Here is a 60,948-nt window from a genome sequence, read left to right on the forward strand (position 1 = left end):
TATGTTTACAAAATGAATAATGCGTATACTTCATACACTTTTACACTTTTTTTTTTGCTCGTTGAACAGGAAATGGTGTTGCCCACCATTCTTTTCTATTGATAAATTGAATTTTTCCCTGGTTTACAGATTATTCCTATATGCTTTCGGGATAATTTTATTAGCCATTGTCCTTCACCAATCTGTTTCATGTTCTTATTCTTTGAAGCCTAATATTTCCTTGAATCCGCTGCATAAACGTACTTCAAGCATATCTTTTTAGAGCGAAATAAAACATCCCCATTTGGATTGCGAACGTTTCGTGAGTTCGTTTGATCCTTCGCCACCGCCGGCAAAAGGACCCCGTTAGGTACCCAAATGGTTTTGCGATTTTCAGGGACACATGTGCATCTCCGCCCCCGGGTACCCATCTGGCAACGTATCGGCAGGATCCTCACCGACTGGGTGGCTTGGAAGGGATAACATGCACACACAACCGAACACTCAAGGGACACGGCGGGGTCGGGTTGCCCAAATGAGCTGCAATAAAATTTAATTGAAAAACAATGGAGACCCCAGGCTCCGGTAGGGATGCGCCCGGGTGGAAACAATGCACAGCGAAGATTGTCGCACTAAAATAACAAATGGCCCACAAAACTGAGAGCCGAACTGCACCAAAAAGGGACCGGTGTGTATCCGTTTTGCGAGATCAAAGCCAACAGCCCATACAGTGATCATACGTCGGAGGGACAAAAGGGTGGGCTGGATTCACGCCGGTCTACCCGTACAAGGACCCAGCGCGAACGAGCAGAATGCCTGCCATCGTACCCGTAGATATCCCCTTTTTCACCTTTTTTTTGGTTATTTGTTGCTCCTTCGAACCAAACCGTCGCTAGGACGCCAACGTTGACTACCCCACTGTGAATGTTCTACCCGTCGTGCGGGAGAATCTTTGGCAGAAATGAAACGAAAAACCCCTCACGTGACAAAAGGATAACGATTGTGCCTCCGCGTGGCACCGACGAACCGGTGGGCTCCCTTTTTTCTTGCCCTAACCGCCCATGGGACGGGTGTGACAATCGGCCTCCGTCGACACTATTTGCAAACTTAGGTAATACTATTTGTTTTTCTTGCTAATTGCGGTGCTCGGGACGCGTTGTGATCGCGTCCTTTTGTTCGCTTTCAGGCGGTGGGCGTTTGCGATGCGAATTTGCCGCCTGTCTGAAGGGTCACTTTGGACCGTTCCGGAGGTAGCTGTTGAAGCGAAAAACCGGTGGAAATGAGCCAGTTTTCATCGCGCCCCGCGGGGGTTGCTTGTACAATGCGCGATCCTTTTTAACTCGTGTGCTTGATTTCTGGTGCACGATCACACAGATTCCTCGTGGAATGGAATGGGTTTGATGTTTGTTTTATTTTTCACTCTCAATGCACACACACACACGCAGTGGTGGGTTTGGGTGACCTTTCACGCACCCCCTGCTATGGAGCGTAAATTATCGAGCATAAGCACACAAGCACGCACAAAGGCAAATGTGCTCAACGCGAGCAAAAGCGTTCCACGCCAGCCAACATACACCTTGGAAGGCAAAAAGGGCATCAAACAGATGCGTACTGCTGAGACGTTGAGACGCCCTAGGCTCGAAGGTTCCATACAGGGCACTCGGTACATATTTACGCCTTGGGGTCTGTTTGGTTTGGAGCCATTTTTCCAGGGGGTTTTCATGTGCTCGCGTCCCAAGCGTTGTTCTAATCATCTCGGTTACGTCGGCGGGCAGACTTTGTTCGAAACCGCCTGCTGAGATCGATTACCGAAGAGCTTTAGCTCGCTCGCGGTACACGTGGATCCCGGGTGTAGTTGCTTAACGACGCAGTAGGCGAATTTGTACTTTTGCTCGACTCAAAACACCACCTCCGTGGGCTCAACAGGCGCTATCCGCATCTTCATGCGGTATTTTTGCTCTCCCCCACTCTTATGGGGGATGATTTTTTTCCTTCTGCTGGCAATATTTGCGGTGCCTCTTTTCGGCACCAGTTCTTTTTCCCTGCCTCGCTCTGTGCATGCATGTGTTTTCTTCAGCCTCATCAGGCGCGGACGTGTAGACCGACGCATCGCGGTATCTGAAAATTCGTTGCTAAGCAAACACCAGGGTTGTGCCCTGGAGCGAGCGCAAGGGAAAACAAACGCTAACCACACAAGCAATTAACCTGTGTTTGCACGCATTAGGTCAGGGTGATAAGACTATAAATTTAGATTCTGCGTCTCTCTCGCCGTTCTCTCGACACTTCGTTTGCGTTGGCAGCACACGGGCTGGGTGCTGGGCTGCGTCAACTTGTTCAGGGAAACCGAGCCGCGGGCTCGAAGATGCAAACCTACTGACGAGCAAGATGCTGGTGAACCAGCGAAACATGGGGAAAATCACATATGCAACGATCTAAGAGCGATCGCGTCATGGGGTTGCTTAAAAATATGACTATATATGGACTCGAAACGATTCGCTATTTCTTTGGCGATTGATGAGCTCAGCAAGGATAGTGAACTTTTTCGAAAAGAATGAATATGGATGGATCTGAAGCGTAGTTTTCCTACAGTACTTAGAAATGAGCATATCAAACAAAATGATTCCCATAAATAAGGAACTGAAACTGATTCTCAAAGTACACCGGAGAGCTAATAAACATATCAGCAAAAAAGTAAGCAATTCTACCTTGAGCGACTTTCTAAATACGGCCTGGGCGTCCCTTAATAAATAATAATAACTTAAGCGACTAACAACAATTTTAATTTGTAAAAGTTTTTGTTTTATTTATCAAAGACGACAAATCAAACTAACAAAAACTTCAGCTGATCATAGTTGTATTCTGATATTGATCCATCAGTAGCGTAAGCCACAATTTAGTGCCGCATCATCTAAATTGTTATTGTTATTTATTTAAGGGCGGCCTGATCGTATTTAGATTTGTATTATTATTTGTGAGCTAAAAGGCATTTCCTCCCAACAGCCGCTGAGAACCTTATCCCGGGCTAACTCAGTGAACACTTCATCTTAATATACACGAAAGAAAAAACATATCACGTGTCAATCGAAAATTGAGTTCAATCAAGCAATTGTAATCATTTTGATGTATACACAGTTTATTAAATAACAATGTAATTTACAGCATTAAACATTCAGCAATAAAGCTAAATCTATATCGAAAAAAAGGAATGACAGGATGAAGGCAGTTTCTCTTAAAGGATGGCTCACTATTCACAAAGGATAAAATAATGAGGAACAGTTTTTTAACTAATTCTGACAAAACTCAACTCAGTGAACTCGCAGCCATTGGGCGCGTCGCTATGCCAACCAAAGCAAAGCCTACTTGCTTACGCGCTCGGAAAATGCTTTTTCACCGTTTTTCCAACGGTCACAGCCACAAACGGCCCCCAGCTGCCCATTACGCTGGAAAGGCTGTGCCATTACGTCGCCTCAACCAAGGCTCCTGGACCGCAAACCCACGGTCCAGTGAAAGGCACTACCCACCCTCACCTTTCGGAACCCCCTCCCCCCATCACTTTTCCACCCACCCACCTTTCGAGGTGAACCGCGCGCACAAAACGAACAAAAGCCCACACCACACCGGTGTGGAGTACGGTGGGGAAAGCGCCACGGTAACACCTTGCGTGATTGCTCGTGTGCAAAAGCATTTCCGACCGATGGTGAAGCCCGCCACGCATAGGCTGGCCGCCATCGCCGCCAGGGCGACAATAAAATGTAAATGGCTCAACCAAGCCGCCGGAATCCTTCACCAGCCGGCAGCTACACAAACGCAACCACCGTGGCCGTCCAAGCACACCGGGTCCAATAATGGCAGCTGAAAAGGCTCGGTCCAGCTGGCTTTTCCTCCCTCCATTTTCGATCCGCACGGTCCAGTCGGCAGTTTCGGTGGAAACTCTCGAGGCCGCGAGGCCTCGTGGCACGCAAACGGTGAAAACGTCCACCCTGGGCCGGAGTGGAATGGAAGCGTCGTGGAAGCGATTTTTCCCTGAGCTCCCTGCTTCTTCCTCACGCTCGACTCTGCCCGACCTTCTGCCGAGTGAGGGTTGGCTTTTTTTTGGGACCACGGCCGACCCGATCATAACTCATCCGCGGCTTCGTTCGCCACTTTATTGCACCTTTTCGACCCGTCCATCGTGGCTCCATATAAATTATGAGCGTAATTTTTATTTTCTGAAAATTTTAATTTAATTAACTTAATTAGCGCGGTGTGGCCAGTGATCGTATTTCTTTTCCACCGGTCTCAGTCGTGGGGTCATGGGGGGGACGGCGAGTTGTGCGCGGGAAAAGTGATTCCGCGGGTCGAATTCGAGGACCATTCCACGGAGGTGTAGGTGTTGGGGCCAGTTATCGGCAACACCGGAACCGGACCCGTAATCCGGAAGCGTCCACAAGCGTCCAGTTCACGGTTCGCTTGCCAATGATCGGACGGGCATGATCGCAAAATGGCGAACGTTTTCGCGCCCTTTCGTGTCCTGTTGCCGTCGCGTAAGGGTGGGAGCAACAACAGATAAAAAAATTGAAAAGAAAAATCGACTTCATAAAACCTTTACCGGACCTGAAATATGGCCCCCACAGCCGAACCGTTCCTTTGCAGGAGTGCCCATTTGGACGCGCTTTTCTTTCGCCTAAACGCCATTTGCGCTGGCCAGCCTCGGTTCGGGATAATGGTGATCGTAAATACTCGCTCTAACTGGCACACTACGCGGTCAAGACTGGCGTTCCCAAATGGGGCCATGATTTGTGACGTCCAGCCAGGGAACACGCTCTCGCTGACCGGGTGCGTTACGGGTTTGCGTGGAAAAGCGGCCTCGCCCATTGAGACACAGGGCACGTTTTCCACCAGTGAAAGCCCTTTCCCTGGGAGCTGCCTTCACCGAGGCAATGGTGGAATACGGCTTATGGCGTGAATTATGACGAGGCCGCGTGTCCTTTGGCCGGTGTGGCGTTAAACATATCAACAAAATCACATTTCGTGATCACAGACCCGGCACAAGCTCGATGGGAATAATTCACGATCGTCACACCCTCATCAAGCGAAGAAAATGACAACGATCATCGGTGGCTGGGTTGAAAGGAAAAAAAAGGACAATTGTTACGGTGTGTTTGCAACCAAACCGAAGCCCTGCTCAGCCGTTAAATTGTTGTGAATGATTTCCAGCTTTCTTTATTGATATTATTTTACACACGTCGGGATTTTTATGACTCGCTTTCCCACCCTGCCCGAACGGTAAGGCTCTAGAAAGGAAACATTTCAATAAGCAAAGGGAAGCTGGAGAAATTGCCTGTACTTAGGGAACAAAGCGCAAGCAAAATGGGACTTCTTTAAGGGTTCATTTCGGTTGTTGTTTTAAAACGCATCATGGACGGTTCGATCGCTGCTGGTTTGGTTTTACGTTAAATGGCCCACAATAAAGTGGTATTGTGCTGATTTGTGACACAGCTCGTTTTCCGTTTTGACCGATGCTGTGCTACTGCAATGGAAATTGTAGGAAAATTAGGCACGGTAATAAAGCGAGTGCATTTTCCCGATCGTACAGGTACCGTGAGAAGATGATGGGTGCTATACCCAACGAGCTATCCGTAAATATTTGTCCTTTTTATTTGTGACGACAGCAGTTATAGCTGGCTTTTGTTTTGCTTTGTTGTTGGTTGTACAGGATATTACACAAAATTAAGTTTTCCACCGTATAATTCTTACACGGAGATGAAGCTAAGTGATTTAAAATTAGACATTAGGCAAATAGCTATTAGGTTTTGAAAATAGTGTGAATATCATTGTGTAAATTCTCAATATTGTGTTGATTAATTTAACTTGAGATTTACTCGTCATTTAATTATTGCAGCTCTTCCAATTAGTATTTCAGTAATATTTCACATGTCTGAAAAAAAACGAAAGGAATGCGGTACCATGCTTGAGAATATTTAAATGCTTGCAGTCACATATCAACGTTACGGTGTCCATTTCATAGATTCCAGTGTTCAAGAGGTGTTTGGTACTATTTTCCTAACAAGCACACATTTAGGAAGAAACAACTTCTCCCGTTTCTAGAATTAAACCTGTATATTTGTACAAAACATTCTCACAGACTCGTCATGTAAATACGGGTCTCAAGCGATGCCCATTGATTGATGTGCACGAAAAAAAAAGCTCGTAGTAAATAAATGATTATAAATCTCGCCATTCGAGCAATACTTCAAAATGTCAATACGAACCCATTCGGGGGCTAGCCAAAGCTAATAAAAATATAGTTCAAGAGGTGCACAGCGGAGTGAGAGTAAAAAAGATGCTTCCATTCGAGGCAACATTTTGTAAACACGCTGTATCCAGCGTCGGGAATACACTATTCGGTTATCGAAATAAAAAAAAACAGACACCCATAAGGCACCCGGGATTTCGTTCTCCAGGCCGGTGCACATAACCATATTTAATGTTTTATGATCAACCAATAACTCCGGTCCGTTGTTTCGTCGGACGGCCCTAGGAGCTCGTTTTCCTCGCTCGAGCTTTATGACGTAATAAACCGTCGTGCTAAAACAAAGCATCATTTGATGAGGTAGCCCACTTGCCTGGGTTCACGAAACAAATACACAAAATTTCGAACGTCTGCGACTGCCGCCACCCAAAAGGAAGCCTTGGCTATGCAAACGCAACGGAAAACGATCGCATTTTCCATCCATGCTGCCTCGTGAAAACCGCCAGAACTCGCGCCCATCGATGGGTTGCTATGAATGGGAAAGTTTTTCAATTACCATATTGCAACTGGGGTCTGTGGCCGAAGGCATTTGGTGGGTGTACTTTTACTCGATCCAACCACCGGGTGGATTGCAGGGTGAGAAAACTGCAACGTCCATCAAACACGCGCTCGTGAAAAAGAAAGCGAATCAAACTGCAGAAAGCTGCCCTGGGAGCTCGTTGTGGGGGCGTGAGCTTGTTTTTATTTTCCGCTTTAGTGAAAGGCTCTTTACATTGGAGCCTCGCCTACTTGAGTTTGAGGCGTGCGTGGAAAAATCCACCCAGCTAAACCCTTGCAATTGCCTCACATCGCAGCAGGCGCCTCGCTCGAAACGCTCTCATGATGGCGGCTTTCGAGTGGCTTCTCTCGACGAAGGTCCAACTCATCGAGCCCCATTGAGAGGGGTGTCCATGATTGAGGGACGGCCCGACAGCACGATCCGTGGGAGTGTGGTCCCCGGCGATGGAGAGGGGCACAAAAATGGCCGACCTGAGGACGTTTATGGCCCTTGCAATTGATTACATGTGCGCCGCATCAAGGCGGCGGCAAGTTAAAGACGATTACCAGCGCCCAGCGCGTGAGTGCTTTTCGCGTGCGTTTTCGCTTCCCTCTGGCCACGTTTTCCTGGGGTTTAAATTGCGATATCTCTGACGGGTGTCCCCCCTTAGTGACTGGAGCGTTTGGCGGCCAACGTTGTTGGCCCACCCGCTGGTGGGACCATTAATCGCGACTGGAACTGGAAAACGGCTGTGAATTTATTCTCCCCTAATTGGACAGCCAGCAGCCTGAAATGGAATCGGAGCAATTGTGGTGGTTGGGAGTTGTTCACCAATTTGGGGTGAAGTTTCCGGCAAAGAAATGGCCAGCAATTGTAGGCCTAAAAAGGGATGAAGCTGGTATTACTTCAAAACCAATTAAACAGCTAACTGCCATATCCAGTTTGGCAGTCCGTCTCTGAGGTCGCGAAACGTTGGTTTATGCCAACGCTTGTAGCGGTCATGTGGGGACATTTGTGATTATTGAAAGTTGGAGAAATCTCCTACTTATTATGTACTCATGACATATTATTCCACCGTAGTTTGTGCGATAAAACCGATGAAATATTTAATAATATGCGATACAAATTATTGTTTGCATTGCACCTGCAAAATTGGATTAAAATTGAGAATTTCAACAGTACTTTTTAGGAAGAATGCATTTTTATGAAGAAGAATACATTTTTAGGGAAGAAAAGAGGTAGACAAAAATGCTACATTTGAATATAAAGAAGCTCAAAAACACCACCGAACATTGATCTTGCTGATGGTAACTTATCTTGTTGAATTCAATTCTCTTCCACCTATTGTAATATTCAAGCTTCCAAATCACACAAGCCACAAAGACACAGTAAATATCATTTCAAAGATAGATGAAAAACCTAAATTTCCATTCCGATTCGCTTGTAGGGAGACGAAACAGTTATCCGAACTGTTAATTTGCCAGCTGAAAAGGGTAGCTTTCACAGGTTGATTGGTTTCCGAATCCATTAAGCAAACAGTCGTCGAGGCTCCTTTCCAGTTGGGTAAAGCGGAAAATAGGAAAAAAACGCGTGTGCTGATGTGTCAACAAAAAAGTGCTATATTCTGGGTCCGTTCCCACTCCGTGCTTAGGTCAGCAAACAATCAATCAATACGTGTTGGAGCGCGCTCGGAACCGATGATTGATTTTATAGCACCGTGGAGTAAACCTCCGTCGGTACCGAAGCCTTCTCTCCTTAAGCCTTAAGCGGTCCGGTTCGGTGGGTCCGCGGTACGCAAAATATGAAGAAAAAATAACACGACCCCCAAGCGGTTCGCTGGAATTGGTCGGCGAAAACAAACAAACACGCTCGTGGCGGCATTTCGCGGCACCGTAAAGGACATCGGAAACCGCGGTGCGTCCAGCGCGGACACGTCCAGGGCCACGTCAGTGCAATGGCTGAAAAATGCCCTTTCAAGTGTACCGAAGCCTGGGGTCCGAACCAATCGAAAAACCCGGCGCGAAGGTCACGAAACCGGGCGCAAAAAGTGCAGAAGCTCGCCGTTAGTGAGCTGTCAAATTTAGGCCCACTCTAGTAGGCCATGGCGAGAGAGTATGGCGTCGGTAAGGAGCAACACACACGGGTAGAAGAAGTTGCAAAGAAAAAAAAAGGTCACACAGATGAATACATTTTCCGAAATGGTTTTCATTTTGTTTTCCTTCCCGTTTTATGGGCCCGGGCGGCTCACTCTGTTCTGTGTTATTCTTTTTTTCCTCTTCTTCTTTGTTTCAACTGCTTCACCTCCATTTGGACCATTTAGAGCTAGCTGATGCGCACGTTTTTTCCCCCGGCGAGTGCAAGAAGCCTTTCGCTGCACATTTCGACACGACCGGGAACTGGCGCGCGATTGACCGCTTTGGCTCGATCACGGCCGGTCACGGGTAGCCGGGTTTGGCCGTAAACAGAGGGCGGCTGGCTGACCGGGCCCGGTGGAATTGCCCCCGCCATAAAAGTGGACTTTTAGTGTCCTTTTTTTCGGCTTTCTAAAAATTTGTTTTTAAATTCGGCAGCCTATTTTTTTCCTGTTCGGTTCTTTCGTGCGAGGATTGTTTCTACTAGGAACAAAAAAGGCGAAACTTTTAGCTTGAAACTGCCGCCAGCTGGTCCCGGAGGTTCGCTGGAGGTTGATTTAAATGCATTTTTTTTGCGCCGCTCGAAATAAAAGATCCTGAAATTTATCATTTCGGCGATATAAGGAGAAACTATATAAGACTATATATATAAGGATATATAAGGAGAAACTTATCGTTTTTCAAACGCAAAGCAACCGATTTTGTTGGTTCAAATGGCGTTTTACTAAAGAGTGAACTTAATGGAGTCTGATGACCAATAGCGTAATGTTTTAATTGTGCTTTATAGCCATTATCTCTTTAATTTACCAATAAACTTAATGAGTTGGTAATATTTTATGTAACATGTGTTGAACATGACTAAATATTATTCTTCCTACACGGAGAGTCATACACATTTAGTCTAATCTATATGAGCTGCGCTGAAGATAATTCTCATAACCATAAAGCTAAAATTCCTCGAAAACCCCGTACCATAAAACATCCTTTTTTCCTTAGTTTGCAGCAAAAAACAGTTGCAGTAGTACCCTTTTTTTCGCTTCCCTGCATTTATGATGAAAAAAACTATTCCTGGAAGGTTACAGCCTCGCCGGTTTTGCAGTTTTGTCTTTTCCTCCTCCAATCATTCAGTTTTCATTCATTTCCGTCAATCTTTCCCCTGCCAGCCTGTTTTTTTTAATGAGCAACTCAAAAGCCAGGCAAAATAACCACCCATCAATAACGTAACTCCTTCTCAAAACAAGGTGCATGAGGTCGTCTTCACCCTCTTTCCAGCAGCGAAAAATACCCGCGGCACTGATCTGCCTGTTCCGCTGAAAGTGAAACCGAATACACGAGAGTATAAAAAAATAATCATATAACAATTAGTTCCTAAGCTTTCGGTGTGAGTATTACCACTTTTACTCCCCTAGTTTATCCACCCCCTGGCAGCCGCAGTACACCGAAGCGCAGGTTGGTGGGTGCCTCTAAATGGCCCACCAATATTCATCCACAACCAGCATGCATATTATAAACAATCCGATCGCCTCGTCTCACCAACCGCGATCCTACCCTATCAAACCGATGGATGGGTGCTATGGGGGTGCTATTTTCTCTTTCGATGTGTTATTTAGTGCCAAGCGCCAGCAAACGGCAGCGCAAGGATGCCGTTTAGTGAATTTATGCCCGGTTTATAATTTTAGTTTTGTTGCTCCACAATGGCACACTTGCGCCCGGGGGGGATTTTTGTGGAAGGGGATCTGTTTTTAAAACCCTTGCCTCACTCTCACGTGTCCCCTCTCGCTAGCTTGCCGTTTTTTTTACTATTTATACGCCCTAACACCCTTTTTTTCTCTCGCACACGAGAGTCCATAAATGCTGGCGTAAATTGAGCTACTACACTCCATTCGAATGGCTTCCGGAGAACGAATCTATTGCACGATGGAAAACCCGCCACATGGGGATGTGACGTGTGGAGGCGCATCCCTCTTGTGGGCAGATCCCTCCCCCATCCCCCTCCCAACACCCTGGGTGCCGGATTTCCACAAGACGAGAACAATCCGCGGTGAAGCGTTAAGCGCCACCGGCGGTTGACAAATGTAATGTGATGCTGTAAATTGGCGCTCTAAGCACTGAGCACGGATTGGAGCCCGTTTTCGGTGATGGATGTGGCTTGGCGGGAAAGAATGTTCATAAAAACTGGGGGGAAAGAGAGCTCCCGGGGACGGAATCGGCCCGGTCAATTGGCCAATAGCAGGTGTGATTGATTCTTTTATGAGTATGATACAGTCATATAATCATTTGTGTAGTACCATCAGGGTGGAACGACGGGCATTTAAAACACCACCAGGTCGGTGGTGCAGCGGAAGAGAATGCGGCTGTAGCTCCATTTGAGCTGGAATATGGCGTGATGCTGGAGACGTTCGGGAAATAATTAGAATGTTGTATGTCGGTTTCATAGCGCACAATCGTTCGATTTAGATTGAGCCTAATTGAGTGAAGAGATCCACCCTGTTTGATCCAAGTCGGCGTAGTTCGTTACCGTGGAAACACTCTTTCAGGATAATGCATTTATTCCAGCATTGTTGGATGTTATAATCGAACGTAGCCAATTTCATTGGAGTATTTTGATTGCTTAAGCTCTCATCTACGGTCATCATCAACAGTCAATCTGTTTTTTAAATTTTCATTGCATATGAGTAGATAATTTTCATAAATTTTCATCGCATACGAGTAGAATTTGAATACAATTATTTTTAAAGAAATTTATTCATGGCCGCACTAAATTTAAAGAAAATCCTGCTATAAAATGCAAAAATGTAGAAGCTGAAACTATTATTACATAGAGGGTTTTATGACTTTATCATATGCATATCCCATTTAGAATATCCGTTTAGAACATCAACTAGCGATCCTCCCTCAAAAGAACGCCATCTTAGCAGAATTCGGTCCCACTCGAAAACACTCTTTAGAAAACATGCAAAGCAACTTACCCTCCCAGATCTCCCAGATCACAAACCAATGGGGCCGCCTAATTCCAAATCCCTCTCGTCCTTCCCTATCGCATCCCGTTTCGATCTCCCGCCAAAAGCGGCCTGCGAGCGAACGACGATCCGAAAACGGGAATCGAGCTAATTAAGAAACGATCCGATCGCACATTCAGAAATCCGCACTCTAGCGAACGGAACCATGCCTGGCGTTGGGTTTGGCGTCGTGGCCTTTTGGGTCAACCCTCGGTCCAGCGATTGAACTGAAGTGACGCGGTTCCGAAGCGCCGGAATTGAACCCACAGCGGGACACCCGGGATTGGCGGACCGGATCTCCAGCCACACCGAGCAAATGAAGACATTAAAAAAGGGAGAAAAAGCGTCTCGCGTGTTTCGTATTTTTTTTGTTGCTTGTTTCTGGTCGTCCCTCCTCCGATGCTGGCTTATTTTTTCCTTTTACTTCACTCCATTTTCGGTCGCTTCCATTCCCATGCCTTGCTAAAGGTGGCTGGTGCGAGCTGAAAACGTCCGTTTTATGGCACATACACACACGCCCGGTTCACTTTTCATGTTGCCATCCACCACGGGTGAAGAATGCGAAGGCAGAAGAAAAACGAACCGGTCCTGTCCGCGCTTTCTGACCATCGCTCGTTTCATTAATTTCTGATCAGCAACCGAGATCGGGATGCGGCCCATTGATCCTTAAATTGGTCGAAACGAAACTGACCGAAAACATGCGCCCTGTCGATCGCTACCGGGGGCTGGCGGATGGTGGAGTGGGTGGTTTGGGGGGGTGGGTTGGAAAGACGATCTGAAGGAATAAAACGTTCCGTAATTTACAACTTCTTCACGTCACGATCCCGATTCTCGGAACGCCACGAACCGTCCGGAGACGATGGAGCTGATCTTCACCTGCCACATCCACCTAGAGGTGTTTTTTTATTAGCAACTCTTGCCCGCTTGTGTCGATTAAACGTCGGGCGACATAATGCCCACGAGCGTTTGATGGTTTCGTGGTGGAATTATTCAAATTTTCTGTTGGTATATATTATATTTTAATGGTTTTTTTGTGACTTATAACACAGCTCAGAAGGGGACGAAAGCGCAAGAGAACCTCTTACAAAAAGAACCATGGATGGATGTCCGGGAAAATGCCACGAACTCCCTTGGCGTCTTCGGTAAAATTAGAGAGTTAGAGAAGCACCCTGGGGTTGGGGATGAAAATAAAACAAAAAAAACCACACACACATGTACATATGCCCCGGAATTTATGATACACGTTCCGTCTCGATACACGTGAAACGGTGCGCGCCGATAATTGAGCCTGCTGTAGCAAAACACGCCTGGACGGAAGCTGGTGTTTCAGACCGAGAATCGGCTTTTCCCAAGAACGGTCCGTCCAGCTCCGGTGTTCTGAGCCACGGGCCCGAGTCCGAGTCCGTGGATCCGATCCACCGGTCCAATTAACGAGAGATTTCCTGCCCGCGAACACTGGAACTCGTTTCGCTCCGATGTCGGGTATCTTTAAACAGTTTATGGCCAATCGGGTTTGCCTGCCGGGACGGCAGGGAATCTCTGGGAAGATGCCATGGCCGATTAAAAACACCTTTCGAACACTGTCCCTTTGCCGAAGGAAAGGACAGAGGCAAGTGCTCGGGTCATGGGAAGGATCCCACTGAAGATCGCCAACAACCTGCCGCTTATTCGTCGCCCGGTGTCTCGCTTTCTGCTTATCACCGTCTCTTTCCATGATCGTGCTGACCGCCATCTTTGATCCCGTGCACTCGAGCGAACGTGCGGCGCAAAATGGCGTACAGGATTCGAATTCCGTCGCAGAAACGCAGCTCAGCTCCAGGTTGATGTCTTTATTTGTTTTAGCTTCGCAATTTTGCTCGGCTGGACAAACAAATACACACACGTCTGGGGTTTGAAGCAGAAAACCATCGGAATGGAAAATCCCAGTCGCCATTGGCGCGATTGGCTTGCGTTTGATTAGCTATCTCATGAGTTAGTTTTGTCTTAGCTGAAGTGGAATCTTAATGAATCGAAGCGTATATTGCATCTAAAAAACGGGCTCCATTCAAGTAGTTTCGAGATTATGGCTCATTCAATCATTATGACTCGGATTAAAAAAGTAACAAATTCAGATAACTAGACTTGAATTCCTAAAAGCCTAGTTAAGTGATTGGAAATAAGCAAAGAGAGCGAAGGTGTTTATTCTCTTTGAATGATCAGGAAAAGATTTAGGCTAAACATAAGTATGAGAAAAACAATATAATAAATATTAACATAGCCTACAGTCGTAAAGAATATAATTGAATTAGAATAAGAAGATAAGTGGTCGATTTTGGGCTATAGATCCATTTGCCATGGATGCTATCTAGTAACCTGTGCTTCTAGAAACCCAATTACGAATGCATTTCCAGCGGCCGTTCAGCGGTTCTGATAAGACAATTTATCGCCTTAGAACCTCCTCGCGCTGCTGCCAGCTAGCCTAGGTCAATGTGCCAAGGATTGAACACCGCCGCCATCGGTATCCATGCGGCCATATTTTTCGTTATCGTTTCGCGTATTAGCTTTAAATCATGCAGCTTGATATATGCCGCCCTCTTGCAAGTGATAGCTGCTAGACACCTAGTTCGCCTTCGGTGCGGCAACGGCGGTTCTATTTGCACCCCGTTTTGTGTGCCAAGGGCCCTAGGGGTTTTCTGTTTGCGTAGAATGCAATAAGAAGAAGAAAAAGAAGCCCACAGGGAAAAGAACACCCCGCGGAACCAAGCGCATTTGAGACATCGACAGCGAGCTGATACTCCGGTTGGGACGGTTGACAAACATGTTCCAAGCTCGATTGGGTCAGCTCGTGCAAGCGTGACGGATCCACCACCACCGACGGGCGCCCGCACCAGGGGAAAGGATCATAAATTTTTCCGACCCAGCTTAAACTGACAATCTCCGCGTGCGCGCTAGGCTTAAAACCCTAAAGGGGACGCGCTGGAGCCGTGCAACAGTTTGCGCTGCAATTGACGATGGTGTTTTGATTTTGATCGTTTTACGGTCACCTGTCGCGACGACGCGCTTTGCACCCTTTTTTTCTGCACACCCTCTTAGCGCCCTTAACAAACACACACACACGCACTTGGGGGCGCACGCGCTTTAAATGTACGATCGATAATCGTAGTTTCGAGCGGAGGTAGTTTCGAGTGTCCATCGTAAGCATCCCACTGTACAATGTATGGAGTGGGTGTCGAGTTTTCCACCCAGGGAAAGGATCTCAACGTCATTCGGCTACGGATTCGCCGTCATGCTCGTTTCGAGATCGATGGAAAGCGAAAACGGGTCCTCGCACCCCCACACTTCTCCGAACGGTGGAGTGTAAAAATCAAATTAATCAACAAATACGCGCAATAACCATCGGCCATTATTCTAATGATTATTGTTTTGATGAGCCCGGCAAATGGCCGAAAACCGGTGCTAATAGCGCGATAATATCGAATTGTGTGGGGTGTGTGTGTGTGTGTATGAGAGAGCATTTCTTCCTCGCACCCTGACCGCCACGTGCACTCGAGTGGGACGTGTGGGCGCGGCGATCCCGTAGTGACCGTTTTCCCGTGTGCCCGCTCGATGGACAGTAAATTAATATAGGAATAAAAATAAAGGCATAAAATTTTCGTCCACTTTTTATGGGCAAGCAGGAAGGAGCAGCTAGCACTAGAGTGCCACTAGAGTGTGGTTGGTGTGCCGCACTAAGATGGGAAAAGCACTAAGCAGTACCGCGCACGGTACTGCAAACAGTGGAAGAAAAACTACTGGTCTCAGTCCGGGAAATGAGAGATGAGAAAGAAAGAAAGCAGCCAGTGGGGAGAGTTTAATGTTGCGCTTTTTTTTTTGTTCGCCCCACTCCAGGATCCAGAGGTTCGAAATGAAAGCTTCGATAAGAAAGCCATCGACGGTTTGATAAGGTAAATCCGTATTTAAATGAAAACGGGAAAGGAAAGTTGCGACTCTTAATCGTTTCACACATTTCACTAGCGCATGGAGTTATTTTGTTTATGTAATATACGTGGGCAATAAGGTACAGTTAATTAACATTCAGCCACTTCATCAAATGCTGATTTGGTATTCTAACAACATTCACCGATAAAAGCGTGTTCCTTACAGAAAATCCATGTATCCTCATTCAGTTAAAACTATTCTCTTGATACTCGCTCAAATGCTATTTTATAAAGGAAAATCCATGAATATCATATTGCGACAAATTTAAGAATTCCCCTTGGGGAAATGTATCTTGAGTGTTTCATTATTCTTTAAAAAATTTCAACTGAAAAGTTTAATATTTGCTTCAACGTATTTTCATAAAATCTTTCGATTGCTATACACAATGTAAAATTCCTGTAAAAAAAATATCAGGAGTTAAAAAATATACTATTTCTTTAATTAATACTGATATGGCTATATTTTCATATACTTTTCAGAATTAAAAAATCTTTAGAAAGTTAAGCTAAATAGCTTTTGAATTCGGTAATAGTTTGGGACTGGATAATATGACCCAAATGGACAGCACAGGCTGTCTAAATGCATCTTTATTGACAGTAAAGAACGGGTAGCTGTCAAGTTGGTTAGGCAGTGTTTACACAAACTGATATCGTGCGAGATCTATCTCGCTAAAAGTGCTAAAATCTGGTTTCTGATCTTATATGTAAGGAATTTAACAAATCGACCAATTCTTCATTTAATTGGATGATTTATTTTTTTTTTTCAGTGCTGGTAAAGCACATAACAAATTCTGATCTGCAAATACGCTACAAGCCAGAAGAGGGGTCTCGCCATTCGGCGTCTCGGCATCCGTCATCTCGCTCCATGTATCACTGAATGTAGAAGTAACTTCAAAAGCAAAAAGTTGGTGTCTCACAATTGTCTGCGCGTTTTACTGAGTTTTTTCAGTACAACATACAAATTATAAAAGCCGCACAAACTAGGTTGAAGTAATCCGCTTCCTGGCTAAACGAAGAGATGGCCAACACGGGTGATCGAATAGAAAAACTGTATAAAAACTACGAAATCCTTAGCGACGCTAAGGAGAAAATCGGCGAGGTACGTGCTTAGGCGGCACGAAAACGTTTCCGACAATGTTGTTTACGTTAGTGAGGTTTTTTTTCTGTTCAATTGTATCTCCAGCATGAAGCGGAATATAAGGAAATTCTGGATGCCGTCAAGGGCTCGGCCAAGGAAAAGCGTCTCGCGTCCCAGTTCATAGGAAAGTTCTTCAAGCATTTCCCCGGCTTGGCGGAGGTCGCCATCGAAAGTCAGCTGGACTTGTGTGAGGATGAAGACACTCAGGTAAGCAACGTCGGTGAACGCTCGCGTCTCGTGGAACGTTGTTTTATCAATAAACCGTATCACGTCACAGATACGGCGACAAGCCATCAAGGACTTGCCACAGCTGTGCCGAGATTCGACCGAACACACGCCAAGAATAGGAGACATTTTGGCCCAGATCCTGATAACCGAGGATGCGGCGGAATTGCTGCAAGTGCATCAATCCTTGCTCACATTGGCAAAGGTACGTGTCCTAAAAAGCAAACGGCATGTTCTAGAAAGTAACATATATTTTATCTACCTACCCACAGTACGATGCGGTTGGGACGCTGACTGGAATTTTCAGCCAGATAGTTGGCGGTGACGAGACTACCCGGTTCCGATGCTTCCAGTTCATTAATAACAAAATCATGAAGTTAGAACCGGAGATCCTGACGAAAGTGCTGGAAGACTTCATCATAGCTGAAGTGAAGAAAATAACACTGGTAAGAGGCCACGATAACGTGAAGTGGTTAGACCAATCTTGTTTACTCCTTCCGTTAATGATATGTTTTTGTTCCGTAGGACGTAAGCTCGGAAGAATTCCATTTGTGCATGTCGATTCTAAACCAGACGAAACTGAGCAAAACTCTACCCGGTCACGTGGAGTTGGTAACGCTCGCTGCTGAGCAGGCCGATTTGGAAAGCGATCCCGGAGCACTCGCATCCGACGACGAAACCGTTGAGCGATTCATACAATGCTCCACCGAGGCTATGCCCTATTTCTCGGTAAATGCGATAGTCCCCAAGAAAAAGCATAGGCTAGCAAAGCTAACAACCATTTCGTACAATCCTATCCCTAGTCTCAGGTAGAATCGACGCTGTTCGTAAAGTTTATGTGCGAAAAGTTCCTTCGCTCGAACGTATGGAGTTTGATTGGAGTCGCCGATGAACAGCACCAAACCCAGCTGCGCCTGCTGAAAGTGTTTGCGGAGATGTCTTCGTACTGTGGGGCACTCGAAAAGGCCGCCGAAAAGGTGGAAGCAATCTACGAGGTTTTACTGGTACGGAACCCCCCCCCCCCCCCCTGAATACTCGCAAAAGGGCGTTGTGAATTAACGTTAATCTCCCTCTTGCAGGAGTACATGCCATTACCACCGTTGGATGCGGACCTGAACGAAACGCCCTCGTTCCAGTTTTCGCACGCCGAATGTTTGCTATACTCGCTGCACACACTTGGCAAGCAGGCCGCCGATGTTCTCACATTCCCGAACGATCCCGCCAAGCTGAAGGACTTCCGCTCCCGACTGCAGTATCTGGCTAGAGGCACACAGGGGTAAGTGATGATGGCTAGCCACCACGCAACGGGTTTGCATTAAAATGACATCCTTCCTCTCTTTAGATACATCAAGAAACTGCAGGAAGCCGTCAAGGGTAAAACCACTGAGGAGATGAAGTCGGAGGAAAATCAAATTAAAGTTACGGCACTAAAGACCACCTCCAACATCAGCACGTTGATACGTGATCTGTTCCATTCGCCGCCAAGCTTCAAATCGGTTGTACAGCTGTCCTGGGTTGTACCGAAGGGCAAGAAAGCGGTAAGCTTAAGCAACTTCTCCCTTGACAAGCGACAATTGAACTAAACGTTTTGTTTTTCGTTGCAATTTGCAATTCAGCAGCACCAACAGAAACAGGATGACGCCAAGACCGGCAACAAGCGTCACGCAACGATCACGTACGATGGCAATGGCAAAGCGGCAGGAGACACAAAAGGTCCCAAGCAAGGAAAGCCTAGCCCGACTTCACAGAAGATGTACACCCCACCGTCCGGCAAGTACTCCGGCAAGCTGCAACACAGCTACCAATCGAAAAATGGTAATGCCCGTCGAGTACCCGGCGGTGGTGGAGGAGGCGGTGGTGGCGGTAACTACCGTCGCGGCAGCTTCAGCGGTAATGGAGGCGGCGGTAGTGGTGGCCGCAATAATGGAGGAAAAAGGAAGTATTAAATTGTGGTTCCGGACATGGTTTACGAAAGGATGCGAAAACGTGCAGCACGTCCCCATTTCCCATCTTCTCGGTCACTTTCTTGCCCTTTTCTTTCTCGTTTGATTGGTCCCATTCCCTATTTCAGCTTCCCTGTTATCACATCAGAAGCATCACTCGGTACTAACGTAAAAAGTATCATGTCTCAAATCTATCCGTAATTCCGGATAAGAATGCATGAATTTTGAATAAGCTCTCAATTTAGGTCTTTAGAAAATTTGCTTGGTTACACTTTTGGAATTGGCGTGGCGACATTTGGTCTGCAAAATCTGCAAGGCAATACATGTACCTAGTCGGAATATTATTTTTAGGAATGCAATACATATACTTAGTCGTATATGTTGCGAATTCGCTAACATAATTTGTAACGAACCCAAGATGTGACCGTATCATTGTTACCATTTTAAATTTATCACTTTTCATTCTCTTACTTAACAACATTTTTCACTTTTTGGTCAATACTCGATACTGTACATAATACAAGACTCGACGTTTCATTACAAAAAATCGGCGGACGACATCACTGCATACGAAACGAAGATAAGGTTGGATCGGCTCTAACAGCGTTCTGTTCATCAACCTACTGTCTGACATAGAATCTGATTCTCTTCTAGTGTTTTTAATCTGCACTTATCCATTCTTTTCTATGTATCGCTTTCCTACCACCTCCCAACGATCTTGGAATGCTTCGATTCTATCATTCTTTCCTAAAATTCTGACGTGCTCACGTTTTCGCTTCCTTTACCACCAAAACCAGTCAAAAGTCATGCCTGTGCACAATTTCAACGCGCCTACCGGATCTGCTCGCCATCGAACTTCCCATTCTCTTCCAGCCTGTAAGTTTATCCGATCGCAGTGGAGATGATCGTATTGTGGGAGATGACCGGAAAGATCCTATATTTTTTTGGGGTTTCGTTCGCGTTCTCTTCCTGATTCCTTTTCCTATTATAATTTTATGAATTTCTCTGTCATGTGGTACGGAATTTTGAAGCGACATAAGCCATACTAAATGGCTAATAATAATAGTAATGTTCAACTACAGTGGTATTTATCATCTATGCAAAACCCAGTGGATGATCTTTTTCACTATTAGCTGGTTGTTTTGCTGTGAATACGGTTTTTTTTTCTTTCAACTGTTCTTTGATAACATTCAATCAAACAAAACGTTTAGTGCGGCAAAGATTGGCCTTTGATTCACACAAGAATGATTGGTTTTTGTTGCACTAATCTTTGAAAATGAATTTAATTTTTACTTTTAAAGTAAACTCGTTGAGATGTGTTTCCATGATTTTTGGATAATCCTTCCAATGATCTTTTTGGGATTTATCCTTACAATACAGAGAAGCGTGAAATTACAGTCATCAAACTGTTCTTTGCGTTAAATTTGTCGTTGTCGAAGCTACGAAATTTCAACAGTTATATTTCGAAACAACATTTCAAGTAAATGCATCGCCCTTACACTTAACTACAAACGATCTTCTCAGCAGTTGGTTCAATTTTTCATAAATAAATACTTCATGGTATAGTACCCTCTTGAGTGATTGATTCAGTCCGAAACTTATGTATCTTGGGGTCATATTTATCAACCGATATATTTCCTGTAACATAATCATATAATACGGACACATGGCTTAATATTTACAGCTTTTTCTTCATTTTTTGTGGATAGCTACTTGGACAAATATCTATTTACGCTGCATCCTGATGCAATGCCACCGCAGCCTCAAAGGTTTCTATCGTATGGTCGCACACGCGTTCCAGATCTTCCAGCCCCCGGCGCAGGACATCGATTGCGCGCACGTTCCTGGCAGCCTGTATGCGGAAGTGCATTTTATTTTCTGCCGGATGCGGCACAGTGTAACCGCAAAAGTTAACCTCAGGGCTGGAAAAAAACGAAGAATATAATGGCTGATAACCACATCTTATTTCGGGAGATCTGGCAAGCGCATACTATTTGCAGATGATGCTTTTAAGGGCATTTCCAAGCGTGTGTCCTTCGTCTTCGAAAACGAATGTGCGTGAGCTCTCACTGGAATTTTCATCGCCCGATAGCTGCGCGAAAGAAAATACGTTAATGAAGGATAGAGAAGACCTATTTAGTTTTGAAAAAATGCAATACTTCTGCTAATTTTGGCATGCTGTGCGTAAAATATCAACACACGGTTAAAATAAATACGCCGGTGTTCGGTAGCACGTTGGTTTGTTGTTTGTTATGATAATGTGACCCAAACAACTGTCGATGACAGCCGTACCAGGCAGGGCTGCCAGGATGTACATCGTTGTCATTTTCAAATAACCGCTATTGTTTGCCTAACTGTTCTCAGTAAGTATATCTAAATCAAACCGAAACAAAAATGGAATCTTTGCGGAAAATCGTCGTAAACAAATACTTAACAAGCTTTGAGAACGTAAAGAAAGCTGATCTTCTCACTGAGAAGGAGTACAATACTGTCCAGTACGTCTTAAACAAGAGTACCCTCTCTACGGCGGCCCATTGATTGTTACCGAGTTTTTCCATCTACAACAATATTCTTTACAGCGAATGCGGCTTAAATGAATTGCTTAAGGTCGAAAATAATCCGCAAGTGTTGGAGCAAATTTGCGAAGGAGAAAAACTGCAAACGGCTGAGTTTTACGATAGGCAAGAAAGTAAACGCTACCGTTGCCATTCCTACCTTTACATAAACCATGTAACGGTCTTTTGTATTGTTCGTTCGCAGAAAAGTACCATCAGAATGTGGCGAAGGTTTACCGCAAAGATAGGTTGATTCCTCCGAGACCTCGCGTGGCCGTGGTGCCTCCTGAAGCCGTTTCTGAACAGGAACTGCCCATACCGGCCAACAACGTGCCAGCTGGGGAAAGTGACTTGATAAGAAATGTACCGGAAACAACAGGATCCGGTGGAGAAAATCAACCACAAGCCGATCCGTACCAGCTTTGCGAGGAAGAAGCCCCTATCATGCCACGCTTGATGCCGCTTGCCTTACCAGTTGAGGATGAAAACTTTGGCAGTAATGAAGCAGATGGAGCCCGTGACTTTCTGGAACTATGTACCGGACTTCAGCTGCCAGCAATGTCGATGAGACAAACAATGACTCGGGACATGTTGGTTGCGCAATTTCCTACGATCCCGTCGAGAGAACCGATTGTAGATAATTTTCAGGATATCGATTTGCCGACAATAGACACTCCGTTATTCATGAGACCGCCGGGCACCACCAGCACACCCGCTGTTTTACCGAGTTCCCAACTTGCTCCCGTACCGTTACCCCATCTTACAATGCCACCGATAGGGGACCATGCGGTTCATGATCCTCCGGTTGTAGCCGAACCTATCGTGACAGAAGAAAGACAGCTTCGATCCAGAATTATTCAATTGCAACAACAGCAGCACCCACAGAATGGGCCCGTGGATCAACCCGTTATCGCTCAGGATGTTCAGGCGGTTCAAGCAGAGAGCAGCACTTCAGCGGAAACACCGGAGGAGATTCCACGACCCAGGCAACGCTCTCGTAGGATGGTGCGCTTTACCGAGTGTCTGGAACCGCTCGATAGCACTATTCATTCGCCCCGGCCTCGAAGAGCGTTCGATATTTTTAGCTTCCCGTATCACACATGCTGGAATCAAATGATACAGGATGTGCAGAATCAGTTCCAACTGGAGCTCCAAATAGCGCAATTACACGAGGTTCCTGTTATGCGAGGAGAGCCATCGGTTCGCCAGGAACTACCACAATTGCAGAGTACGGACGGAACTTTAAAAAATCCGATGGCGAATGTGGAATTCGAGACTCCAAATCTGACAAGAGACAACCCCCAACTTCCCGTTGAGCATCCGACGGCCCTTAACATTGTCAGTGGGCTTGATAGCGGACCGGTACCGCAGGAACTTACCTTGAGCCTGCCGATGGGCCCACCAATTAGCATGGATCCGTTGCCATCGTTGGACGGACAACTGTCCGAGGTCTGTTGGCGCTTTTCTAACGTCATTTAGGTTCGGTGAAATATTGCATTTGTTGAATGTGTTTTATTTCTCGTAGGTTACTGGTACTACACTTCCAGGGCGTCCCGTAGCTTCAACGGGAACGACGCAAGAAATTGGTGTCCTTCAACCGCTGAGGGAAATCGATAATATTGTTCAAATAAATCCGCCAACCCAGCCTGAAAGCCGTGAAAAACGTCCTCGATTGAAGGCGCAAGAGAAAACCACGTTATTAGTTGAGTCAAACGCGGCCTACCTAACAGCTTACTAGATACTAAATCTCTATTTGTACTTTTTTTTGTTTGCTACACATTCAGGTTCATAAAACCAACAGACCAATTGCAGACATGAGTTCGGTGTTGTACAACCAAGCAAAAGATCTCGAAACCATTTACGAAGAGGGACCCGCTGAAGAAGAGGTCGTTGCAATAGATACAATGGTGAGTTTGCATCGTACGTGCAAACAAGCAGGTCAAGTATTTTGGCTCCCATCCACTAATTAATTGTTCTTTTTGCAGCTCATTGACATAATAATCGTGGTGCAAAGCGAAATGGCCACCCAGAGGCAAAAAGATGAGTTCATTTCGATAAATCGCGTGCAGGAGCAGCTTCGCATAACCAGTCCAATGGCACTATCTAAGATGATAAAAAACATAATCCTTTTAAAGCAAGCCGGACTGCTCATCACTAAGTGCTCCGAGGATCGCCAAGTGCAGGGTGTTGTTTTGAAGCTTCCTCCTGCTGATATCCTAGCACTTGCATAACCTTTTGCTTCGAGTTTGGCTTTCGACTCTATAGGTCTGTTCATATTTATTACCCACTATATCCACATTACAGTTAATGTTGAAATAAACTTCATTTTTTCGTACACATACAGCACAAACTTGTTCCAATTCATTCAACCTCCTTCGTACGCCGTCAAACCAAGAAGCATGTCGATGTTTTGTAAAACAACTTGAAAGAAACGAAAACTCGAAAAAAAATTGCACCTATTCACATGTTTTTTTTTCTAAAGAAAGGTGGTTTTATTTTTTCTTAACAAAATTACATCTGTACACTTACGCTACCGGCTAAAAAAGAGCAAAAAATATAATTGTATAGCAACATAACTACGGAGTCACCTAAAAAGAAAAACGTCGTAAAAATTTGTCACTTCATCATCCGTTTTGCGTGCGTGGTGTATGCGTATCCATAACATGTATGCGTTTTTATAACAATTGTATAGCAAAAATATAATTTTGCCTTATCTTAATGTCATTCGTTCCATCAGTTAGGGGAGTTTTCCGGTGCATGGGGTGCATCGGATGCCTCGATTTTCACTCCGCACACACGCACATGCATTTACAGGGGTTTGATTTTATAAATCTCCACCATGTTTTTGCTGGCCTGCTTTGTGTCGTTTAGCAAACAGTTCCTGCCCTAGGGTCGCGACGCCCAACTACTATCAAAAGGTTATTACAACTTATTACAATCCATTTGCTTCACTTGTGGGTGGCATTTCACCGCTCTACTTGCGCCTATGGCGAGAGGAGAGGCCAGGTAGGACGAGCGCGAGCATTTCGCGGCACAATCAAACGTCCTACGCTAGCCCTAGAGTCCTTAAGCTAATTGCTGGCAACTGGTGCGTGATCGCGATCGTGCAGTATTGTGCGTCGGTGTATTCATTATCACGTTCCTTTGAATTGTTGTTCATTAAGGCGCTTAGTGGTAGTAGTCTTTCATGATCGTAATGTTCCGTTTGGCATGTTGCACTCTAAAAACCATTTACTCAACTATTGAATCATTCGCCCTTTCCGTGGCACTACGCTTCAGAATCTCACGAGCGATTGGTTTGCTGCCTAAACGCGCTTTACTGACTGATATGTCGTATCTGTGGTTTGGGTCATTTCCGTTTTCTGATACCGATAGTAGAAGCTGTGATTTATCACCCATTGTATATATATATTGCCGCTTAGCTCAACAGACAAAACATAAAGCTTCCAGAAGCCGCATACAGCTTCATATTGTAATAAGTGAGGTCCAAAAATTCGTCCTCAACGCATGATCGCGCCTCATATCGACCGGTGAAACAAAAAGAAATACTGATTTTCCATCGATTGCGACCTCGATCCAATGTGATCCTGGCTCTCCTAGGCATGATGGGCGCCTGCCTGCCTGCCTGTGACTTAGTCTTAATCGAGCGACACTAAAAGTGATAAGTCCCCATCACAGATGTGAGGTACAAAACGACACTACGCCGGTCCGAGCAGTTCCGACAGCATTTCCCGGCTGGAGAACGCATTGGCCGTGATGCCCGTTCGCGATCGGCTCCGGTTGAGCTGTGCGCGCCGTTCAGCACCGGCCGGTCGAGGTCCTCGACGTCTACGCTGTTCACGGTTACCAAACGCCGAGCCTGTCTGCAGCGCCTCGAGCAGACTGTCCATCACACCTTCCTGCGTTTGCACGGCATCAATGTTGACCAGCTCCACCTTGCGCTGCTGCCGCTCGTGCAGTTCACGCTGGGCGCGCTCCTTCGCCTCCTGTGCGCGGAGTTTCTTTTCCTCTTCCTCGCGCAACCGCACGTTGTCGGCGTGCGCCTGCACAAACGCATCCTTAAACGTCTTGATGTCGGTGAAGAACTCCTCCATCGTGTACTTGGCCGGATCAAAGCAATAGTACTCGGACAGGCTGGTGAACAGGGACTCCATCTGCGTCAGCATCCGTCCCAGCAGTTCCACCTGCGCTCGGCACTCGACCGCGAACTGGCCCATCACCTCAAGGAAGCGATCGTCCTCGCTCTGGGGCACCTTGTTGTTGTTCAGGTCCGACTCGAGGTTCTTCAGTGAGTTGGTCATCTGGCGCATTGTCTTCTGGATGGTGTCGAGACTGACCCGAGACGCTTTGTCCACTTGCGACAGGTCCTCGTAGAAGTTAAGCACCTCCGGGAACTTCGTCTCGATCACCTCTGCAAGGTAGTGCAACAACGTTTGCTTGTTCTCGTAGTCCTTCGTGTTGGACAGTTTGGGCAGGAAGCTCATCTCGAATCCAAATGCGGGGTCCTTCTTCGAGCCCGAGTTCATGTAGTTCCCGAGCAGCAGTATCAGCTCGAGCACCTTGGCGAACTTCTTGCTCGTCTTCACCTCCTCGCAGGCCGCCGTACCGGCTACGATATCCGGCTTGCAGTCTTGCATCATATCGGGTAGATCGATCTTGAAGCTGAGGCTCTGCAACCGCGCTCCTAGCCGCTTTATGTCACCGATCGTGGCCGCAAACCGTTCCGCTCCTGCTAGGTCCTCACCGCGCGCACGAATCTCTTGCAGCCGTTTCAACTGGTCGGGAGGTGGTAGATACTGGATGAGCTGATGCAGCACGCTCGGACTCAACACGGACGTGTCACATCGCAACAGGCAGGTGCGGATCTGTTCATGAGACAAGTGCTTCAGCGAACCGCCCAACAGGATGGACAGGTTCTGCGCAGCCTTCGCATCCAGCACACGCAGGTCGTAGTTCTTCTTGGACGATTGTGGCCGATCTTGTGCGTCCTTGTCGATGGGTTTAACGGGCCGGGAGGAGAATTTAAGCGCAAGCCGCGCAAACATATCGTTATCCGCAAGCTTCTCCTCTTGCACTTGCACCCAGAACGAGTTCTCCGAAAGGTTTTTCGCGTCCAACGCGTTCCAGTTAGCGCGCTTCATCGGACCATCCGTGTCCCACTTCTTCTTCGGTTTCAAACCATATGGCAGAGGTTTTGCGACAGCGTTCGGGAACGGTGGTGGCATTCCGGGTGGCCGAGGAATGCCTCCCATCATCATCATCGGCGGTGGAGGCGGAGGTCCCATTCCAGGCATCGGAGGTGGTGGTGGCGCTCCACCCGGGAAGGGTGGTGGAGGTGGCGGTGGTGGACCTCCGGTCACCATGACCGGAATGGCACCCGGGCAGGGCGGTGGAGGTGGGATACCACCTCCGGACATAAGTCCAGGTGGTGGCGGTGGAATGTTAATTTGAGGTAGTTTACTTTTGCCCTTTGGCGACACGACACCGGACGCTTCGATCTCCTTCAGACGGTCCTCGAGGGCGGCCGCCCGAGCTTCCGCTTCCTGCCGAGCAGTCTGCAGCTCGGTCATCCGCTTCTCAAAGTCCTCCGACTTCTTGCTCTCCATCTGCTTCGTCTTCTCCGCCATATCGTCCAGCAGCGTGCTGGTGTCGATGTGAAAATCGCGACTCTCAAAATTCGGATCGTACCCGCTCTTGTGCAGCACAATCTGCGAAACGCACTCCTCGATCAGCTTAAAGTACGCCGGCCGATGCAGGTGATCATCCCGGATGAACAGCAGGTGCTGCAGGATCGACAGGAAGTACGGTTCACAGCTCGTGTCCGCAACCAGATTCTTCAGCAAATCAAAGCAATCGTTCATGTCGTCGAGCTCGAGCCGCACGTTGTCGAACCGGTTGCTGAACTCCTCGAAGTCATCTTCCCGGTAGCAGTTGAAGATTTTAAAGTGATTCGCCAGATGCTCGTACCCGCTCTTCTCCGACATCTCCGACAGCTGGTCGAGCTTGTCGTACAACCCGGCGCGCATCATCTCACTTCGCAGGTGCAACCGGAAGTTGAGTTCCTGCGGCGTGTTGATCACGCAGTTGATGAAGATCAACGTGCCGCACGTCAACTCGAGGTTGCGGTCCTTCTCCGCGAACAACCCGTCCACAATCGGCCGGAATCGCTCCGTACCGGGTCGCATCATTGAGGTTACATTTGTGATCGCTCGCAGAACCTTCTCGTAGCCATTGCGTTCCTTGATCAAACACAACACCGACAGTTGTTTAAGTGCTTCACACATCACCTGCGGATTGCTGGCGTCTATGCATTGCGCCAACAGCAGGACAGCCGCATGTTGATCCGGTGACAGGATCACATTCAATCCCCAGGAGTTGTTCATGATCGCTTTCAGGCACCTCAGGCACTCGTACTCGATCTTCGGAAGACGCCGAGGCACGGATTTGCAGTACCGCAGCAATGTGACGATTTCGTTGACACCATCCTCACCGAAGTCCTTGATCCAGCTGATGGGATTACTGGTCAGTGCCACCCGGAGACTTTCCAGACAAGCTAGCATCTTGGACGATCGGTTCAAATAGTCACCCTCGTGCAGGTACTGCACATAATCGGAGGGTTTTTCAAACCGTGAGTTGGCCCGTTCCGAAGAGGATTTACCTGTACGGCGAGAGAAAGAAAAAGGGAAATGTAACGTTAGAACAGATGGGAGTGATTTTTCGAAAAATAAAACAACACAAAGTATTCATTATCTGCTTGTTGCATGAAACGAAAATCCCTCCAAAATCAATAGCAAAAGATGTGCACGGAATTCGGCAATCCATCTGCATATGGAAAATAAAATATGAAGTAAATTTTGGAAGCTCTATTTTCGTATGCACGATAAAGCAAAAATTTACTATCGCACTGATTTAAGAACCAAATAACAGCATGAACACACCGCACAAATGTTTACGCAAACCAGCACGGAGGCCGTGTTTGTATCACGACACTGTGAAAAAAAAGAACTTCACGGACGGTTCTTTCACCGCAAAAAAAGCGATTACATTTCATTTCCGCACTACATTAATCTTTGACCCACATACGTTGGGGTGGAGATCGGTTTGTTTGTTGAAAACCCCCCCAAGCAGTCGATCAAGAACGGCGATCTCGCGAAGAAGCTCCTATTTTTGGGCAGCTCTGGTTCAAGCATAATTTTCCCTTGACTTCCGAACCAAGATCAATTGCAAGAACCGTGTACCAGAGACCGAAAGGGAGGTTGTTTCTCCTAGTTCATATTTGGGAAGCATGAAAACCCCCAGAGCGATCGTACGGTACCCGGTTCCGAAAGCAAGAAAACCGATGATCTTACGCTTCCGCTCAATGGCAATTGAATAAACAGACGGATATTTTGAGAAACCATTAGTGGAGCGTTAATTATAGCACGATGGTGTCATCGTCATGGGGTAAAAGATGCATTTCAACAACATCACCGAGGTTGTAAGACGCCATCGAACACTTCTACCCCCGATGAAGGAGAATCGCTCAAAAACACAGACACTCGCATGCAAACGACGACGTCAGCACATTGGACAAAGCACACGTGAAGGATCATAAGGCGGGAAAACGTCAGTGAAAACAGGATTATAGGGACGAGCTCGCGCTACGGCTTGTTCATGATGATGTAATGCAAACCGAGAGAAAAATGATAATGACGGTGAGAGCATTCCAGAAGTGGGTCCTCTTTCGTTCGACTTTGACAGGCGGAAGACGAACTCGACCTTGAACTTGTAGCTCGAGCGAAACGGCGGCACTCCTGAGCTGGAATGATGGAAAGTATCCCTAACACGAAGCCATAGTTTTCCAGCTGGAACGACTAGACGCTGGCGCTGACGGGGTTTTGATTAAACCGTGCAGAAGCCCCACAGGCCGCGAAGTAGAGTGGTAGGTATCGCAACAATGAACAGCTGATGCTGGGGATTGCCAGGGTTTCCATAAACGATGATAATAATGAAAGAAACGAAGCGAACCCTTCGATACAGACGAGTGCTGGCGCGGGACGTGCAGAAATAGTAATAGATAGGACGGCGGCAGGCATGCAGGCAGTGTTGGGGGTGGCATCGAAGGTACGAAGGTTGCGAGCACGTCGAGGAGATGGTGAGGAGCCAGGAACATCGAAGGCAAGACGTTTGTTTGCGATGCGAGCTGCCGTGGATGTCGTTCCGTTGGTACGAAAGGGCTTGACGTAATGTGAGGCATGTGGCGGGCTGCGAGAATGATGCGATGGAGAGCACGTGGCACACTTAGATAAACGCGACCACGGCACGCATCGGAGAGGAAGGGGGGAGGGGGAAGAGAGAGGGGAAGAAGGGATGCAGGCACGGCCAGAACCACACGGTTGGCGATCATCTTTCGTGTCTTTGGAGCACGTTATACAGGCGGAGTTCGTACAGGAGCGCGCGCGATGTTTATTTATTAGCTTTACAACTAATTAACCTTGAACGCGAAACGAAACGCCTAATTCGCAATCAATTTAAAGTCGAATCGTTTTTAGTAGTATCATGGGGTTTAAATTGGTTCTTTGGCAAGGGAGAAAAATGCACCTCGCTTTTAAGTTGAAAGAAGATCATCTAAGTGCTGGATGATAAGTCTTCCTAGTTTCGATTACCTCATATGTAGAAAATGATTTGTCCTCAGACAAACTGCAGGTTGTAATGTGTGTGTGTGTGTTAGAGAGTTAGAATATATCCAACGCGTCATCGCCCTAAAAGCGGACTTGACGGCTTCAGAAATGAAGACAGGTTTCTCATTGACTCAACGATCAACAAAAGCAGAATGTTAAGAGTCACATTTCTTCCCCGTAACAACTCTAACAGGTTTCTTAGAGGCCTTATCCGGCAGGTTTTGTAAACCCCGCACGTTAGGATCTTATCTCAACGTTCGTTCTCGCAAAAACGATTGTGCGTTCGTTTTGCAAAACAGTTCAACCGACGAGGGGAAAATTCGCCCCAAGAATTCACCATTTAACCACGCATATATCGTTTCTTAAGCTTCCTTTCTGGCTTTGTTTCTCATCCACTAACAAGCCCAGATTGCCTGCTTGTCGGAGCGTTCATTTATCACATTAAGCGGTTACCGTAAATTCTTCAATAAAATTGCTGATCACTTTGCAAACTAGCCAACCTTCCGGTGCTCGTCTCGATGCGCCAAAGGAGAAATCTCCCGCCCTGTGCCGACCAATGCCGGTTGTCATTTCCCATTAAATTATGGCCCACCCTCTCTGGTCAAACAAAGATGACATCCAACCCCCCCACTAATATACCTTGGAGGGATCGGAATACGCACAAGATTCGATCATCCTGACCCGTGTGCCGAGGCCAAAGAGGTGCGCAAGCGGAACAGTGATGACGAGGCTTTAGCAAGGCAGTTTCTTTCTGTTTTTTTTTTAGCCAGTTTCGCAAAGCAAAAAAGAAAGGCAAGAATACGCCAGGTCCGAAAAGGCGCGACGCGATGTGTGCGCTTATAAGGAACGTGGCCATGAGTCAGCCCGATACCGTAGCAAACCGTGTGTGAGTGTGTGGTTTGGACTGGTGTCTCATCTTCTCACCCCTGTTCGGTCACCCTGTTCGAACCTTATCGAACCGGGGACACCCTGTGTGTTTTGTGACCGCGAGTGACAGGAAACTCAGCGGTAATTATCGATTGGTGCCTTTCTCGACGACGTAGCGGACACTCAGGAACTAATTTCAAGCCGCTTGAGCTCGAAGTCGTCTGTAAAATGCGCGGTGGCCTACTATCTCTGCGGGCATGGTCTGCGGGACACTCTGGTGGAGCCGGGAAACGGTTCAGAGACACCGGAGGGCCTATTATGGAGATGGAACGTTGTGGCATGGCTCTAGAATCGGACCCACGGAACTCCCGTAAAGATACGGGAGTTTTAATGCCATGAGAGCGTTCGCTTTTTATGCCGTCACGGATCATCATGGTCTGAACGGGTTGAGCCACAATAGCAAGGTCGACCAAATGGCCAAGCGAGAGAAAGAGAAAGAGCGAACGATAAAAAGGGGTGCGGACTTCCCTAAATCTGTTGGATAGGATTTAACGCATTTACCCCCTTGATAAGACGAAGATAATTTACCACGCATTCTGGAAAGAGTGTCCGTTTTTTGATTCCTTCACCAGCTAGTGCATTCTGGTCGGGTTTTTCGCCACAGCCGGCGTTACCTCATAAGCATTGATTGTGCTCCTTTTTTTTGTTTGCTGCCACTCTTCTGGGGCAATAAATCAACAAGAAGGTGCATTCGTTTTTTTACGAACTCCACCAACCTGCGCGGATCGCGTTTGAAACAACCACGTGGAGCAGACGAGCATTCGAGCGCAACAGCTCATGGCGGTTTTTGTTTCAAAACGCACTCAAAAAAAAAAAACGCGCGTTAAACGCGATCTAAAAGTAAACACTTATTGTTGTGTTCCCCCCTGCCTAGACTTCGTCTCTTCTCCTTCTCCTCCTTCTCCCACGCTACGACGATCGCTCTCGCGCTGCGTGGCGTATGACACCTGTTGCGTTCACCGAAAATCGATCGTTCGTAACTATGGCAACGGTTCTGCGGCGTGCGGTTCTTGTTGATGTTTTTGCGATTAATTGAACTCCTTCGCGTTGTTTTTTTTCGCGGTACCGTTTGCACGCGATGCTAGCGTAGACAATGCAAACTAGTATCAACACTGATGGGCGATGGCATTCGGGGTGGAATACAGTGCGATAACAAGCGTTCAGATAAGACAATTTTAATTGTGAGCTCATACGGGTGCCCACAGAGCTGGAAGCATTCTATGTTGGTGTTTGCTTGTGTTGCCGGCTTATCACCCGCGCACGGGATTGGCGATTTGAGTTAGCGCTTTGTATACGGTTGTAAAATGAAATGTTTTCGCGTCTAATTGCCCTGTTTGCATCTGCTGGATCTCGTTAGATTGGCCCCACCAGAAAAAAGGCTAAGCACAACATTTGAACGCAACGGCTTGGAATACCACGAAGATGACGTGGGCAAAAGTGTGTGCATGATTCTGCTGACGTTGCACACTTCTGATAAGCACGATTCGTGTACAAGCGACGGAAAGCAGGACACTGTGACACGGATAAGTACGTACTGGTATCGGACTTTTTTGTGTCGTCGCAGACATCAGAATAACGAGGATGTTACCGTTGCAGATGCCAACAAAACTGTCGTTCGTAGCGTGTTGCAGAAATGATATTTTTGGAATATTCCAAGAGCGCACCAAGTATCTCTGTCGGTTTGCACGATGGAGACAATTTCAAATGATAAATTAAGTCGCTCTAAAAATACATCTTCGGTGTCTTCGCGAAGGAAAAGACACATCCTTGGCACTGCATCTCGTACACGTTTATCCATTCCGATCGGACACAACAACGAAGGCCGGAAGAGCGAGACAGCTGGGCTTCAATCCCAACCAAAACCAACACCCCCAACCAGACTCCACCGAAACGATGCATTTTGGCGAGGTTTTTCGTGCTGATTTCTTCGCGTCGTTTTGTTTTCTTTCACAATCGAGAGTTGTGGGGTGGAATTGTAAGGTCACCTACGACACTGCGCTTACTATCGGGTACGGCTTAAACCAGCGCTTGTTGTACCACCGCGGTTGATTTCACGCTTCACCTCACACCCTCGCGCCACCAACGGACACACATTGAGGATGTGTTTTTGTGGGTCACGACGATTGCGAGCGCGCGTAATGCACTTCAAGGCCCTTTGGCCATTTTGTTCACTGAATATTGGTACGAATCTCACGGAGTCAAGGAGGCGATGTTGGTTTTTTTGAAATTTTCGAGGCTACCGAAGCCCGACCGGGCGATAGTAGGCTCTGACGTATCCTTTCCATTAGCCAAAGATGGTAAACAAACACCCAACTCTGCCATGGAATGTACGCGGTTCTGACGTGTTGTCTCGCTCTCACGACCGAAGGTTGACCCGCGACAACGGTGCACGTCTTTGTTGACTTGTCCAAGGCGCTTGGAGTCGGCTGTGGCTGGGTTTGTGTTGGTATGCGCTCCTGTCCCACCATTGCGTGCCTCTCTCCTTGTGGACTCTTTCGACAAGGTGCGCGACATTTAACGTACCTTTCATGTGCATGTCGATCATCTTGCGTTTCTCCTCGAGCGGTTTGCTTAACAGCGGATCGCGCTTCTCCTTGGGAATGTTCATGTCCTCGAGGATTTCGAGGAACAGCTTGTTGACTTCGGGCTCGCTGAGACGGTGCGTGTCGCTTTGCTCGATCATCGACACCAGATCGGCCTCGGGTCCGGAAAGCGGACGGCCACCGTTGAAGCTGCCGTAACCGCTCCCGTGCCCACCAACGCCTCCGCTGCTGGAACCACTCGTGCCATTCCCGTACACGCTGCCACTCCCTCCGTGCCGACCGACCTTCTTGTGTGGTCGGCCGAGCAACGTATCCAAAAAGCCACCCGATTTCACTCGGTCGTGTTTCGACATTTTTCACGCACTCGCGATCCGCGGCACGGACGGCAAACACCACCAACGGTTACAATTTGATTTTATGTAGCGATTCTAGCCTACACTAAACACAAACAACAACGCGTTACAAATGAGAGGGTATAAATTAGGTCTCGAACGAAAGAGTTGCGACGCTCTTCGTCTGACATCATTTCAATTTTCGGTTTGACATTCCAGCAACATGCCTCGCCAGTTGCGACCGTTGATATTTCGCTGTCCCGCTGAGCCTCGTGCAAGGTGCAGCCAGTGACGATTGCTTGACGTTTGTCGGAGGGTTTATGCCAAAGTGAATGTAAATTAAGTAAAACATGCATATAACGTATTTTGCAGAGAGTAAGTGCAAATGATATCCTACTTATTTTTAGCATTAATGTGCATTGTAAAAAAGCTAATTTTTGCGAAACATTTTCAATATTCTAGGATGTCCTGATGATCTTCACCTTGGATATAGCTACCTCGTTCAGTTAAGCTGTCAAACTGACAAATTTGTTTTAGGGAAATCTTCAGCCGAAAGGTATGTATTTTCCTAGTGATAAAAATTGATCGGGATAATTCGGTCCGTTTTCCCGTGTTTTTACAGTTTTAATAACGCGTTCTAAAATAGCTCTTCTACCACAACAGTTTCTACGAAGTTTAGTTTCCTAAAATACGGCATTTTGCTCAGTTATTCTTTTGTAGATAAAATATCAATACACGATGGCGCAGAGTAAGCTGAATGATTTGGCCGGAAAATTCGGCAAAGGAGGTCCTCCTGGACTAACGACGGGTCTAAAGGTGCTCGCTGCCGTCGGGGCCGTGGCCTATGGCGTTAAAAACTCAATGTACACGGGTAAGTAGCAGGAGAATATTGTGAAATATTCTAGCAACACAGCATGTGTACAAAAGTGATGCAACCTAACCTCTATTTGTGAACACGGTGCACCGGTTCGCTGTGCAAAGTAAAATTTTGTGGATTTTTTTCCTATTTTTTGACCGATTTTTTACTCAATGCATGATGAATAGTCAATTGAAAGGCTGGAAATGGTAAACATAATTTAACTCCTCAAAGAACCTTCAAAAATCCTGTTGTCACGTAGCGTTGGTGGCATTACATAACATTCGATGCTCAGCTATTGCGGCATCATGTGTAAGGTGGCGTGTATGTTTATGATGATTGTATTCATGTTGTATGTTTTTCTTTCCTTTCGAACCCACAGTTGAGGGTGGTCACCGTGCAATCATATTCAACCGTATCGGTGGAGTCGGAGACGATGTATTCGCAGAAGGATTGCACTTCCGTATGCCCTGGTTCCAGTATCCAATCATCTACGATATTCGCTCTCGACCACGTAAAATTTCATCACCTACCGGCTCGAAAGATCTGCAAATGGTTAACATTTCGCTGCGGGTACTGTCCCGTCCTGATGCTCGTAAGCTTCCCGTCATGTACCGTCAGCTAGGTCAGGATTACGACGAAAAGGTTCTTCCCTCGATTTGTAACGAAGTGCTGAAAAGCGTGGTGGCAAAATTCAACGCCTCACAGCTTATTACCCAGCGACAGCAGGTGTCACTGCTCATTCGCCGGGAGCTCGTTGAACGGGCGGCCGATTTCAACATCATTCTTGACGATGTGTCGCTAACAGAACTGAGCTTCGGGCGGGAGTACACGGCGGCAGTCGAAAGCAAACAGGTGGCGCAGCAGGAAGCTCAACAGGCCGCTTTCCTGGTGGAACGTGCGAAACAGGAACGACAGCAGAAGATCGTTCAGGCTGAGGGTGAAGCGGAAGCTGCAAAAATGTTGGGTCTCGCTGTGGCCGAAAATCCCGGTTACCTGAAGCTACGAAAGATTCGTGCTGCACAAAACATCGCCAGGACGGTATGTAGATGGAGATGTAGTTTTCAGCCTTTCTAGCGATTCATTTTATAATGCTGGGGTTTTTTTTCACAGATCGCTAACTCCCAGAACCGAGTCTACCTCTCCGCCAACAGTCTGATGCTGAACATCCAGGACGATACCTTCGACGATATGTCGAAGAAAGTTTCAAGTAAGAAATGAGAATTACTAAACCCTCCGGTTACGGAGGCTGATCAACCGAGCGCTACTAACACCATCGCTAACGAAAGTTTAACGTTTGGCGTAGAATTTCATGCCCCACCATCTGGATTAGGTTTTCCATACGCACAGGAAGGTCCTTTTTAATGCAAGTAACAAAAAAACTTAAAATACGAATGTAAAATGTGCTTATCCTTGTGAAGCACTTATTTGCTTTGAGCTATATTGAGCTTGTGATACGAAGATTTAGTCGATATTAGGTTGTTTTCTTCAGTTGGTTACACAGCATAAAGAAAACAGTAAAATACTCTAGCTAATGCGCCCAAGTATGGGATTTCGTCTACGGTAGCTTGAATCTAGGCATTCCATATGTAAGCCCCGATGTAGGAATAGAGTCGTAATAAAATATGCATGAATTAATGGATTTTACTCATACTAAACCGCCTGGGTGTGGTCTCCTGGGCAGAGTGTGGCATGGAACAGCAATACATTCGCGATTTTGTGTTGCACAGATTTGAAATTGAAGTGTCGCCAATGGAAAGGTAAACTATATCAACTAATCGTTTGCTTTTTATCTGTTTCGTTTCTTCAGGAAAATAAGCACGTTCGCCAAGTGCATTAAGAACCTTTTGCCTAAAACTGTTAAGAACATATACCCCCCCAGACAGAACAATAGTAGTAAATCATTAAGAACGTTAATGCCATTGCTAAAGTGAAACAAACAAAACATTGCAAAGTGGCGAATCGAATCAGGAAAATATGCGAGTCGGCTCTTCCTCCTCCTCCAGCGACGTTCGGTGATCGGGCCCCGGCCGGTTAAACAAATCGCTAGATGGATTATGTGCGGCGATTTCGTTGGGATCTTGATTGCAACACGGCGGCGAGTACTGGCGACGAGTTTGAGTTTCCGGCGAGTTTCTTTCTCACTGCCACTGTGTCACTGTCGTTTTGTTCTCGGTTTCCATCCCTCTGGTGCGATATTGCGTCAAACGCTGGTCGATACTATTCCAAAGTGAAATCGCGTCATGGAATTGTGGGAGGAAACTCGTAATGTGGCCAGTTCGATTCGGGATTCGTCGGTACACAATGGTAAACCGAACCGAGTGAATGAAGAAAATCAACTTTACACGGGGGTCTTCGAAATGGTTTACGATCAAAAGTAGCGTTTCGCACGCAGTTTGCATTTTTGTTTAGCTTAGTCATTAAGATGCATTTTGTGAGCCAATAAAGTAGCGAGGATCGCGCATAGGGAGATCCATTCGCCCTCACGGTGGTAGTGTATAGGAATCGGTGCGTTCGTTGTGTGCATTTCTGAAAGAATTCCATCGGCTTGCTTAGCGAACGAACCGGCTGGATCGATCATGGAATGCCTCGCTGGATTGGAGGAAATGGCCTTTTGATTGAAAATCGTTTGCTTCATTTTTACACTTTTATTTTGCTTTATTTTTGTTTTCTTTCATTACGTTCCCGCGCGGTCTCCTGTGAAAACGATCCTGCAGATATACAACAGGGTAGTGGATGGTTTTCCCCATCAACACCGACACCGATTGGAGCAGCGCAAGTGAAACCCAAACCTGCCCTTTCCAAACGAGCTGAGGAAGCGCAGCACGACGAGAGCTTGATAAAAATCATTGCCGAAGAAACGGTCGAACGGTTGAAAGGCAATCAACTGTAACAGGATACCCAGAGCACAAGGATTTCTTTCACAATCGAACATGCATTTGTACGAGCGTTAGTTGTTTCGTTGTACGGCTCATAATTTGTATGATTTGTTTTGTTTTTAATGATGTTATGTTTGTATTTTTGATCATAGCTATTCTTCCTTAGCACACTCTAATTGTGACGATTGTGAATTCAAATATGAAGAACAAGAAGCAATATGGTCAGTAACCGGAAAGACCCCTAACCCGGGATACTGCTTGTAATAAAGGATGGTAAAAACACTGGAAGTGTCGTTATTTTCTTCAATTCGGGTGCGATTTATGTCCCTGATGTGGTCTTCCACCGAACAACAGCTGATACGATTAGTCCAGTTCACGCTTTGAGAGTGTTGAATGCGGCACCAGGCGCACGCTTCACGTTCTATAACTACTTCTTCTGAGAGGGTTTGAAAATGGCAGTGTTCTATCCTGAGCACATCTTGCACGGCTCGTTTCCTGAAGGTTTTCCTTGTATAGTCATGTAGTTAGTTCTGTATGAAAGTCGCTACTGTTGTAAGCTATCGGAATTACGTTCACATTAGACTACTTGTATGCAGTTGCAGGCAGAAGCTTTCTAGGTTTACAATGACACGTGGGATTATTTCTTTTTCCAAATATTTGTTCGAGCGTTGAATAATTGGACCTCATTGTCGTTTTGGGTTGTATTAACTAGCTGTATCACTATACGGCAATCTATCGCAAAAAAAAACTACACCGAATATATTTTACGAAAAACAAAAAAATAACAATAAAAAACTGGAAATCTCAAAAAGTGCGTACTGGTTGGAATATAAATGTCTAACGGATTTGTTTCGTGATCGGTTAAGGACAAAGAGAGCGCAGAGACACTTGAAAGATAGCCAGAAAGGTACAAACAACGTAGATATACGTCGTTTCGATAGCCCGCACCATGCGCATTACTGATCCTTCGGCATGGTGCGGACCACCCCGGAGGGATGCAGCTGATTGCATTCTTAATCGTAGGGTTTATCACAGTGTTTTTTTCAGTTGAAGAAAGCAGCCAGTTGGTAGCAAGGACCGCATATGGCGAAAGAAAAAAAAAGATAAAGGGTTTGTAGAAATAGGACGTGAATATAGCTTGAGTTTGAAAAGGATGTAAAAAATGGGCGTCATAATTGCGAGGATAACGGAAATAGGGCTCATCTGAGGCACACATCGACATGGAAACCATTCTAAACAACATTCATACATGGACATCCTTAAAAATACATAACAAAGAAAGGTACAGACTGTGGAGACCGAAATCAATGGCTGTGGGCCAGAAAAAAAAATGAATATACATCCTTCCTAAACGGTAACTCCAGCCAGCGAGATTACGTACAAATGGTAAACTAAGTGGAACGAATATCGAATAAGGATAACAGGTCCAATACTGCACCGTAAGAACTCAAAACGTTACACCAAGTTACGCTTGCACACGTTACACACGCTAATTCAATCCGCGTTTTTCATTAAACTCTACTTAAACTCCTGTTCGGAGACCGATTTGATAACGGAGACGGGCGAAACCGATTCTAGTCTGCCAATGTGGATAAGCTAATCTAACCGGCATCTATATATATATAGCTAAATGCGCATCTTACAAGTAAGCGATCGGTTCCTCCATCGAGTTCAACATAACCCACAGAACCACAACGGGACAGGACGACGACGGTGTCGAATCGATCCCCCTAAACATGGCTCGTGGTGGGCAGAACACGCACCAAGACCCGGAAGTCACCGACGTTCAATCTGTCATCTTCTTTTTTGGCTAGCTAGCTGTTTAAATTTGTTATCTAGATAATGACTGGCTCTTTTTTTGTGTTTTTTGCATGTTGCAGGATATTTTTGCTACTGTCCGTGATGTTGCTGCTGCTGCTGCTGCTAAACGATGGGAACGATGGGTAATGTACGCCGTAGTGGCCAAAAACTGTTGATAACGAGATACGGTGGATGCTGCCGATGGTGATCCGCTTTATGGGACTTCCGATCGCTTCGCTTATTGAGCCGGCGGTGTACCACCGCTCGAGGTGTCCGCTGTACCGTTGACTGTAACCGAGGTGGTCATCGCGATGGAAGCGGCTGAGGTGACAGTATGTGGTCAAATGCTGGTTTGCAGGAGGCCACGCTCGAGATTGAAGCACTCCAGCACTGAGGCACCGATCGAGCTGCGTCGTGTCAACATTGACGTGACGATGGTCCATTTGTTCACCTTCGGTTCGTACCGCTCGACGGAATTCAGTGAAGACGAGCCATCGTTACCGCCAAGAGCGTACAGGAATCCATTCGCTTCCACGACTTCGTGGGTTGACCTGAAATATGAAGTGATGGAGGCGCATGGTCAGTTTCAGAGAGCAAGGATATACGGAGAAAAAAAATCAAAAATGCCTTATTTTTACCTTCTCGAATGCATCGCACTGATCGCTTCCCAGGCGTTTGTCCGTAGGTTAAATCGTTCACCGGTTTGCATGCACATTGTGCCATCGCTACCACCGATGCAGTAGAGATACCCATCGAGAGCGGCCACACCACAACTGCTCCTCCTGGAGGTCATGCTCGGTACGGAGGACCAACTGCCGACCCGTGGATCAAACCGCTCAACCGACGATTGATAGTTGCTCGAATCGAAACCTCCCAGCGAGTAGATGCAGTTGTCCAGTACGGCCACTCGGCAGTACCGGCGTCGAGTGCTCATCGCCGGGCAGGATGTCCACACTCCGGTCAACGGATCATACCGCTCGACACTGCTCAAACACGACGCTCCGTCATATCCTCCGCACACGTACAATAACCCATCGAAGGCGCACGTGCCAAGACAGGAGCGTTTCGTGCCCATCGGGGTAATGTTGGTCCACTCGTTCGTCAACGGGTTGTAACATTCGGCCGTGGCCAGATCGTTCTCCCCGTCATATCCACCGACGACGTACAGCAGTTTCCGGAGAGAGGTGACACCGGCACGTGATCGACGCGATATCATCGGCGAGATCGTCATCCACGCGTTCGTCTTCGGGTTGTAGCACTCGCACTCGTTGTGGATCGCAAAAAGGCTACCTCCACCGACGGCGAAGATGTACGATCGCATGCCTTCAGGACGACGTTCGAGTGTCCGTTGGCTTACCAGTGAGCTGCGTTGTTCTGGCAGCAGGTGATACTTCATCGCTTCGAGCAGCAGCTCCTTGCAGTGGGATTCCTCACGGACGAGCGCTTCCGTTTCGACGCAGTTCATCAGGAACTCGCGGCTAACCAGCGGCAACCGGACGTGCGACATCAACTCCGATATGTGCTTCTTGCGTTCGCTCAGATCGTGCTTGATCCAGTTCAGCACGGCCACAAACACCTTCTCTTCGGAGCAGATATTCAGCTGGCTGTTGGAAATCAAATCCTGCACCTAAAGGAAATCAACGGATGATGGACAGTAAGTGTGTTAAAGTTTGCAACTCTCGTATAATTCATACGAAGTAAGGGCGGGGAAAATGTGAACGATCGTTCGTTCCTGTGAGGGTACATTTTCACGCATTAATCACTTGCACGTCTAATGTTCCACTACATATTTTAAGCTTATTAGCCTCTCCAAAGCCCCTCAAGGATCGGCGTTTTTCTTCATCGTTAAGCGGATTACACTTCCATTTCATTCCATATGGTTAATGACCAAAAGTAATCACTAGTTTCATTGTACTCAGTCCAAAGTAGCAGTTTTTCCGTATATTTTCTCGAAATTGCCATACAACTGTTCTAAGAAGATGCGTCAAAAACCATATACAGGAGAGAATGATTTCATGAAATTCTTATTTATTATATGCATGATTCCATTTCTTCTCGCCATCAAATTTTATCGTGTTCTCCCAGTCCTCTTACTTTACGGCACGATTTAATTCAAATTTTGGCGTTGTTGAGAAAGACGATCAGCTTATTTATGGGTCTTATGGGAAAGATAACTTTCGCAGGCGCTGACAGCTGTGAAATCCAATTCCAACGATTAATGCTTCATTCAGGATTCAAATGCAATAACCATGGTGAATTCCTCTGGGCCAGCACATCGAGCAGAGACGTTTATGCAACATCCTTTTTGTATTGCTCCGTCAATCCTCAACCTATCGGCTGGCCATCGGCAATCGCGGCGGAGATTAATTCATTTCCATCCCCCCTTATACGAAAACCCAATCGTCCTGCCGGTTGATGGGTTTGTTGGTATTCGCACTTCGACCACTTCATGGAAGGATGCCAACGATTGGTGAAAATACCTGCCGGCCAGGTGCTGCTGGAGGCCGGCATTTCCGGCGAACCGGTGTGCCTCGATTCGTGGAACGAACGTGCAAAGTTGTTTCTGTTTTGCTGGCACGTTTGAACCATGCCGTGGCCCCGCACGCATTCGTTAGCAGGTTAGTTTATGTGCGGCCTCTATGCGGCGGTTGTTGTTGAAGCGCTCGAACGCGACGCTGACATAATTGCCCCCGAGTACGCTCACGCGACAGTTTTCCGGGAAGTTTTCCCTCACCATCGTCACCGCCGGGTGGAAGCCAACGACACAGGGCTCATAAAACTCGTAAACCTATTTTCCTGATCGGTTCCTACGCATCAAACACGCCTCCCGTTTGGCTCACGGATGGACTCATGGAAAGGACCTCGACAGCGTTATGGCACGGGACGAAAAGGACCACCATCGTCCCCCAAACACACGCTCACTTCAAGATGACCCGCTTTTCCCTCGGGTCGGGTTGCTTTTTCCAGGTTTAAGGGCATTATTTAATGCTCAGCGATTCGCATCGACGACGGCGACAACCGTAATCGTTTCGGGATGACTTGTTTCGTTCCCCCCAAAAAGCTGCGTGTTATGTAATACATGTATACGTTTGCCCCGCACACACACACACAAACACCGAAGGGGACGGGTTTTCACCCGGGATAAGTGAATGTTTATTTACCTCATTAAATCCTAGCAATAAAAACTCCTCGGTGCCGACGACTTGCTGGAAGTTCTGCAGGGCGTAGCGGTGGGATCGGGAGTGCAGCTCCTTGCACGAGTGGGCATCTGTAGGTGGGAGTGGGTGGAAAAACCGGAAAGAGTCCAATGAAAATGAGCAAAATACACGCGCCGGTGTGTGTGTTTGTGTGTTTGTGTAAAAGGATTCACGCATGGTGGATCCGCCGAATGGGGTTCGCGTCCGCGTGTCCGTCGATTATGGAAATGAAATTGTGCTTTCATTCAATTGACCACTTTGTCGGTGGTGGCATGTGTGGAAGGAATTTCAATTGCATTGACCGAGTGTCCGACGGAAGTGGTCGAAAAGGGATACGTTTCGTTCGTTCCCTATTTTTGCTATGTTTCTGCAAAAATGTCACGTTCACGTGGGGCTGCACTTAAATACTCTCGCTGATCTATTTTTAAGCGATCGTTTGCGTTTTAACGAACGTTGTGAGTCACGAATTTAAACACAAGTTAATGATGATTGCCTAACTGCTTGAGTGTGAAGGGGTTTAAGAAGGGTTTACGATGAAAGTAGTTTTAGAAACAGTTTTTACACGGAATTGAAATACTATGAATAAAACATAAAACAACAAAATCAAACCTATGGCTTATGAAAAAAATGTCAAAACATCATACACTCGTTAGTAATACCCGATGGTACTTCAAACGGAATCGATGAGGTGGAAAACCTCCACATTTAGCCACCGGCTACTGGCGCCCGATTATTGCGCCAATGTGCAGATGCAATCAACGCGAATTGCAATTGCAACCGGCCGGTCCCAGGTCGCTGCAACCGCTGCCATGCCATGAACTCCAATTATGATGCATAACAAATGCCCGGAAGCCACAAATGCCGATCGATTGCATCGATACGGAGGGAAAAAAACGCCACAGCCACAGTGACGTGGTTTCAGGGGATGGTTGAACTGCCGCCAACTGGTTACAGCATGGTGCATCGCCCCCGGGAACACGTGTTACGGGAGTAGTAATGCCGTCGTCCAAATGTCTGCCCCGAGACAGCCAATTACCGGGGAGAGCGGACAAGCCGGATGCCAGCGGAGGGACAGAGGTGTAACGTCGCGGCAATTAGGCGCCATCACACGGTCAACGGCTCTGGGCTGTAGGCGAATGGATCAGCGATGAACCTCGCGGCCACAACCAATCGGACACTCGTTCACACGGAACCGTCTGAGCGGTTGTCCGGTTCCAGGACTTTGCAGACGTCCGGTTTCGGCGATCCAACGTGGGATTGCGACGTCACCGTGAGTGGTACTAACCTGCGAAGCTTCTAATTCCCAGACAGTTCGAGGGATGCAGCTGGCGGAGCAAAAACTTGCAGCACGCTTCACGTACCGATTGGATCTGCAACAGGCTCGACGCGGGTAGAAGCACCTGCGAAGAAAGAAGGAAAGTGTAATGACCGAAATGCGACAGAATATCCTTTTTTTTATTGTTGAAATGTAAACGAAAAACGAATTTATTACACGACAAATCAGATATATTTCTTCAGATATTTACAACTGTTATTTGTTTGAAAGGAAATAAACTTGAATATATGAAACTATTTTCTAAACCTGTTCTAACTTGATGTGTTTCTTTGGTTGAGAAATCGTCTCCTAATAAGCTACTACCAGGCTGAAAAACACTGCGTTACATGAGCATCGCACCTCTGCTCGAAAACCCCATTGGAAGGGATTAATCCATATTGATTAAATTTCGAGCATGAACCATTTATGGAAGGAAAATTAATTTTCCAGCAGAGCCTACTTGATTGCCTTCTAGTACCAAGGCGTTATTGTTGCACCTAACAAAACACTCCCTAGTACCCTTACCGGGCGAAAACAATGGCACCGAAAGGCCCCCGAAAGGCCACCGGATCGATGACAAAGTACACTTAAGCCTTTCGATGACCTCCACCCACGAGCAGAGAATTCGAGTGGATTAGAAAAGGCAAAAACCGGCTCACCTGCACGTTATCCTCGGTGATGGTGATCTCGCCACTGTACGCGTACTCGATGAGCTGCTTCAGCGAGGACGGGTCGATATCGTGCAGCGTGACCACGTCGCAGTTCCGCTCGAGCATATCATCTGCGAAAATGCAATATTCCCGTATGCCGGGTGAGGTGGTTATGGTTTACGGTTCCCGATAATTGAATTCACTCGCAGCGCCCGTTACTTACCGTTGAACATGGCGTAGAAGTACGGCGAAACCGACGCCAGTATGACTTTGTGGGCGTTGATCGTTTCGCCTCCGACCTCGAGCGTGACGTCGCAAAGCTACCAAAGGAACGCGGAAATGAAAAAAAGAGAGAAATGGAAGCTTTTGAGTAGGGGGTGTTTAGCCTTTCACCCTGACGGAACATGGTTGTCTAATGTAAAATGCACCGTCTAATGCACCGTCGAACGCATCGCACGCCGGGGCGCATCAAATTGCACCACACGAAAATCCTGCCGAGTCAGAGCGGGGCAAGTGGGCTCTGTTCCGTTCACGCGACCCCAAACGATCGTTAAGTTTCACAAGTGTTGGTGGGACAAGGCGGTGCATTTAACACACCGGAAAGGGTGCGAAAGGTCGGGTGCAAATTTGATTGTCATAATTTGACTGGTGAACCTGTTGGTACCACCGTGTGTGGGTGGATTTTCACCACCCTCGTACCGTTTCCCGGTTGTTGGCCGAATCTCTGAGAACTGTTGGTTCGGATACGGGGCCCACCCAGGAAAAAAAAGCCCACCCAGGAAGCCGGACTCAAACCTCGTACCTGTGCATTCTGGCGCATGCGGTTGATGGCGGAAAAGGACGCTATGCAGTGGCCAGGGTTCTGGTGGTGGGCCTGCGGTAGTATGTCGTCGTTCGACATGTTCGGTGGGCTGAGATCGCTCGGTGTCTGCGTGGAGTTGCATGTTACAGTGGTGACATCTTCGCCACCGTTCGCCGTGTCGTTGCCTACCGGGGAGCTGCAAAAAAAAAACGGGGAAAATGGACAGAAGGAAAAACAAGAGAAAATTAATAATTAATGCCTCCCATTGGGCAGCTGCAGGATGATGTAGATGCAGAAGGGCCGATTGAAAAAAAAACAGTCATTTTAGAGAGCGAATTATAGTGATGAATGTTTCTTCTTCTTCTTAATTGGCTCCACTACCGGTGTATGGTCAAGGCCTGCCTTGCAAAGCTAAGCGAAGGCTTTCATGACTTGGAATTTTTCACGCAGCTGGATAGTCAGTCCTGCGTACGAAGGAGGCGAGATTCAGAGTGATGAATGTTTAGAAGGAAAAAATCTAATAATACGATTGAAAAATTGAATCAAAAGAACAGAAATGCCTTTAAAACATAGTCCTATTCCTTTATGAGGTTGTTTTTCCAATCACTAATGCTTTAAAGGACTTCGTTATTGCTTCGATTTCGTATATACCAAAGAGACTAGGCGTTTGTATCTTATCGAAATTAGAATAACCAACATTAATGGCTGCTTTTAAAGCACCAATATCTAGATAAGGCAGCCCTCAAGCAAACATCAGCACCCAATATAAAATTGCAATTAGAAGAAAACGTTCACGGAATCGCTTAATCGTCCCGCCTGTCAGCACAACCGGATGAAGCACACCCACAAACGCAGCCGAGTTTGCGTACATTTGCCCCTTATTTGGGTTGTTTCCAAGCGTTCTAATTTCATTCCGCTTCGGTTTGCATTTAATTGCATTTGCAGACGTTGTACGCGCGGTGCCAAGGAAAGCACTCCAAGGCCGCTCCGGGAGTCGGTCCTCCTTCTTATCTGATACATATTTTACGCGACTATCTTAATCTGTCTGTTTTCTGTCTCCCGATTCGAGCTGGAGGGTGGAGGAATTTCCTTATCTCACGGGGACCGCAAGTTTTTCGCTTCCATTAGCACATGTTCCGCTTTGCGGGAGCCTTCGAGCGGCATTTGCAGGACCGATGAAGCGCGCGCGAGGACGCCACCGGCTGCGACAGTTGTAAAATGGATCCCACCCTGCGGAATACTTTTACGTTTGTTGGAAAAGGATGCTAGAAAAAAAGGGCGGAAAAGCGAGAAAAAAAATACGCCTCTCGACAAGGATCTATCCTGCCTCGAATCGATGGCGTATTTCCTGTGCCGGCGAACTCAATACGTCCTGCGGAATTGACGACGGTGAGCAGAGAGTAAAGGAGAGAGAGGGATCGAATTGAAGAAAAAAAAAACAAGCTGTACGGGCCAGCGACGTGTGCGGTTTTTTTACATCGTGTTTTCCTTCCCAGGGTTGGAATGTGTATTTATTTTTCCCTTTCGCCATCGTTGCGGAACCAAACATAACCGGGTGCTTGTGAACTCTCTTTCGTCCTGTCGAAACCCGCTTGCGGAGTGTGACGCAAGGACGAGTGCGAATGCATGAAAAACCGAAAAATAAGAGCTGCACCAAACGACGAACAAAGTTGGCCGGAAAATTGGGGGTTTCCGCTTGCTTTTACACCGGCGGGCGGATTGGGCGTTTCAGTGAAATTATGGAAAAGCATCAGCATTCACGTTGGTGTGGGTGTTGGCGAAGTTTGCTGACTCAGCGAGGACCTCGAACGCGGATGCTGAGCTTTTGCGTGGAATTAAAGTAAATCGCCGAAAGGTTTCAAATTCAATTACGGCCAGCTTCGCAAATAAGCATGGTTCGGGAGAACTGATGGAAAGAATTTCGTTTGCCTTGATCCAGCTTGCTTGAGCTTTTTCCAAAACTCAATTTCCAACTTTCCAATGGCAAAGTTTCTAATCAAACCATAGAAAAGTATGCTTTAAATCACAGCCTTGATCGGTTATTTTTAAACTAACAAACTAGCGCTGAAACTCTAATTGCAGAGCAAGACCTGGCAAAGTGGTCTTACAAAGTTTTGAACAATTTTATTGCTCGTTAGTAGTAAAATATAGACCACCACAGTACCGTCCCATTAGCCTAACGAGTACTTCCTCAGTGCTGGCCGGGTGTGTGATCCAGGATCGGCTTGGATTGGAAGCGAACCCGAGGCGCGATTTAATTGAAAGCATGAAACGAAAACTTTAATAATACATTTACCGTATCCCTTCGAGGTGAGTATAAAATGTGACCGACAAGCATACCGGAAGCAGAATGGTACCGCCAGCATAGCAAGTAAGACTTTCGTAACGGAATGTGGTTGAACAAGCTGAGTCCTCGGTGGGATGCGTACGATCGGCGGGATTCGTTCCGATTGCAGCTCACTTGTCTGAAGTATTTGGGACTTTGGCCTCCGGAACACTCGGATATGGTCACCCGGAAGCGTTACATCGCGTACGGTTGGACGCTGCGAGTCGTGTTTATGCATCTATACACGGTGACCCAGGCGTTGTACTTCAAGGATGTGAAGGACATCAATGTGAGCACGTGTGAGCAAAATGGCAGTGCTTTTGCTAATTGGTTCCGGTGGTGCAATTTTAGGACATCGCAAACGCACTGTTTGTGCTGATGACGCAGGTGTCGTTGATCTACAAGCTAGAGAAGTTTCACCACAACATTGACCGCATTCAGGCTTGTCTGCGAAAGCTGAACTGCACGCTGTATCACCCGAAACAGCGCGATGAATACGAGTGAGCATGTGAACAAAGATTGGTTATGATTTTCACGCCAAAAAGGCACGTTTCTCTTCTAGACCCGTGCTTTGGTCAATGAGTGGTGTTTTTTGGCTGATGATATTGTTGATGTTCATCGCCATCATAACAATCATCATGTGGGTTGTCTCACCGTTCTTCGACATCGAGCGTAGGTTACCCGTTCCGGCCTGGTTCCCGGTGGACTATCGACGTTCGACGGTGGCTTATGTGGTTCTGTTCCTGTACCAGACGATCGGGATCGTCATGAGCGCTACGTACAACTTCTCCACCGACACCATGTTCTCTGGTCTGATGCTGCACGTGAACGGTCAAATTGTGCGTCTGGGCAGCATGGTCAAGAGGGTGAATACTCAGATCACTCGTACGGAACGCATGTACCAACGTTTTTACTCCACTCTTTTGAACATCAGATTGGACACGAATCACCAGGAAAGTCACTATTGGCTGCGAGTCCTTTTCTGTGCGATGATGAATGGATGGCGATGCGAACGCAACTCGATCGACACCGTCGGGAGAAAGGCAAACTGTACGCCGAGGTGACCGAATGTGTGCTATTCCACAAGGACATCCTCAGGTACAGATCCCAGCTACCATCCAGCTACCATCGTCTGCTTATGATGTTGTCGATTATTTTTTCTTGCAGGTTAAGCAACGAAGTCCAGGACATCTTTCAGGGTTCCATCTTTGCACAGGTGTGCGCCTCCGTCATCATCATCTGTATGACGTTGCTGCAGTTCACCGGAAACGACATGACAGCGGCCGATCTGATCGGGTGCACCTTTTACCTATGGGTGATGACTTTTCAGGTCTTCGTCTTTTGCTACGTCGGGAACGAAATTTCCTACACGGTAATAGAAGGCGGTGAGGAGGATAAAAGTCTCCAAAAACAAAATTCTGTTGGCTTGTTTTACCCCTTTCCAGACAGATAAGTTCACGGAATTCGTCGGGTTTTCGAACTACTTCAAGTTTGATAAGCCCACCAGCCAGGCAGTAATATTCTTCATGCAGATGTAAGCTCATGCCAGATGGTGTTTGTCTCAATGTTGTGTTGAACTATAACTATATTTTCTTGACAGGACATTGAAGGATGTTCACATCAAAGTTGGAAACGTCATGAAAGTCACACTAAACCTGCACACTTTCCTGCAGGTACTTAAGAAAACCGCCTGCTACGTTCGGCAACAATTGATCGCTAATGAATGAGTTTTGATTTCAGATCATGAAGCTTTCTTACTCTTATCTTGCAGTGCTGCAGAGTATGGAATCTGATTAATTTGTACATTAAGGCGTACACAGATGCACAGTTTTGTTTGTTAGCAGTTTCCTGCAAAGTTCATCATTACACAAAATAATCTCTTATGCTTGTATCATTTCTCAACATCATGTGAGAAAAAGAAAATATAATAGATGTTTAGTTGATGTTGCTGCTCTCATTACACTCGAATCTCGAGCACATTCGTGATGTTGAATTGTTTTCGAGCACGATTTATGGCCCTAGCACCATCATACACCGCAAGAAGGTCAAGCTTAATCGACGTGAATAGCCGCCCTGTCGAACGGTGGTCCGTGACTCAAGAGGCCCCTTACATCGAAACGCAAACCCGGCCACTTCACACCGTCTAGACATTCAGCCTGTAGCCTCCCCGCCCTGGTCAGCCGATCCCAACTTACGTGTTCGACTTGACGGGCAGAAACATCTTCTTGTTGCACGCTACCAGCTTAGAAAGATGCTTGATGAGGAAGATCTTCACCTTCAAGGTGCATATCCGGCGCGGTGCCGCTGCAACTGCCGTCGAGGTGGAGGGCACCGGTGAGTCAACCTCGGTGCTCCTTTGCCGCGCCGGACCAGGTTCCTTGGACTCTTCGACGTCACTTCCGGTGGTGGGTTGTTGTTGCTGTTGCTGCTGTAGCTGTTGCTCCTGTTGCGGTGGTTGCTGAGTGCTGGATTCACCTGCTGCGATGTCAGTAACGGCGGTGGTCACGACCTGCTGATGCGGACCGGTGGCAAGCGAAGCGAGCTGAGCTAAGGCAAGTTTAGGCGTCTGCCGGTGGCCAACCGGTTGCAGGTGCTCGCGGTCTACTAGCTCTACGGTGACTGTGTCCGGCTCGACCGAGGTGGTGGCTCTCGAGCATCGGACCAACTTGGCGCAGCTGTGCAGAGAAGCGGTCGGTGGACCCGTCGCGGAGGGCGCTGACGCGCAGGGTCGATCCACTTTTACCGGTTTGCAACGCACACGCGCCGATTCCGGGACGAAACGTGCCGCTTCTTCTGCAACCCGGTTGAGGTCGATGTGGTCGGGGTTTCGCTGTGCGCCTTTCGACGCCTCCACTTCAAGATGCTGACGTCAAACGGGTTCGGAAGTCGCGCTAGAGGATGGTTTCTATTTCTGGGGAGGAGAATCAGAAACGAATAAAAAGTACATTGAAAACCGATAATAAAACAGAGTCGCTATATGACGGAGTAGAAACGCTAGAAGCGCTGAATGATATACTGGCTGATTGCACGAGACATGGTGCATGTGCTCGAGGGAGCTCATCCAAAATTTCGCCCCGAGATACCATAGCCAGAGAGTGGACTGCGTGAAAATGGAACGGCGATAAGGATGATAAATTATGCAGCACCCATTCCATTCGCCGGTATGGAACATGGACGTCGCGAGCATCCAATGGCTGAGGGCTTTTTGGGGCGGAGTGACAAAAGCGAAAGCACAGAAAGGCACAACTGGCTGCCGATTCGGGTGTATCTTTATCACGTCTGGCGAAACTGATTAAATGGTTCTAGTGCCGTGTTCGGTAGATCATACATTTTAATGAGACGAAGCGGAGATTGTTGCCATTGTAGCTACCAGTCTGATGAATTTATGTTCATACCTATGGGACAAGACGTTTGAGCTGATATGGAATCCCCCGGTTATTTGAACAAGGATCATAATGGTCGCAATATCTACCGGTTTTATAACACATAACACAAGGTTCTTGCTAAACAAGAACCAATGAAAACTAGATCAATGTAAGTGAACTGGTTTTGAGCTAAAAATCACTGCCTACTCAATTACGAGCCAGTTGTTCATTACAACACCGGGACATGGTGGTGTAATACAAAACCACGAACCTCTAGCCTTCACCTGAATGCCTTCAACCCTTTGGCAAAAGGATGCACTCGATGGCTTCGTCACAAATACGCACTGACGGTCTCGCAAACGTAACCGCACATGCAGTGCGTGAACTTGTTGCAACCGATGGAGTGAAAAATAATCGTCCTCCACCATATAGCTCCAACTGGACCATACAGACAGCTTCCCTTCTCCAGCCGGACCACACCCGGCATATATGCATGCACGAAAAGCACCCACAAATGGGATTACGGGCTAATGAGCGTAGGTGCACTGCCCCGGAACTACCCATTGATGAGTTTCGGGCCGGTGACACAATGGCCTACATACGGTGTGCACACCAGCAGAACAACTGCCACACCCAGCAGGGGGTGCGCTTGTATTGGCGTGGGAACTTCACCCCAATGTGCCGGAATGTGTTCTCGTTGTGCGGCACTGCTCCAATGCAACGCCGGATGTGAACGGGAAAGCTCAAAAGCTGCCAACAACACTTGTTGCCCACTCCCCGTTGCAACACGAACGAAGCACGGTCACGTAACGACCGATAGGGTAGATGTATTTCCTTTAATGCGTTTATAATACACTTGATGAAAATTTCACAGCTCCAACTGCCAAATGCCTCCCCTTTCGTACATAGCGCTTTGTCATATCTTAAACCACATCATCCTGTTCTTCATCATCCACGGTTGCGAGGTCCGTGTCCTCTACTTCGGTGTCCTCTGAGTTTGGTAGCACCGTACAGTTGGCCAGATCGTCCAGACACGAGATGTACAGACACCGATCGCAGCTGCAGGTGTGGTTGTTCTCGCGCTCGCTTGGGTTCTCCCCCAGGAACAGGAACACGGCACGTGGGATGATCGTCTCCTTGATGTAATACCCGTACTGGAAGTCACACTCCATGATCGCTACATTGTACTCCTCGTCCAGATCCTGGTTCGTGGATTTCTCGGGTGCAAAGAAATCGAAGAATGAACTCTTCTGCGGGTCCTGTGTCAGGTTGTGGTCCTGCTTCCAGTCGATCGTGCACCCGGTACATCGGTAGATCTCGAACCCGTTAAATTTGGACGGCGTGTCCGGATTGGGAGAGCACCGTAGGAAGTACTGCTTTGTGAGCACCTCGTTCGTGAAGTAGTCATTCGTGGCGAATTGAAACTGCAGCTCAAAACCCGGCTCTGGTTCGTTCACCAACACGCACCGAATGTCCTGGAGTTGTTTTAGCGCAGGTTCATCCGTTTCCTGGATGATGGAATCCAGGAAACTCGTATTCAGCACAGTCAACCAGAAGTCGGGCACTCCTGCACGCTGGTCGGCGACATCCTCGCCGCCAGTAGCTTCCGGCTCCAGTAGTTCCGGTACGTCCACTCCGTTTACGATGCGAGAAATCGCACCGTGACACTCGTTGAACTCGCCCTGGAACTCAACCTCTAGTGCGTGGGCTTTCAGGTGAAACTTTACCTCGCGCTGAATGATGTCCAGCTGGATTTTTCGCAGAGCTTCCAGCTTAGCCCGAATGCCAGGTGGCAACGGAGTTGCGGAAGTTTCGGCCGTCTCGATTTCCTTGATGCGCTTTTCGATGACTGTTATTTGCTCGAGCAGAGACGCTTCCGTTTCGTACTGCGAGCAATCGTGCGCTGTTTCTGACTTAGAGGCCATGCTTTAGGTAGTTTTGGAGGGTTATATTAACTGATGCTTTTTTATTTGCAGTTTCAACGCTGCTTGCTAAATCACCTTCACGCACTACGGTCTTTGCAAGTACTATCTCTTGTAGCTGGACCACAAGCCTACTGTGATGTAATCGCTTAATGGCGCATAGATGTTGATGCCATTTCTCAAGACATCTTTCATGGCAACCGTCTTGATTGGTTTTACATACATGCTTCTTGGATGTGGTTTTGCACATATATGGAAATGTTTCGATGTAACCCTGTACCATACTCCTTTGAGATCCTTTTATCTCCTCAAATATTAAAATACCACACAACATTTCTCACGTAAATAAGGTATAAAAGCCTCCTTGCTCAGCAACACGAGTCTCCCAAGACAAGTATTCCAGTCAGGCCCATCGCAAAAAGAAACAATATATCTCACTCCCTTTTCCTGCGCCATCAAACGGAATTAGCAAGATTACGGAGGGTTTTGTGCCTTTTGCTACGCAACATGTCGCTTTTAAGTCATGCACGAAACCAACCACGAGCCTTGCATAGCAATGAGCAGGAAAACCCTCACGAACGGAATGCGTATGGTGGCCGCTTTTGCGTGGCAGCATCGATCCGTGGTTCCCGCAGGATAACGCACGAATCCTTCCCCAGCCGTCGTGTGAATCAACCCCAAAAGTATATAAGCGCCCAGCGTCAAGCGCACAGCCGTGTAGTCCTTCAGAAAGTAGGTCAATGTTGCCGAATTTTCCGACCCCAGCCAAGGAAAGGCGCTGGTATAATTTTACGACCCTTCCCAAAACCATATGATATCTGTTCGCAGGGCGGATAGGGCCGTTTTTCCGGTGGGTTTTTATCTTCTTTGTTCGAACCCCCGTGAAGATTCCGCCCCGCGTTAGGGAAAGCAAAGCATTTCGCCACCAGACCGGTGGGTGGAAAGTTTCACCCCTGAATGGAAACCGCACCCCGATAATGGCGCGACCGCGACGGACGAAAAGAATTCGAGCATCCCGCCACCACGAAACCGAGGTCATCCGCTAGACGGTCTAGCAGACGGTCGCAGATTCGTGAAGGTTACAGTGTCGCCCGAAGGATTGCAAACTCGCAGCCTTATCTGTGAGCCTGTGTCTTTCGAGCCCAACCACGGATCGGTTAAGTCCACGCCCGTGGGTCGATTTTCCGGCCCATTCCGGCCCAGGTCCGTCGGTGTGGAGTAACAATTTTCACCTTGTTTTTCACTTTCGCTTTTCACAGCCCAGGGTTCGCTCCGGCTCGGCCCAGGACCTATCCGTTGCCGGTATGTGTGTGCATTGTGGCGTAATGCTTTGCGCTGGGTTATGTAACACGCCGGTACACGCTGGGTAAATCGGTGGCACCGGAACGCACGAACGGTTGGTGTGGGCATGCGTCCCAGTGCCCCTATCGATTCCTTCTGGCCCACCGGGCCCAACACTCTCGGCCTACGGAACCTGGGCTGGGCTGGGAACAGGGACAGTATTTACAACGCTCATAGTGTAATGAGCACCGCGTCCTAATATGCCTTCGTACCATGATCCCGGGACGTTGGGAACCCTAGCCGTTCGATAGCGGGCTGGCACAGGGACAGGCTGGTAATATTCGGTTAGCAACAAAAAACCCCATCTGGGGTCGGCTTTGGCCCACACGGAAAGGACACGTATTCGGGCCGTGGTTGGGACGCTTTTCGGGAAAAGCAAAGAAACTTTTATTTATGGAGTCCCCGGGTGGGAGGCTCTTTTCTCCATTTGCTTCCTTCCCAACCAAACAAGGGGGTCAATTTGGTATCGATTTCTGTTTGGTAGCAAACCTACGCACACCCCTATCCCATGGCGGAAGTGCGCGTGGGAGCATAGTTCATGGTTTTATGCCGAATCTAAGGATTAGGGCTGAGAAAGGTTGCTATGAATAAAAGGCCGAATATGGTGCTTTTCGGTAGAATAAAAAGGACTTTGGGGTATTATCACGATTCTACAAAGCGAATTATTGAACGCATTAAATTCGAAATACTTTAAACCCCTCGATTCCCTAACGATTCGAAGCCCCGATTATCTGAAAATGGCAAGCTTTCGCTGAAACAAATCGTGACGGACTAATGCTCGGCCGCAACCCATGCAACCATGTAAAGCGATACCTTCCCGTGTTGGGCCGCTGAGAATCGAGTGAATTTTAATTAACGTCACTTTCCCGTGCAACAGGCATTCGCATGACTGAATGCAGTAAAAAGGCTGCATCAACATGCAGCGTGTGCAGCGAACATGGCTTACTGGAAGCGTTAAGTTGGGCAGCTACTCATAATTCGCATCGGAACGCGGCGTCGTGAATTGTGCGAGTTTTTCGTAGCAAATTAAACACTAAGTACCCGAGGGCCCTTTAAGGTCCGCAAGAATGTACTCCTCCCGCTCGACTTTGTAGAGAAATTTTCTCTCCCTCTCGATATCGTCGGGCTTTTGCGAACTCTTTTGCGGCAAAGTGTTGTACTTTTAACTTCCCATTCGGTTCGTTCATACTTTTTGCCGTACAACTTTTCGAGCCGCATTTGTGCAAGGGCGGCTGCTGGTGCAATAAAAAAGCTTGCCTTACGAGAGTTGGGTTATCATTTTGCAGGCGCCTGGGTTTTTATTAATATTTATAACACTTTTTCGCACTACGAAACAATGTTTGTTAATTATGGTTGCAATAAACTGATCCCACTGGCTTGTGGTTTTGTGGAACGGCATCTTGCACGTCTTTCGCTGCCACTAATGCAAGGAAAGATCATATCAGCCCGCGTTGTTGATAAACGCACGCTTGACATTGTTCATTTTGTGTTCTTATACGCCTGCGGCACGCAGAGACGGTACCCTGTGCATCAAGCAGCCCATAGAAAACGTTGGAAAATATCGCCCAAGCTCGGACCCGACGGTCCGACTATTTATCACAAAACTTTCGCCACTGCGGCTGGCGAAAAACTTGCCCACCCTCGGCTAAAGATAGGTTAGCCGGATCGGCCAAAGGTTACGGCCGCATCGATCCCCGTGTCCGTGTGTCCCTTGCTGGTTCGCAAGAAACAAAAAACCAACCACCATTCGGTGATGGTTTTTTACCTCGCCAAAAAAAGGCCTATAGTGCCGACCGGCACGTACTAATAGCCGGTGTAATGGAATCAATTTGAAACAAACCGTGCGTTGTGTAACGAAATCGAGCAAAGATGGGCATCGACGTTAACCGAAATTGCCACCGGAACATGGCCACCGATCACCGTTGGCGAGCAAACGCGTCCCGAAAGCTCGCCACCTCGGTGGGTTGTTAATTGAATTAACGCACTCATTTATCACGGTTCCATCGCTGCCGGACCGTCACACGCTGCCGGTGGTATCTGGCTGTGCCTATTGGCCTCTTTTTTGTGCTCTTGGTGCAGAATTCAACGCCGGACGTGTCCGGACGTGTAAAGAAATTCGCTTTCGCTCCTTTTTTCGCCCTTACAAAAACCCACCCCACATAGGAGTTGGTTGTGAATGGGAGCGTTTCGCGTAAGATTCGATTTTTCATTCGAGATAAATCTTCCTACTTTCCATCAGCTCTCCTTCCTACGCTAAATCCCTACAGGAATCGTGATCAGAATCGTGGTCATTTTGTCGCCCGGAAACCCGGAAAGGTGTTTCACGGACAGCGTTACCGCAAATCATTAACCGACGGAAGGTTATTCAACTCGGAAGCCATTAGTGTGGGGGAGTTTGTGTGTGAACACTTACGAGCATTAGCCGTGGCATCCCGTGGTTCCCCTGGGCCTTTTTGGGGGGATGTTTTTTTTGTGTTTTTTTTTGTGTGTTACATTATTCACTTCTCGATGGCCGAACACGAATTTCAGGCACGCAAATCGGCGGACAAATCACCAAACCGGTCGCGAGGTGTTTTCTTTCACCGTTACAAAGTGCGGGATGGGCCAGGAAACGAGACGCTCTAGTTGCAGGGGGTGGAAGGGCCAAAGCTAGACTCATTAAATCGCACGACAAAAATGCGCCACCTACACCATCATTAACGTACACGAGCACCGAAACGGCACGATTTGCACACGCCCGACCCCGACTTTATCGGATCGTGTCCAATGCGCTTTTCCACCCACCAACCCACCCACGATTGATACTTTTTTTCTCTCTCAAACCGTCTCCCGGGCACGGTGCCTTCACTTCACTGCAGCGATTTTTCCTCGTTCGCCCTATTCAACCCACTGAAGGAATTTTTGGGCCACCCTTTTGCCGTTGCCGGAACTGGCCTCGGGTTCGCAGTTTTGCGTCCTGCTCGGTGGAAGCTTTCCCGTCGACTGAGCCGCCATCAAACGCCGGCCGTCGCATAAATGGGCACCCGGGCAGCCACGTTGGGCGTTTGCGGGTGGTGGTGGCCCTTTTCCGTGTGGGTGGGAAGGTGGGTGGGCCTTATTTACTATGCAAGCAGGCGCTTCGGGCGAGCAGCCGAGCCACGGCGGGTTCGTCGCCATCGGTGTGCTGTCGCGCGTGGTCGAAATGCGCCCCCCAAACCTTCGGGCCCTTGAGGAACAGGGGGGTTGGGTGGGTGGCTCGCGGTCTAAAGAATCGGTTCTATGACGTGGAGCACATGACAAAAAAAAAGAAAAGCCAGCCTGCCGTTGCCGCAAACGCAGTGAGGGAGGAGATGAATTGGGTGAGAATTGGATTCGTTGCTTTTTTTTTTGGTTTTCAGGCGGCCACGTTGGAAAAAGGATGTTTCAGTGCTCAAGACATCAGTTCCGTGTGGTGGAGGGCGAGACATGAGCACGAACCGGCGAATGGAGACTCTTTAGGAAGTATTTAGTTCGTTTTTAATGGCGCAAATTGTTTACGGGGGAATTAAAATGACGAGAACTATAACGAGCTACGTTGCGTGCTTGGTACTCGAATCATGGCTCTCGAAGGATAGCTAAACAGGAGCTAGAAGCAGCAAGTCTTGTAGATAGCACGATTTTTAACAAAGACCTGGCGGTAATATGGTTTGCATAAAAGATATGCTCGATTGAAGCATTCATTCAATAAAAGTTGTGCTCAATGCAATTCGTGCAATACACAAAAGTTATGCTTCAATCTGCAACATATTACATAATGCTATTCTTTTCATTTTTTTGCAAATGGTAGCATAAACTGCAAGATGCTTCCACACCACCTGAAGTCCTATCTTGGAGAAATATGTTCAACTCAAAAGGCATTCGAAAAACAAATCTGCAAAGTAAAAAACACTCACACAAAAAAACCCATCAAATCATATGCACTCGACCTAATGGTGTTTCGGGTGGAAAGCAATAAAGAAGGTACGGCAGAACACACACACAAAAAAAACCGTAACCCAATTTTAGGTCAATATTTGAACAGATCGCTCACTGAACCGCCCGGCCCGAAACAGACCGGTCGCTGAAAGGCACAATCAATTATTACGTGCCGAAAGAAAAAGCATCCCATCCAAGCAACATCTGCACCTTTTCGAACGCGCGTCCTTGACGACCCCACCGGGCGGTCACGGCCCCCCTGATTTTCGCATGTGCGTAAAACCCGCGCACGCACGTCACCGGTTGGAAGAAAGTTATAAAAATGCTATTAACCGTGCGGGCCGCGCGGAAGCCGCTTGCTGTTGCCTCATCAATTTCTGATCCATCGCCAGCGAATGAAAACAAATTAAGAACCAGCCGGGTGGAGTCGGCAGAGAAAACCAACCCCTGGAAAGCTGTAGGGGGGCGTGAAAAAAGGACAACAATGGGGGAAAAAAGACGGTAATCCAACAACCCAAGAACGGCCAGCTGGTGGTGACGGAAGCGATGGATAAACTCGCGCATGATGCGCCTTAATGTAGAGGCAGGTCGACGTGCGATTATCTCATCTCTGTCCCGGATTCTGTCCATGTTAGTGTGTGTGCGTGTGTGTGTGACGATGTGTGAACACCACCCCGCAACTGTTTGCATTGGCTTCAGTCGGCTGGGTCCGGCGGTAAAATAAATATTGCCTCCTCTTGAACCCGAGCAATTCGAGGTCATTGTACCGTTGCGATGCTCGTGGGGAAGGTGCGGCACGCTGGAACGGTGGCACAGGCAGGGCAGCCGCTTCTGCAGTGCCAGTGGGGTCGGTGAAAATTTGATACGATAAGCATTTCCCCGTGAGCGAAAGCAAAAAAACAACCTCCCGTTTCGACGTTAGGTTTCGTTTTCCGATAAAAAGGAAACACCATAATCCAGCGCAGCGCAACACAAAGAGCTTCCGGTTCCTGGGCCGGGAGTTCGTTCATCCCTTCGCAGCAAGGAAGTGGCAACGCAAAACGTCATCTTTTCCCTGCGCCCCGCTCACGATTGGGTTGGGGAAATGAGGTCCGGGTCCGGGTCGGGGTTGAATAAAACGGCGTGCTTCTCAAACGTCAATCCGCTAGACCAAGACGTTCAAAGGAAACCTTAGCGAAGTGCAACTGTACGATGTAAGGAAGGTGGAAAAATCAGTGGGTTAAGGGGGTGGTTGGGCCATATACTACACGCACAAACAAACACACACACAGCCAAGGGTACAAACCACCCCCAGTCGGGGGAAAATTTACTGAGCGGATACTTACGCGAAGGCGTTAGTAGCACCACCACACACTCGCCTGTTGACGTTTCAACACACGCACACACATACGAGCCGTTCGGGACACGCGAAAGTAAACACTTCTAGGCATCCTCTTCGCAGCGTGCTGCTGCTCCGCTTCTTCACCAGAAACTGGGCGTCTCCATGTGCGCGCCGAAGGGCGATGGCGGCAGCAGGTGGTGACGGTTTGGTCAGAAACCAGGACCACGGATGGTGATGCACCCGTACGAGATCCTGCACGCTGGGTTAGGTCGTTTTCCACTGAAATACCGAAACACACACAGGCTCCACCTGAATCGCACGTGGATCACGCTGTTGCTAGGTTCACGCACTCGGTTGGGATAGTCGTGCACTCGCGGGGTGCGAAAGAAAAAAAAACAGCACACACACACACGCACACACGCACACGCGTACTCAAACCGATCACACGCGTACCACCTGCGTGTGCTGTTGGCGCTACGAACGGATTGCTACTGTGCGTGCGTGCTGCGAAGAGGGCATCCGTTCGCACAGAGATTCGCAAGGTGCGTAGGGTTGGTGCAGATGAAGGATGAGAACCGTCAACGCGCGAAGTTGTCGAACGTTGGTTTCGGAGCGTTGCGGGAGTGTGCGCACTACTACTACCGGTGACGCACCCGCCCCCGGGTGTAGTGGTGGTTGCGCTTTAGGGGTGGTTTTATGCTAGTGTGTCAATACCGCCGTCGCCGTCGAATAGGGGTAGATACTCCGTAACGTCGAGGGGAGCTAAAGCGAAGTAGCTGCCACAGTGAGCGAAAAGCGTTCAATTCCATGGACAAAATTGATCATGGTTTGTAGCGTTTTTCATGCTCCTGAAAATTTTTCCACCCTTTCAGTGGAAATGAAAAGGATCCGCCTACTAAGAGTGATGAGCTCACGTGACGTATCAAATGTCAAACCATATAGAGATGAATAACAAAACATAATGGTCTTCTTTATATACTACATTTATGTGTTTTTTAAAGAAACTAGATCTTCCGTGACCAAATCTGCAGCAAAAACACACTGTGAAGGAAACTTATCAATCCACGCTTATGTACAAAATG

The 60,948-nt window shown here is 47.5% G+C and overlaps 8 protein-coding genes across 10 annotated transcripts; 4 read left to right on the forward strand and 4 right to left on the reverse strand.

Annotated features, from left to right (window-relative positions):
- The first annotated feature begins 16,854 nt into the window (after positions 1–16,854).
- On the forward strand, positions 16,855–19,215 carry LOC128725902 (apoptosis inhibitor 5 homolog). The gene is made up of 9 exons (XM_053819676.1): positions 16,855–16,935; positions 17,020–17,181; positions 17,252–17,404; positions 17,472–17,645; positions 17,725–17,928; positions 18,003–18,203; positions 18,279–18,475; positions 18,542–18,737; positions 18,816–19,215. The coding sequence occupies exons 1-9, from the start codon at positions 16,855–16,857 to the stop codon at positions 19,143–19,145; spliced, it is 1,698 nt and encodes a 565-aa protein (XP_053675651.1). The 3' UTR covers positions 19,146–19,215.
- Positions 19,216–20,801: 1,586 nt separating this feature from the next.
- LOC128725284 (probable DNA-directed RNA polymerases I and III subunit RPAC2) lies at positions 20,802–21,376 on the reverse strand. The gene is made up of 3 exons (XM_053819017.1): positions 21,302–21,376; positions 21,134–21,234; positions 20,802–21,064 (listed from the first exon to the last, which is right to left on the reverse strand). Exons 1-3 carry the CDS (start codon positions 21,317–21,319, stop codon positions 20,872–20,874), a joined length of 312 nt encoding a protein of 103 aa, XP_053674992.1. The 5' UTR covers positions 21,320–21,376; the 3' UTR covers positions 20,802–20,871.
- Positions 21,377–21,536: 160 nt separating this feature from the next.
- LOC128723946 (uncharacterized) lies at positions 21,537–23,928 on the forward strand. The gene is made up of 5 exons (XM_053817710.1): positions 21,537–21,637; positions 21,722–21,831; positions 21,903–23,146; positions 23,482–23,604; positions 23,683–23,928. The coding sequence occupies exons 1-5, from the start codon at positions 21,537–21,539 to the stop codon at positions 23,926–23,928; spliced, it is 1,824 nt and encodes a 607-aa protein (XP_053673685.1).
- Positions 23,929–25,315: 1,387 nt separating this feature from the next.
- LOC128723204 (protein diaphanous) lies at positions 25,316–34,180 on the reverse strand. 2 transcript variants are annotated; one of them, XM_053816922.1, is made up of 3 exons: positions 34,083–34,180; positions 33,808–34,016; positions 25,316–28,355 (listed from the first exon to the last, which is right to left on the reverse strand). In XM_053816922.1, the coding sequence occupies exons 1-3, from the start codon at positions 34,178–34,180 to the stop codon at positions 25,396–25,398; spliced, it is 3,267 nt and encodes a 1,088-aa protein (XP_053672897.1). In that variant the 3' UTR covers positions 25,316–25,395. The 2 variants fall into 2 exon arrangements, with proteins under 2 accessions (XP_053672897.1, XP_053672896.1); XM_053816921.1 differs by having other exon boundaries at positions 33,808–34,180.
- Positions 34,181–34,702: 522 nt separating this feature from the next.
- On the forward strand, positions 34,703–38,105 carry LOC128727202 (prohibitin-2). 2 transcript variants are annotated; one of them, XM_053821081.1, is made up of 5 exons: positions 34,703–34,715; positions 34,866–35,030; positions 35,398–36,056; positions 36,129–36,225; positions 37,733–38,105. In XM_053821081.1, the coding sequence occupies exons 2-5, from the start codon at positions 34,898–34,900 to the stop codon at positions 37,906–37,908; spliced, it is 1,065 nt and encodes a 354-aa protein (XP_053677056.1). In that variant the 5' UTR covers positions 34,703–34,715; positions 34,866–34,897; the 3' UTR covers positions 37,909–38,105. The 2 variants fall into 2 exon arrangements, with proteins under 2 accessions (XP_053677056.1, XP_053677057.1); XM_053821082.1 differs by lacking the exon at positions 37,733–38,105 and adding an exon at positions 36,826–37,520.
- Positions 38,106–40,034: 1,929 nt separating this feature from the next.
- LOC128723085 (kelch-like protein 17) lies at positions 40,035–50,205 on the reverse strand. The gene is made up of 8 exons (XM_053816794.1): positions 50,180–50,205; positions 45,659–45,854; positions 45,080–45,176; positions 44,866–44,987; positions 44,177–44,291; positions 42,856–42,962; positions 40,333–41,321; positions 40,035–40,245 (listed from the first exon to the last, which is right to left on the reverse strand). Exons 1-8 carry the CDS (start codon positions 50,203–50,205, stop codon positions 40,035–40,037), a joined length of 1,863 nt encoding a protein of 620 aa, XP_053672769.1.
- On the forward strand, positions 48,049–49,781 carry LOC128723087 (odorant receptor Or1-like). Its single transcript, XM_053816795.1, has 8 exons — positions 48,049–48,273; positions 48,336–48,484; positions 48,547–48,850; positions 48,919–49,082; positions 49,152–49,356; positions 49,430–49,518; positions 49,585–49,657; positions 49,725–49,781. Exons 1-8 carry the CDS (start codon positions 48,049–48,051, stop codon positions 49,779–49,781), a joined length of 1,266 nt encoding a protein of 421 aa, XP_053672770.1.
- A 2,043-nt stretch (positions 50,206–52,248) lies between the features above and the next one.
- LOC128723947 (nucleosome assembly protein 1-like 1) lies at positions 52,249–53,274 on the reverse strand. The gene has a single exon (XM_053817711.1). It carries the CDS (start codon positions 53,272–53,274, stop codon positions 52,273–52,275), a length of 1,002 nt encoding a protein of 333 aa, XP_053673686.1. The 3' UTR covers positions 52,249–52,272.
- Positions 53,275–60,948: the final 7,674 nt, after the last annotated feature.

The sequence above is a fragment of the Anopheles nili genome, chromosome 3 (assembly GCF_943737925.1).
Source record: "Anopheles nili chromosome 3, idAnoNiliSN_F5_01, whole genome shotgun sequence".
In the NCBI taxonomy this organism is placed as follows: Eukaryota; Metazoa; Arthropoda; class Insecta; order Diptera; family Culicidae; genus Anopheles; species Anopheles nili.

Coding starts and splice junctions, on each gene's coding strand:
- LOC128725902 (XM_053819676.1), top strand. CDS start 16,855: ATGGCCAACACGGGTGATCGAATAGAAAAACTGTATAAAAACTACGAA. Junction 17,646..17,724: donor AAGTGAAGAAAATAACACTG/GTAAGAGGCCAC, acceptor TTTGTTCCGTAG/GACGTAAGCTCGGAAGAATT. Junction 17,929..18,002: donor AGGCTATGCCCTATTTCTCG/GTAAATGCGATA, acceptor TCCTATCCCTAG/TCTCAGGTAGAATCGACGCT.
- LOC128725284 (XM_053819017.1), bottom strand. Junction 21,065..21,133: donor AAAAGCATCATCTGCAAATA/GTATGCGCTTGC, acceptor GTTTTTTTCCAG/CCCTGAGGTTAACTTTTGCG.
- LOC128723946 (XM_053817710.1), top strand. CDS start 21,537: ATGGAATCTTTGCGGAAAATCGTCGTAAACAAATACTTAACAAGCTTT. Junction 21,638..21,721: donor AAGGAGTACAATACTGTCCA/GTACGTCTTAAA, acceptor TATTCTTTACAG/CGAATGCGGCTTAAATGAAT. Junction 23,605..23,682: donor TCGTTGCAATAGATACAATG/GTGAGTTTGCAT, acceptor TTCTTTTTGCAG/CTCATTGACATAATAATCGT.
- LOC128723204 (XM_053816921.1), bottom strand. CDS start 34,180: ATGTCGAAACACGACCGAGTGAAATCGGGTGGCTTTTTGGATACGTTG. Junction 28,356..33,807: donor GATCGACATGCACATGAAAG/GTACGTTAAATG, acceptor CTCGCCGTACAG/GTAAATCCTCTTCGGAACGG.
- LOC128727202 (XM_053821081.1), top strand. CDS start 34,898: ATGGCGCAGAGTAAGCTGAATGATTTGGCCGGAAAATTCGGCAAAGGA. Junction 36,057..36,128: donor CACAAAACATCGCCAGGACG/GTATGTAGATGG, acceptor TTTTTTTCACAG/ATCGCTAACTCCCAGAACCG. Junction 36,226..37,732: donor TATGTCGAAGAAAGTTTCAA/GTAAGAAATGAG, acceptor ACGATCCTGCAG/ATATACAACAGGGTAGTGGA.
- LOC128723087 (XM_053816795.1), top strand. CDS start 48,049: ATGTGGTTGAACAAGCTGAGTCCTCGGTGGGATGCGTACGATCGGCGG. Junction 48,851..48,918: donor TGGGCAGCATGGTCAAGAGG/GTGAATACTCAG, acceptor TTTGAACATCAG/ATTGGACACGAATCACCAGG. Junction 49,519..49,584: donor GTAATATTCTTCATGCAGAT/GTAAGCTCATGC, acceptor TTTTCTTGACAG/GACATTGAAGGATGTTCACA.
- LOC128723085 (XM_053816794.1), bottom strand. CDS start 50,205: ATGTTTCTGCCCGTCAAGTCGAACAC. Junction 44,292..44,865: donor TCACCGAGGATAACGTGCAG/GTGAGCCGGTTT, acceptor CTTTCTTCGCAG/GTGCTTCTACCCGCGTCGAG. Junction 41,322..42,855: donor TATTGCTAGGATTTAATGAG/GTAAATAAACAT, acceptor GATTTCCTTTAG/GTGCAGGATTTGATTTCCAA.
- LOC128723947 (XM_053817711.1), bottom strand. CDS start 53,274: ATGGCCTCTAAGTCAGAAACAGCGCACGATTGCTCGCAGTACGAAACG.